The following is a 69,676-nucleotide window of genomic DNA, read 5'->3' as shown; positions in this document are numbered from 1 at the left end:
GAAATACTGGCAATGTTGATGCCTTCAGTTCCTGAGCTTTTCTGGGTTTCTGCAGCACAAATTGGCTTGTGTCCTGTTGGCTTCCCCTTGTGCATGTGTTTAGGTTTCACAGTTTCTCCATTCAGCTAACCAAGCTTTACATCTTTCTGGGTCCATATCTTTTATAATTCTGTATTATCACTTTAATGGGATTTCAGGGTGTTGTGGAGATGAAATTATGTTCGGCCGGGCGCAGTGGCTCACGCATGTAACCTCAGCACTTTGGGAGGCCAAGGTGCGCAGATCACCTAAGGTCAGGAGTTCTAGACTAGGCTGGCCAATATGGTGAAACCCGGTCTCTACTAAAAATACAAAAAATTAGCCGAGCGTGGTGGCATGCGCCTGTGATCCCAGCTACTCAGGAGGCTGAGACAGGAGAATCCCTTGAACCTGGGAGGTGGAGGTTGCAGTGAGCCGAGATCGTGCCACTGCACTCCAGCCCAGGCAACAGAGTGAGACTCTACTTCAAAAAAAAAAAGAAAAAGAAAATCAAGAAAATTAGCCAGGTGTGGTGGCACGTGCCTGTAGTCCCAGCTACTTGGGAGGCTAACTCAGGAGGATTGCTTGAGCCCAGGAGGTTGAAGCTGCAGTGAACCGTGATCACACCACTGCACTCCAGCCTGGGTAACAGAGTGAAACCCTATCTCTCAAAAAAAAAAATTAAAATTGAATCTGTAGTTATGTCTCCTTTAAAAATATTTTTGGCTGGGCGCGGTGGCTCACACCTGTAATCCCAGCACTTTGGGAGGCTGAGGCGGTCGAATCATGAGGTCAGGAGATCGAGACCATCCTGGCTAACACGGTGAAACCTCGTCTCCACTGAAAATACAAAAAATTAGGCGGGCATAGTGGCGGGTGCCTGTAGTCCCAGCTACTCGGGAGGCTGAGGCAGGAGAATGGTGTGAACCTGGGAGGCGGAGCTTGCAGTGAGCAGAGATCACGCCACTACACTCCAGCCTGGGCAACAGAGCAAGACTCCATCTCAAAATAAATAAATAAATAAAATAAATAAATTATATATACTCCTGATTTTTTTTTTTTTTTTTTAAGAGGCATGAACACAGCTCAATGCAGCCTTGAATGCCTGAGCTCAAGTGATCTTCCCACCTCAGCCTCTGGAGTAGCTGGGACCACAGGTGTGCACTAGTGCACAGGTGTGTGCCAACATACCCAGCTAAATTTTTTTTACTTTTTTTTGAGACAATGTCTTGCTCTGTCACCCAGGCTGGAGTGCAGTGGTGCCATCACAACTCACAGCAGCCTTGACTTCCTGAGCTCGAGCAATCTTCCTGCCTCAGCCTCCTAAGTAGCTGGGATCACAAATGCACACCACCACACCTAGTTAATTTTTTTATTTTTAATAGAGACGAGATCTCACTGTGTTGCCCGGTCTGGTCTTGAACTCCTGGGCTTGAGCGATCCTCTGGCCTCAGCCTCTCGAAGTGCTGGGATTATAGGCATGAGCCACCTTGTCCAGCCCAAAACCACTTATTGACGAGACTATCCTTTCCCCATTGTTTATTCTTGGCACCCTAATTCAGTAAAGATGTAGAATACAAAATCAGCACAGAAAAATCAGTTGTGGCCAGGCACGGTGGATGATGCCTGTAATCCCAGCACTTTGGGAGACTAAGGCAGGCGGATCATTTGAGATCAGGAGTTTGAGACCAGCCTGACCAACATGGTGAAACTCCGTCTCTACTAAAAGTACAAAAAAATTAGCCGGGTGTGGTGGTGCATACTTGTAGTCCCAGCTACTTGGGAGGCTGAGGCAGGAGAATGACTTGGACCCAGGAGGTGGAGGTTGCAGTGAGTGCAGATCGCACCACTGCACTCCAGCCTGGGTGACAGAGTGAGACTCGGTCTCAAAAAATTAATTAAATAAATAAAAATAATGCCAGGCACGGTGGCTCATGCCTGTAATCCCAGCACTTTGGGAGGCCGAGGCAGGTGAATCACTTGAGGTCAGGAGTTCAAGACCAGCCTGGCCAACATGGTGAAACCCCATCTCTACTAAAAATACAAAAAACTGGCCAGGTGCAGTGGCTCACGCCTGTAATCCCAGCACTTTGGGAGGCCGAGGTGGGTGGATCACAAGGTCAGGAATTCAAGACCAGCCTGGCCAACATAGTGAAACCCCGTCTCTACTAAAAATACAAAAAAAATTAGCTGGGCATGGTGGCGCACACCTGTAGTCCCAACTACTCGGGAGGCTGAGGCCGGAGAATCACTCGAACCCGGGAGGTGGAGGTTGCAGTGAGCTGAGATCATGCCACTGCATTCTAGCCTGGGCAACGGAGCAAGACTCCATCTAAAAAAAAAAAAAAAAAAAAAAAAAAAGCCAGGTGTCGTGGTGCACGCCTGGAATCCCAGCTACGAGGGAGGCTGAGACAGGAGAATTGCTTGAACCCGGGAGGCATAGGTTGCAGTGAGCCGAGGTCTTGCCATTGCACTTCAGCCTGGGTGACAGAGTGAGACTTCGTCTTAAAAAAAAAAAATTAAAACAAAAGAAACGAATTAGATTAAAGAAAGCTCTGATATATAGAGCTCTTAAATCCCTCAGAATTTCCTGGGTCATGGTAGCATCTTTTGTTTTAATGAGGTGACTCTTGGTGGGATCCTGGATAGCCTCAGGATGGGGGCTGATTGCCAGGGGAACCAATCATGTAATTAGAGGGTTGGAACTTTCAATCCCACATCGCCCCACAAACCTAGACCTCTGGGGAGGGGAGAAGGGCTGAAGGTTGAGTTGATCACCAATGGCCAGTGATGTCATCAATCATGCCTGTGTAATGAAGCCTCCATAAAAGTCCAGAAGGACTGGGTTCTGAGAGCTTCTGGCTAGCTGGACATGAGTTACCTTGAGGGTGGTTCTCTGAGACAGAGAGCATGGAAGCTCTGGGCCCCTTCTCACATGCCTTGCCCTGTGCAGCTCTTCTGACTATTCATCTATATGCTTAGTAATATCCTTTATAATAAATCAGTAAATTTAAGTAAAGTGTTTCCCTGAATTCTGTGAGCTACTCCAGCAAATAAATGGAACCTGAGGAGAGGGTAGTGGGAACTCCTGATTTATAGCTGGTGGGTCAGAAGTATAGATGACAACCTACTACTTACTATTGGCATTTGAGGTGTGGGGCAGCCTCGTAGGACTGAGCCCCAAATCTCTGTATAGGATCTATGGGATCTGATGCTATCTGCAGGTCGGTGGTGGAATTGAATTGATTTGGAGGCGATCCAGCTGACGTCAGCTGGAGGATTGCTTGGTTGGTGTATGTGTGTATTTCCCCACACATTTTGGTGACCACAGGTGAAGTGTTCTGTGTTTCCTTGAGTGTGAGAGTAGGAAAAACACTTTGTTTTGTTTTGTCTTTAAAACATCCAAAAATCAGTTACTGTAATAGACCATGTCAGTAGAATAAAAAGCAAAAACCACATAATCATCTTAATAGATGCAGAAAAAGCATTTGCCCCAAATCCAACTCCTTTTCATGATAACAACACTCAACAAACTAGGAATACAGGGAACTTTTCTCAACTCAAAAAAGAGCATCTACAAAAACTCTCAGCTAATAACATACTTAGTGGTGAAAGACTGGATGTTTTCCTCCTAAGATCAGGAACTAGAGAAGAATGTCTAATCTCACCACCTCTATTTAACATTGTCCTGGAAGCTCCATCGATGGCAATTGGGCAAGACAATGAAATAAAATGTATTCAGATTGGAAAGGAAGAACTAAAACTTTATTGGCAGATGACATAGTCATGGATTTCGTGTACATAGAATATTATGGTCATGTACATAGAAAACCCTAAGGAATCCAGCCCTCCCTCCTCAGCCTTCCCCGCGAGCGGACGCGGCAGCGCCTCTGTCTCGCTTTTTCTTATTTTTTACCCCTTTTCCCCTTTCTTCTTCTTCTTTTTTTTTTTTTTCTTTTCTTTTCCCCCCTCCTCCCCTTTCACCATTTCCTCTCGGAGGCGCTTTCCCCGGGCAGGGACAGAGCCGGTCTCACCCCCCCGCCTCTCCCCGGCCCCTGCCGCCCTATGGCGAGAGGGAGCCCCCTCCCCACCCGGGCTCGAGCGGCGGCGGCCTCAGGCCGGGGGTCATCATGGAACTAATTCGCTGACCGACCGCGCCCCCCGAGCCACTTCCCCCTCTTCTCCCTCCTCAATGGGCCCCGTAGTCCTGCGCGCACCGCCGCCGCGCGCGGATGAGAATGAGGTGGTAACGGGCCCCCGGATGACCTCGCGTCACCACTGTGAGGCCTACAGCTCAGCCGGGGAGGAGGAGGAGGAGGAAGAGGAGGAGAAGTAGCTACATCAAGCTGGCTAGCAGGCAGATCCAAAGGATATCATGAAGTTTCCAGGGCCTTTGGAAAACCAGAGATTGTCTTTCCTGTTGGAAAAGGCAATCACTAGGGAAGCGCAGATGTGGAAAGTGAATGTGCGGAAAATGCCCTCAAATCAGAGTATTTCTCCATCCCAGAGAGATGAAGTAATTCAATGGCTGGCCAAACTCAAGTACCAATTCAACCTTTACCCAGAAACATTTGCTCTGGCTGGCAGTCTTTTGGACAGGTTTTTAGCTACCGTAAAGGCTCATCCGATATACTTGAGTTGTATTGCAATCAGCTGTTTTTTCCTAGCTGCCAAGACTGTTGAGGAAGATGAGAGAATTCCAGTACTAAAGGTATTGGCAAGAGACAGTTTCTGTGGATGTTCCTCATCTGAAATTTTGAGAATGGAGAGAATTATTCTGGATAAGTTGAATTGGGATCTTCACACAGCCACACCATTGGATTGTCTTCATATTTTCCATGCTATTGCGGTGTCAACTAGGCCTCAGTTACTTTTCAGTTTGCCCAAATTGAGCCCATCTCAACATTTGGCAGTCCTTACCAAGCAACTACTTCACTGTATGGCCTGCAACCAACTTCTGCAATTCAGAGGATCCATGCTTGCTCTGGCCATGGTTAGTCTGGAAATGGAGAAACTTATTCCTGATTGGCTTTCTCTTACAACTGAACTGCTTCGGAAAGCACAGATGGATAGCTCCCAGTTGATCCACTGTCAGGAGCTTGTGGCACATCACCTTTCTACTCTGTAGTCTTCCCTGCCTCTAAATTCCGTTTATGTCTACCGTCCCCTCAAGCACACCCTGGTGACCTGTGACAAAGGAGTGTTCAGATTACATCCCTCCTCTGTCCCAGGCCCAGACTTCTCCAAGGACAACAGCAAGCCAGAAGTGCCAGTCAGAGGTACAGCAGCCTTTTACCATCATCTCCCAGCTGCCAGTGGGTGCAAGCAGACCTCTGCTAAACGCAAAGTAGAGGAAATGGAAGGGGATGACTTCTATGATGGAATCAAACGGCTCTATAATGAAGATAATGTCTCAGAAAATGTGGGTTCTGTGTGTGGCACTGACTTATCAAGACAAGAGGGACATGCTTCCCCTTGTCCACCTTTGCAGCCTGTTTCTGTCATGTAGTTTCAACAAGTGTTACCTTTGAGTGTAAACTAAGGTAGACTACTCTGGGAATGAGAACACGCAAAATCAGGAAAGGCTGTAGAAGGATATATACCTTAACAGGCTGATTTGGAGTGAGCCAGGAAAAAAAAAAAACACAAAAAACTACTCTCATTATTTGTGTGGCTAATTATAATTCAGTGTTATTTAAACACATAAGGACCAAAAAAAAAAAAAAAATCCAAAAGATCCAAACTTTTTTTAAACTTAAAAAATCTCTTTGTAGTATGCCAGTTGCACTTTTTTTCTGCCATAATGTAACGTAGCTTGCCCCATCAAAAATTCAGTTAAAATTCATAGCCAGCAAACCTGTTCCCCCTCAGCATCCTGATTTAATTTTCCTGTTGCTTTTGCTTGCTTCTCCATTTAAGTTACTGAACTTTATGCATGCTGATCTGTATTGATTCTCACTGAATAGGAAACCCCAAAATTATTTTTTAGCAGTCGAACAAATTATTTCAGTATGACAGCCATGATGCAAGTTCCAATTAGTATGAAAGTACTTTGGAATTGTCCCATATTAATCAGAGACAGCAACAGAAAAAGTTCTCATATTACCAGGTTGATTTTGTGTCTCATTTCAAATTTTAATTTAAAATTATGGTTTTCATTTTTGTTTACCTTACAGTGATGCTTAAAAGTGGTATGTAATTAGGACACTTAGATTTGTTGAAAGCATTTTTGACATTTGTATAAAAGAATTTGTGATAAAGTTAATATATCCAGGTGCTCACCAAAGAAACATGTATGTAACAACTGAAATTAGATTTTTCTAACTGATAGTTTTCACTCATTTATAATCAGTAGGAGAGACTGTCTAGATGTTGGGGCAGCTCTGTGATTTGAGTCTGTAACATGGTATAACTGAATTTAGTACCCTAGTTTTGTTAAGCTATTAGGATTTTCTAATAGAACTTACTCCCCTGCTGCCTCCCCAGCCTACATATAGTTCTCTTAATGACTTCTGGATCCTGAGCTCCCTTTGCAGTCTGAAAAAGGTATTGCAGTCAGAACCGTGTACTGATGATAAAAGCCTCTGGTAGCAATAAAAAGTTGTCCTAAAAAAAAAAAAAAAAAAAAAAAAAAAAAGAAAGAAAACCCTAAGGAATCTGGTAAAAAACAACCTGCTAGGACCAATAAATGAGTTCAGCATGGTTCCAGTATATAAGATCAATATTGGGAAAAAATCAGTTTTATTTCTATATACTGTTGATGAATAATCTAAAAATGGAATTAAGAAAATTATTCTATTTGCAATAGCATCAAGAACAAAATATTAGGAATACATTTAACAAAGGAAGCGAAATACTTATTCTGTAAATACTATAAAACATTGTCAAAAGAAGTAAAAGATTTAGCTGGGCACAGTGGCTCATGCCTGTAATCCCAGCACTTTGGGAAGCTGAGGTGGGCGGATCACTTGAGGCCAGGAGTTCAAGACCAGACTGGCCAACAAGATGAAACCCTGTCTCTACTAAAAATACAAAACTAGCCAGGCATGGTGGCAGGTGCTTGTAATCCCAGCTACTTAGGAGGCTGAGGCAGGAGAATCCCTTGAACCGGGGAGGCAAAGGTTGCAGTGAGCCAAGATCATACGCCTGGGTGACAGAGCCAGACTCCATCTCAACAAAAAAAAAAAAAAAAAAAGAAAGAAAAAAAAAATAATTAGCCAGGCACGGCATTGTGCACCTGTAGTTCTAGCTCCTCGGGAGGCTGAGGTAGGAGGATCATTTGAGTCCAAGAGTGTGAGGCTTCAGTGAACTATGATCTGGCCACTGCACTCTAGCCTGAGTGACAGAGCAAGACCCTCTCTCTCTCTCTCTCTCTTTCTTTCTCTCTCTCTCTCTATATATATATATATATAAAGTTAAGCATAGACTTACCATATGACCCAGCAACTACACTCCTAAGTATATACCCAAAGGAATTGAAAACAGACATTCAAACAAATACATGTACACCCATAGTCACAGCTAAAAGGTAAATGCACAAATATCCATCAACAGATGATTGTGCAAACTGTGTTCTATGCATACAATGAAATACTGTTTAGCCATAGAAAGGAAGTACTGATACATACTACAATGTGGATGAACCTTGAAAACGAAATGAAAGAATCCAGACACAAAAGATTACATATTGCGATTCAATTTATATTAAATATCTAACATAGGCTGGGCGCGGTGACTTACGCCTGTAATCCCAGCACTTTGAGAGGCCGAGACGGGCAGATCATAAGGTCAGGAGTTCGAGACTAGCCTGGTCAACATGGTGAAAACCTGTCTCTACTAAAAATACAAAAATTAGCAGGGCGTGGTGGCACGTGCCTGTAATCCCAGCTACTTGGGAGGCTGAGGCAGGAGAATTGCTTGAACCTGGGGGGTGGAGTTTGCAATGAGCTGAGATCACTCCACTGTACTCCAGCCTAGGTGACAGAGCAAGACTCTGTCTCAGGAAAAAAAAAAAAAAAGAAATATATAACATAATTAAATCCACAGAGAATGCAGATTGGTGGTTGCCAGGGATTGGGGGGGTTGGCAGAGGGGAGGAGGGAATGAGGAACAGTTGCTTAATGGGCATGGGGTTTTCTTTTAGGGTGATGAAAACAATGTTTTGGAACTATACAGAGGTGGTAGTTGCACAACACTGGAAATGTGTTAAATACCACCAAATTGTTTGCTTTAAACTGGTTAATTTTATGTTATGTAAATTTCACCTTAGCAAATAAAAAAGTGTTTACAGAAAGGTTCAACAGCCAGGCGTGGTAGCTCACATCTGTAATCCCAGCACTTTGGGAGGCTGAGGGATGAGGATTGCTTGAGCCCAGGAGTTCCAGAGCAGCCTAGGCAACGTAGGGAGACCCCCATCTCTACCAAAAAAAAAAAAAAAAAAAAGCCAGGTGTGATGGCCCACACCTGTAGTTCCAGCTACTCAGGAGGCTGAGGTGGGAGGATCGCTTGAATCTGGGAGGCGGAGGTTGCAGCGAGCTGAGATCGCACCACTGCACTCCAGCCTGGGTGACAGAGTGAGACTGCATCTCCAAAAAAAAAAAAAAAAAAAAAAGTCAATACAGTGATTACCTGAGGGTGTGATCTGAAGGGGATCCTTGAGGGGCTTCTTCAGTGTTTTCAGTTTTGTAGTTCTTGACCCAGGTAGTGGTTATGCAAGTGTTCTTCTATAATTATTGGTTCTATTACAAAGTTGTGTTTTACGCACTTTCCTGCCTCAGGCCTTTGTACTAGGTGTTCTCTGTCTGGAATGCTCTTCTCCCCATATCTGTTTCATGTAGGTCTTTGCCCAAATGTCACCTTATCAGAAGAGGCCCCTCCCTGACTACCATATATTAAATAGCATTCCGCTACACCCCTGCACTCTTAGCCCTTTACCTTGCTTTATTGTTTTTCATAGCGCTCATCGCAATCTGATATATATTTGTGTCACTGTCTCTCATGTAAATTTTTTTTTTTTTTTTGAGATGGGTTATCTGTCACCCAGGCTAGAGTGCAGTGGCATGATCACATCTCACTGCAACCTCAAACTCTCAGGCTGAAGGGATCTTCCTGTCTAAGCCTCCTGATTATCTGGGACTACAGGCAAATGCCACCATCCCTTGCTAAGTTTTTTATTTTTTATTTTTTGTAGAGATGGGGTCTCACTTTGTTGTCCAGGCTGGTCTCCAACTCCTGGCCTCAAGTGATCCTCCTGCCTCAGCCTCCTAAAGTGCTGGGATTACAAGTGTGAGCCACTGTGCTCACTTCATGTAAGTTCTATGAGAGCAGGGACCTGTGTGCTTTTGTCATGGCTGTATCCCCGGTGCTTAATGCCTGTCATGTAGTGGGTGATCAATACAAATTTATTAAATTAATGTTCACAGCTACCAGTCTAGTCCAGCCTACCATCATCTCACTTGGACCAGTGCACCACCCCCATAACTGATCTCCCTGTTTCATGTCTGGCTGCCTTCAATCCATTCCCCACTCTTCAGAATTATCTTTTTGAAATTCAGATCTGATCATTTCATTTTCCTTCTTAAAACCATTAAAAAATTTTGTTTTGGGACGAAGTCTCGCTCTGTCACCCAGGCTGGAGTGCAGTGGCGCGATCTTGGCTCACTGCAACCTCCGCCCCACCCCCTGCCCCAGGTTCAAGCAATTCTTCTGCCTCAGCCTTCTGAGTAGCTGGAATTACAGGCGCGCACCACCACGCCTGGCTAATTTTTGTATCTTTAGTATAGACGGGGTTTCATCATGTTGGTCAGGCTGGTCTTGAATTCCTGACCTTATGATCTGCCTGCCTCAGACTCTCAAAGTGCTGGGATTACAGGTGTGAGCCACTGCACCCAGCTCCCCACTTTTTTTTTTTTTTTTTTGAGACAGAGTCTTGCCCTGTTTCCCAGTCTGGAGTGCAGTGGCGCAATCTCGGCTCACTGCAACCTCCGCCTCCCAGGTTCAAGGGATTCTCCTGCCTCAGCCTCCCGAGTAGCTGGGATTAAAGGTGCCTGCCACCACGCCTGGCTAATTTTTTGTATTTTTACTAGATACGGGGTTTCACCATGTTGGCCAGGCAGGTCGCAAACTCCTGACCTCAAGTGATCTGCCCACCTCGGCCTCCCAAAGTGCTGGGATTACAGGTGTGAGCCACTGCGTCCGGCCCTTAAAATGCTTTGATGGAGCATTTTTGCCCTTCGGATAAAGTCCAAAGTCCTTAACATGACTTGCAAGGTGTCTGCTCTTTGGCCCTGACTACTTTGTCTCTTTTCTCCAGCCACCTTAGACTGCCTTGAGTTTTTAGATGGCGGCAGTCTCTCATATTAGGGCCTTAGTATATACTTGTCCCTCTACCTGAGATACTCTTTCTCCAACTCACCTCTCGGGTCTCAGTTTGAGGCTCATTTCCTAGGGGAGACGTAGGTGCCCTGACCTCTCAAACTAGGTAAGCTCCTTTAGGGTCCAGCTGCAACCTCCTCTCTGCTGGAGCGCTTGTTTCCCTCTACGTATTTAGTTTCCCTTAAATTGTAAGAATAACTATTTAGTTCCCACCTATGAAATGAAGTTGTACCATTTAATTAAAGGTGATGAAAATATTCCTGACCTGTAGAAAATGTAATTGTAAGCTTGTAAACATGAAAAGTACTTTGAGTACACTATTGATTTAGGTGCTTTTATGGAGTTATGGCCCCTTTTAAGAATCTGCTGAATGCTACAGACTCCCGAATAATGCTCATTTGCAAATACTTTGTATACTTTTTCAAAATTCACAGACAAGGCCGGGTGCGGTGGCTCACATCTGTAATCCCAGCATGTTGGGAGGCCAATGCAGGCAGATCACTTGGGGCCAGGAGTTCCAGACCAGCCTGGCCAACATAGTGAAACCCCATCCCTTCTAAAAAATACAAAAAATTAGCTGGACGTGGTGGTGCATGCCTGTAATTCCAGCTACTTGGGAGGCTAAGGCAGGAGGATCGCTTGAACCTGGGAGGCAGAGGTTGCAGTGAGCCAAGATCGCGCCACTGCACTCCAGCCTGGGCGACAGAGTGAGACCCTGTCTCAAAACCAAAAAAAAAAAAAAAAAAAAAAAAAGAAAAAAAATTCACAGACAAGTATTCAAGTATTCAAAAATGTCATGTGGAGAGTAGTGTACAAATGTCATCTTTCTCTTGCCCTCTCAACTCTTTAAGACTGATTTATGCTCTTAATTCTGTCGCTTCTCTGTTCTACCTCCTAGAATTTAGTCATCAGCAGCATTCTTTCATCTTTTATCATCTGTGTTTTCTCCTGGACCTTTTCTCTGAGCTTATATAATAGATAACAACTCAAGGCCGGGCGCGGTGGCTCAAGCCTGTAATCCCAGCACTTTGGGAGGCCGAGACGGGCGGATCACGAGGTCAGGAGATCAAGACCATCCGGGCTAACACGGTGAAACCCCGTCTCTACTAAAAATACAAAAAATTAGCCGGGCGTGGTGGCAGGCGCCTGTAGTCCCAGCTACTCGGGAGGCTGAGGCAGGAGAATGGCGTAAACCCGGGAGGCGGAGCTTGCAGTGAGCTGAGATCCGGCCACTGTACTCCAGCCTGGGTGACAGAGCGAGACTCCGTCTCAAAAAAAAAAAAAAAAAAAAAAAAGATAACAACTCAAAGTATATCTTTTTCCATAATGCTTTATTCTACTTTTGAATAACTATTTTTATTTTTTAGAGATGGGAGTCTCGCTATGTTGCCCAGGCTATTGTCAAACTCCTGAGCTCAAGTGATCCTCTAATCTTGGCCTCATGAAGCCCTGGGATTACAGGCATGAGCCACTGTGTCCAACCCTGAATAACTTTTTTTAGTATAAATTATCAGAAATAGTAAAAAAAAAAAAAAAAAAAAAGAACAATTTTTCTGGTTCTTTTGCTACTCACTGCCATATTTCTTTTTTCTTTTCTTTTTTTTGAGACAGGGTCTCACTCTTGTCACCCAGGTTGGAGTGTAGTAGTGCAATCATGGCTCACTGCAGCCTTGATCTGGGCTCGAGGGATCCTCCCACGTCAGCCTCCTGAGTAGCTGGGACTACAGGTGCACATCACCACACCTAGCTAAAATTTTTGCTTTTTTTTTTTATAGAGACGGGGGTTTCCCTATGTTGCTCAGGCTGGTCTCCAACTCCTGGCCTCAAGTGATCCTCCCATCTCAGCTTTTAAATGTGCTGGGATTACAGGCGTGAGCCACTGTGCCTTGCCTCCACGACACTTCATTTATTTCATTTTCATCTGAAGTTTTGTGTAGGACATGACACTTTTCAAAATGCTTTCCTAGGCCAGGTATGGTGGCTCACACCTGTAATCCCAGCATGCTGGGAAGCTGAGGTGGGAGGATTGCTTGAAGCCAGGAGTTTGAGATGGGCTTGGGCAACATAGGGAGATTCTATTTGAAATTAAAAGAAACAAAACAGGCAGGGTGCGGTGGCTCACCCCTGTAATCCCAGCACTTTGGGAGGCCCAGGCAGGCGGATCACATGAGGTCAGGAGTTCGAGATCAGCTCGGGAGGCTGAGGCAGAATTGCTTGAACCTGGGAGGCGGAGGTTACAGTGAGCTGAGATCATGCCACTGCACTCCAGCCTGGGTGGCACAGCGAGACTGTCTCAAAAACAAACAAAGTCATTATTTAATGTCCAGCTCCATGAGGGCAGGGGCTGTGTCTGTCTTGTTCACTGCTAATATCCCCCATGCCAAGCACAGTGCCTGATAGAGTAGCTACTCAAATAATATCTTTAAGCTGGGTGCGGTGGCTCATGCATGTAATCCCAGCACTTTGGGAGGCCGAGGCCGGCGGATCACGACGTCAGGAGTTCAAGACCAGCCTGACCAATATGGTGAAACCCTGTCTCTACTAAAAATACAAAAATTATCTGGGTGTGGTGATGCACTTCTGTAGTCCCAGCTACTCAGGAGGCTGAGGCAGGAGAATCGCTTGAACCTGGGAGGCAGAGGTTGCAATGAGCCGAGATTGCACCACTGCACTCCAGCCTGGATGACAGAGCAAGACGCTGTCTTAAAAAAAAAAAAAAAAAAAAAAAAAAAAGATGTCTTTAAACGGATTAATGAATGTGAATAAAAACCACTAACCCAGAATTTATTCTTGCATCTGTTTCTTGGGATTAGCCCAAATTCTAGCCATATCAATAAAAATTTACTAATCATTTGGCCTAACTGGCCTCCCTGCCTCTTGTCTTCCATCTCCCTTGTGATCCATCCTATAGCCGCAACCACAGTAACACTAAAACAAACAAAAAACCCCGTCTGATTGTGTTCTCTTCCCAAACCTCTGCTATCTCCCCCACTGCCTACAGAATACAGTCAGTGCTCCTCAGCTTGGATTCAAGGCTTTGGCCCCAATCTCCCTTTTTAAACCTCTCCAGGCTTATTTATTAAGTGCTTATTATATGCCAAGCACTAGGCTAGTCACCGAGTTCATAAACCAGTTGGAAAGACAGGTACATCCACTAATTTTAATAAGGTGTGATCAACACTATTACAGAGACTGTGAGAACACAGATAGTTTCAGGTAACGGATGATAAAATACTATGTTTTTGCCCTTTGCAGGTTCACAAGTTCAGTCTACAATAGCAATGTCCAATACAGTGGTCAGCCACATTTCAAGTACTCAACAGTCACATGAGGCTAGTGTCTATCACACTTGGATAGCTGAGCACAGATACTTTTATCATCCATGGAAGAGGGGGTTAACTATAGCTGCTTCCAAGACAGCAAGGGAGCCGGGTGCGGTGGCTCACGCCTGTGATCCCAGCACTTTGGGAGGCCTAGGTGGGCGGATGCCGAGGTGGGCGGATCACGAGTTCAGGCGATGGAGACCATCCTGGCTAATATGGTGAAACCCCATCTCTACTAAAAATACAAAAAATTAGCTGGGCGTGGTGGCAAGCGCCTGTAGTCTCAGCTACGCGGGAGGCTGAGGCAGGGGAATCGCTTGAACCCGGGAGGCGGAGGTTGCAGTGAGCTGAGATCGCGCCATTGCACTCCAGCCTGGACAACAGAGCGAGACTCCGTCTCAAAAATAAATAAATAAATAAATAAATAAATAACCCAGACAGCAAGGAACATTTCCCATATGTGAAGCCTGTGGTACTAGCTACCAATTCCCCAAACGCAACCCCTCTCCCCAACACCTTGGCTCCGGTATATTTTGTAGTACAGGCTCCCAAGAGAAAGAATGCATGACTTTGTAAACTATTAAGTGATACAGAAATGTGATATGATAAACAGGCTCAGAGTTCTTACTTTCGTCATAGCTTTGGCTACTTCAAGCAAATTATAGCTCTTTTCTCAAACTACTCCCACCCCTATAATTGATGCCAAAGTGTTCTGAAAAGAAACACAGGCAAATGGTTATCCTAGGGCTAAAAATCCTGATTATACCTACCTTGAGGTTTTTAATCCAGGACCCTACTTCACCACCCGCCTTCCCTGTCACTGTCTCTACAAAGGAAGGACACGAATTAAGACTTCCAAAAGAACAAAATATTTATTTTTTAAATTTAAGAATTATCAGACAGCTAAGTAACGGGAATTGGATCCTCATCGGGGTCTTCTGGCAAGTCGGAAGCACCACCACCCTCTCCTGTAGCTCGATGCTTCTCTAGTTTAGCAATCAATTCTTTCGCTGGATTGAAGACGCCATTGGTCTGCTGGTCACAGACATAGCAGCGCGGGGTGGTGCGGAAATGCTGCAGTGCACAGCTCTCGCAGAAATAATGCCTGCACTTGGTGACAACTGGGTTTTGGAAGCTCTGGCGACAGATGAAACACTTGAATGGTATTTCCTCATCATCGCTTCCCACTTCATAGTTTTCATCCTCATAGACACCATAGCGACCCTCATCAAGCTCACGTTCGATCTGCCACCCATGCTTGTAATCTGAACGGTCATGGAGGAATTTGCAGCTGTCTCCGAAGCCGCAGAAGCCAGTCTCTTTGTAGTCCTTACAGATGTCGGGCTGGTAATCCCAGCGCACGGTGGCACGTAGATGCTCGGGCGCTCGGATGGGGCCCTTCCTCACCATCCCGGAAGAGGCATTGCCCATAGACGTATCCTTGGGCTTCATGTATTTCTGATAATTGTTGATTCCCCGATAGATCTTGTCATCCTCCTTGCCCCTCAGCTCCTCCTGGATCTTCTGGCTGCGCTCAAAGATGGCTTGTGCATCGCGCTCTTTCTCTGTGTCCAGCTCATAGACAGCTGTCGCCCCCATATCCTCTGGTCCCACGGGTTTCGCCGAGCGGGTGGATTTATAAACCACGCCGAGACTCTCGGGCTCATTTTCCTCCTCCTCCTCGCTGCTCAAGTCGCCGTAAGCTGCCTTCTGTTTACCACTGTCACGAGTCTTCTGTATCATTGGATTGTGAGTCGCCCGCTTCTTTTCCGGTCGAACCACAGTGCAGCCTTCGTCGCTACTGCTGCCGCTGTCTCCGGGCTCTGGGTCGCAGGCCGGGCGCTTTCTGCGTCCAGCAGCCCCTTTCCGCCCAGGCTTTTTGAAAAGGAAGGTGCACACCTGATCCGCCGTCTTCCCTGGAGAAAACTGCTCTGCCATTTTAGAGTCCCGAGCTCCGAAACGGCCGTCGCTGCCTGGGTTGCACTTGGCCTCTGCGCGTTACTCCACGTCGCGCGCTCCGCCGGGAATCGAAGCAAAAGACACTGACGGAAGAGAACTGCGAGAGCGCGAGCGCCAGCCTCTCTTGAGCCCTGGCAGATCCCGTCGCTTCCTCCGGAGCCGTACGTGGCACCGCCCCGCTCGCGGGCGGCCGCGGGGCTTACTGGGAAGGGAGCCGAAGCCCGGTCACCTTTCAAGGACCCAGAAGTAGGGTTTTGGCCTAGATAACGGGGCAGAGATGTGGTTCGAGATTCTCCCCGGACTCGCCGCCATGGGCGTGTGCTTGTTTATTCCAGGACTGGCTACTGCGTACATCCAGAGGTTCACTAACGGGGGCAAGGTAAGGCGGCTTCCTGGGCCCGGGGGCTGACTCCACTGGCTGATTTCTGAAAAGGATGGTGGGCAGAGAGGCCGTCAGCCTGCGGACCCTCTCCCCGAGGCCGGCCCTCTACTTTCTTCCGGTTGCCTAGAAGCCGAGGCTTGCGAAACGAAGCGCGGTAGAAACCACATCCTGCTCTGGTGAAAAACAGCGTTTCTGGGTGTATCAAAGTGGGCCTTAGGGCAGAGTAGCGACGCGGGGGCCGGAAAGGTAGATTAGAAGAGGTGGCTCAAGCCTGAGAATCCCTCACTGCAACCTCCGCCTTCCGGGTTCAAGAGATTCTCCTGGCTGGGCGCGGTGGCTCACGCCTGTAATCCCAGCACTTTGGGAGACCGAGGCGGGCGGATCACCTGAGGTCGGGAGTTCGATACCAGCCTGACCAACATGGGGAAACCCCATCTCTACTAAAAATACAAAATTAGTGGGGCGTGGTGGCGCATGCCTGTAATCCCAGCTACTCGGGAGGCTGAGGCAGGAGAATCGCTTGAACCCAGGAGGCGGAGGTTGCAGTGAGCCGAGATCGCGACACTGCACTCCAGCCTGGGCAACAAGGGCGAAACTCCGTCTCAAAAAAAAAAAAAAAAAGAGAGAGAGATTTTCCTGCCTCACCTTCCTGAGTAGCCGGGACCACGCCCGGCTATTTATTTATTTATTTTGGTAGAGATGGGGTTTCATCATGTTGGCGAGGCTGGTCTCGAACTTCTGACCTCAGGTGATCCACCCGCCTTGACCTCCCAAAGTGCTGGGATTACAGGCGTGAGCCGCCGCTCCCGGCCACCCTTGACTTTTTTATTCCCCACTTTCTCTTGCAAGCGTTTAGGAATTTACTGCAAGGTCTTGTGTTTTACATCAGGATTCATTTTCCCCTCTTAGCCCTTCACATCATCTCTAGAGTACAGAGTATAAATTTATTTACTTTTTGAATTTGTGATTGTCCACGTGTGATCTACAGCTGTTGTTTCTTAGTGTCCCAAAAGGCAACAACTAGATACTTCTTTTTTTTTTCTTTTTTTTAAAAAGGAAAAAAAAATCATGTTGGTTAAAATAGTGTAAGAAGTCACGGTCACCAACTTAATCCTAAAGTGTAGTGGTCTGATTTTATTTAGGAGATTCTGTTCTTGTACTACTAATTTGCATTTTTATTTGAATGATGATTCCATTTCTCTAGAATGTCCCTTCTAAAAATTGTAATATCCATCAACTGGGTCACTCACTTTTATAAACTGCAACAATAATTGTCTCTTATTTGAAGGAAAAAAGGATTGCTCATTTTGGGTATCACTGGAATCTGATGGAAAGAGATAGGCGCATCTCTGGAGTTAATCGTCACTATGTGTCAAAGGTAAGAAGCCACTCTGATGCCAGCCTTCTGCCAGGGTTGAGGTGGGTTCTGGTAATGCCTTGCCAAGGGTCATACAATGCTAATATATAACTAGCATTTTCTTGTCTACTAGTGAGGTTGGCATCTTTTTACATATTTAATCTTTTATGTTTCTTATTTTTTTTAGTTTTTCTTACTGTCATATATTTCTTATTCTGTGGATTGTTGCCTATATCCTTTGCCTCTTCTATTGTTTTGTCTTTTTTCTTTTCAATCTATAGTTCTTTATATATTCTAGACTTTTAATTTTTTGTCTATTTTATATATGACAAACATTTTTCCCAGTCTGCTGTTTGTCTTTTTCACTTTATGATGTTTTTCATCAGGTAGTTTTAAATTTTGATATTCAATTTATCATGTTTTGTTGCTCTGCATTCTGAGTTTTTATGTCTCCCATACAAAGGCCTTTTCTACCTAAGGTTATAAAAATACGTTCAAAAAATAAAATAGAGACAGTCTTGCTGTGTTGCCCTGGCTGGCCTCAAACTCATAGGCTCAAGTGATCTTGCCTCAGCCTTCAGAGGAGCTGGGACTACAGGTGTGCCACTATACCTGGCTCATAAAAATAGTTTTAAAAAATAATTTCTCCTAATATTGTTAGTTTCTTTAAAAAAAATTAGTTATTTGGTCCCATCTACAGGTCATTTTGGAGTATAATGTGAAGGGAGGATTAACTTTACTTTTTTTCAAGAGGTAGCTAGTTATCGCAATTACCCATTTATAGAACAATTTAGTAGTCCTAGCTACTCAGAAGGCTGAGGCAGGAGGATAGCCTGAGCCCAGGGGTTCGAGGCTGCAGTGTGGTAGGATCGTACCACTGCACTCCAGCCTGGGTGAGAGAATGAGAGCCTGTTTCAAAAAAAAAAAACCCCACCAAACACCCAGTTCATTTTTATTTGTAATACCACTCTGGTATACTAAATTTCCATATACACATGGGCCTGTTTCACAGATGTGCTTTTCTGTACTCTAGGTCTGCCTATTCCTGCCACAATACCTCATTTAAAGAATTACTATACTTTTATATTTGATTCAGTTATGGCATTGCCATTTTTGTAGGTCAAAAACGATCAAGCAGTAGCATTTTCATAAGGTTCGACCTAATGGTATGTTTTTTTTTTCTTTTTTTTTTTTGAGACAAGGTCTCACTCTGTCACCCAGTCTGGAGTGCAGTGGTGCAATCTTGGCTCACTGCAACCCCCACCTGCCAGGTTCAAGCGATTCTTGTGCCTCAGCCTCCTGAGTAGCTGGGATTACAGGCACCCGCCACCATGCCCAGCTTTTTTTTTTTTTTTTTTTTTTTGAGACGGAGTCTTGCTCTGTAGCCCGGGCTGGAGTGCAGTGGCCGGATCTCAGCTCACTGCAAGCTCCGCCTCCCGGGTTTACGCCATTCTCCTGCCTCAGCCTCCGGAGTAGCTGGGACTACAGGCGCCCGCCACCTCGCCCGGCTAGTTTTTTGTATTTTTAGTAGAGACGGGGTTTCACGGTGTTAGCCAGGATGTTCTCGATCTCCTGACCTCGTGATCCGCCCGTCTCGGCCTCCCAAAGTGCTGGGATTACAGGCTTGAGCCACCGCGCCCGGCCTTTTTTTTTTTTTTTTTGTATTTTTTGGTAGAGACAGAGTTTCACCATATTGGTCAGGCTGGTTTCCTAACTCCTGACCTCAAGTGATCCACCCACCTCAGCCTCTCAAAGTGTTAGGATTACAGGTGTGAGCCCCTATTCCTGGCCCTAATAGTATGTTTTTATATTTTGTAGGAGTAGTTCATTCTCATAATTCTTTTAAAATGTTTACTTTTTTTTTTTTTGAGACGGAGTCTTGCTTTGTCACCCACGCTGGAGTGCAGTGGTGCGATCTCGGCTCACTGCAAGCTCTGCCTCCCAGGTTCACGCCATTCTCCTGCCTCAGCCTCGGAGTAGCTGGGACTACAGGCGCGCAGCACCACGCCCGGCTAATTTTTTGTATTTTTGGTAGAGACGGGGTTTACTGTGTTAGCCAGGATGGTCTCAATCTCCTGACCTGGTGATCCGCCCGCCTCGGCCTCCCAAAGTGCTGGGATTACAGGCGTGAGCCACCGCGCCCGGCCAAAATGTTTACTTTTTAATATTTTCTCCTTGCTCATTTATTCCTCACAGCAAACCTAAGTAAATAGTATTTCCATTTTATAGACAAGGGTCAGAGTGATTAAATAATATTATAGGGACTCAACCCGGGTGATACACCTCTCAGTGGAGGGGTAGTTGAGAATCTAATCTAATGCACATGGTAATAGATATCTACTTATCTGGAGCCATATTTCTCAAAGTATGGTCCAAGAATAACCATCAGAATCACCTGGCATGTGAGGCAGAATTAGGATTTCTAAGAGATGGCTCCAAGAAGATGCAATTTTAACTTCTCTTAAGGCAGTTCTTCCTGTAATAGTAAAGCAGATACCTGGACTATGTTGTTTAATACCTTTTAATACCTAGAAGAAGTGTCATCACTGATTAGTCTTTTTTTTTTTTTTTTTGAGATGAAGTCTTGCTCTGTTGCCCAGGCTGGAGTGCAGTGGCACGAGCTCGGCACACTGCAAGCTCCGCTCGCCAGGTTCAAGCGATTCTCCTGCCTCAGCCTCCCGAGTAGCTGGGATTACAGGCACGCTGTAATTTTTGTACTTTTAGTAGAGACGGGGTTTCACCATCTTGGCCAAGCTGGTCTTGAACTCCTGACCTCGTGATCCACCTGCCTCGGCCTGCCAGAGTGCTAGGGTTACAGGCGTGAGCCACCGTGCCCAGCCTCATCTTTTAATTTATAGCTTCTGAAGTATTTGGTTGTCAACTTAGTGAGATCCAGTAGGTATTTTGAATAGATAGTGTAGTGCTTGTTGGAGAAGGGTTCTGGAGTTGGGGTCCCTGGACTTGAATTCTGGCTCTGCTAATTCCTTATGGACTTAAGCAGGTGACTTTTAACCTCTCTGAGCCTCCATTTCCTCATTTGTAAAAAAAAAAAAAAAAGGAATGAGAATAATAGTATCTACCTCATGTTGGCTGTTATTTTTTAAAACAGATTTTAGCTTGTCCTCTGACTCACTGAGGTGCTTTGTAAAAGGATCCAGGTGGAGGCTGGGCACAGTGACTCACGCCTGTAATCCTAGCACTTTGGGAGGCCGAGGCAGGTGGATCACCTGAGGTCAGGAGTTCGAGATCAGCCTGGCCAACATGGCGAAACCCCTTCTCTACTAAAAATACAAAAATCATCTGGGCATGGTGGCGCACGCCTTTAATCCCAGCTACTTGGGAGGCTGAGGAAGGAGAATCACTTGAACCCGGGAGGTGGAGGTTGCAGTGAGGCGAGATCGCGTCACTGCACTCCAGCCTGTGTGACGGGAGCGAGACTCCATCTCAAAAAAAAAAAAAAAAAAAGGATCCAGGTGGTAAAGAGTTGCTTGACTGTAGTTCTGATTGGGGGTGGGGGAAGGTTTGTTTCATATAAAGCAATATGCTGCTGTCAGCAAATGAAAACTAGAATTCATTACAGGTTATTCTTTAGTGATTATAAAATTTAATCCAATGTATTATTGCAGTTAGAGAAATGTGGGATGTGGAAGCATTCTTTTTAATAACAGAATGCCATTTAGTGACACTGGAAATAAAAGTACATGGCATGTCTTTGATGGGAACAGACTTGTCACATTCTCCTTTTTAAACTGTTTTTCAGGGTTTGGAGAACATTGATTAAGGAAGCATTTTCCTGATTGATGAAAAAAATAACTCAGTTATGGCCATCTACCCCTGCTAGAAGGTTATACAGTGTATTATGTAACATGCAATGTGTTATGTAGTGCTTAATAAAAATAAAATGAAAAAAATGCATTTCTTTTTTTTTAAATATGTTACACAAAATCAAGCAATCTACCCAATGTAATCTTTATCACTGAAAAAAACTGGAAGGCAATTGTGAGGCTTGTATAGACGTAATGTACATCCATAATGTACATCAAGCATCTGTCTCTGTGCCTAGCACCTAATACTTCATAAATTGTAGTTGCTACTACTGTAGTAGACACTAGTATATTTAACTTTATTTATTTAACTTTATTTATTTAACTTTATTTATTTATTTTTTAGACAGACTTGCTCTCTTGCCCAGGCTGGAGTGCAGTGGCTCAATCTTGGCTCATTGCAATCTCCGCCTCCCAAGTTCAAGTGATTCTCCTGCCTCAGCCTCCTGAGTAGCTGGGATTACAGGCACCTGCCACTGCATCTGGCTAATTTTTGTATTTTTAGTAGAGACGGGGTTTCACCATGTTGGTCAGGCTGGTCTTGAACTCCTGACCCTATGATCCACCTGCCTCAGCCTCTCAAAGTGCTGGGATTACAGGTGTGAGCCACCGTGCCTGGCCAGCTTTTATGTTTTTAGTAGAGATGGGGTTTCACCACGTTGGCCAGGCTGGTCTTGAATTCCTGACCTCAAGTGATCCACCCGCCTTGGCATCCCAAAGTGCTTTGATTACAGGTGTGAGCATTGCGCCCGGCTGACACTAGTAAATTTTACAAACATAGTTTCTTCAGAGATGACTAGGGGAATACAGAAAAAGTGTTTTTTTGGCCGGGCACGGTGGCTCAAGCCTGTAATCCCAGCACTTTGGGAGGCCGAGACGGGTGGATCACGAGGTCAGGAGATCGAGACCATCCTGGATAACACGGTGAAACCCCGTCTCTACTAAGAAATACAAAAAACTAGCCGGGCGAGGTGGCGGGCGCCTGTAGTCCCAGCTACTCGGGAGGCTGAGGCCGGAGAATGGCGTGAACCCGGGAGGCGGAGCTTGCAGTGAGCTGAGATCCGGCCACTGCACTCCAGCCTGGGCTACAGAGCGAGACTCCGTCTCAAAAAAAAAAAAAAAAAAAAAAAAAGAAAAAGTGTTTTTTTTCTAGTTCCTTTTCTGAGTGGATCCTACAATGTTTAAAATTCCAGTTGGTTAGGTTTGAGCTGAGAGGGGTGTAAGAAAATAATTCCAGGTTGGGCACAGTCGCGGTGTGAGACAGGAGAATGGTTTGAACCCGGGAGGCAGAGGTTACCGTGAGCTGAGATTGTGCCACTGCACCCCAGCCTGGGTGACAAAGTGAGACACTGTCTCCAAAAAAAAAAAAAAAAAAAAAAAACCCAGCTGGGACATGTTTAAAACAGATTGCACCTTCAATCTTCATGCATTATGTATAGTATCTAACAAATAGTATATGCTTAAGTTAATTTTCATTTTAGTATACAGCAACAGCAATCATTTGGTTTATTAAAATGAGAGTGTACTGAGCACTTGAAATAGAGATGCATGTTCAACGTTAAAGGTAACCAAAGATGAAGATCTGAAAAGATAGAACTAAAGATGGTGATAACTCCAGGTGTATAAAGCAATACCACAGATGACACTTCCAGGTGAGAATACTAAGTTGCTTTTCATCGCTTATCCAGTTAAACATTTGATCTGAACACATCTGCGCTGTGTGATTGCCATTGATCTCATTTTATAGGGCGGAGCTTATAGAAGGAAGTGGCGGTTAAACTTACAGTGGTGGCTAGATTGTGCCATCCCTTGATCGGCAATGACCTTTACTTTTTACTGTATAAGGAAAGCCTGGTCATGATTACAAATCTAATACAACCTGTATTATCATTTAGTGCTTCACAGGCCTTGGGTAATTGACTGTTAGAAGAACTATCCCTGGCCAGGCGGTGGCTCACACCTGTAATCCCAGCACTTTGGGAGGCCGAGGCGGGTGGATCACCTGACATCGGGAGTTCAAGACGTGAGGGATCAACATAGAGAAACCCCGTCCCTACTAAAAATACAAAATTAGCTGGGCGTGGTGGCACATGCCTGTAATCCCAGCTACTCTGGAGGCTGAGGCAGGAGAACTGCTTGAACCTAGGAGGCAGAGGTTGCAGTGAGCCAAGATTGCGCCACCGCACTCCAGCCTGGGCGACAGAGCGAAACTCTGTCTCAAAAAAAAAAAAAAAACTATCCCTCGAAAGTACGAAAGAGGACAGGTAGTACACATAGGGAGTTGTGGATACAGATGTGTTGAAAACATGACTGATTTATTATTACTTTTATTGATTTTTAGGTCTGCTATTTTTCCATTTTGCCTGTGGGCAGGGATCATCTCCTAAATTTTTATGTCCTTAGATGTCTGTCACAATTGCACAGCTGTATAGTGAGGGGCTACAAAATAACAGGTGGAGTTGGTCAGGTTCACGGTTAGAGTCCATATTCTTCACTGCCCTTTTTTTAGCGTCTGCTGTGAAATTGAGCTTTATTTTTGTACTCTACTGCTAGGGGGTGAGCCAGATTAAAGCACTTTGAAGATAGAAGATTTAACGGTGGTGTGTAGTCTAGATTTCTTTTCTTTCTTTTTTTTTTTGCAAGTGCAATTTAGAAGGGTTTTCTTACAGCAGCTCTAACTGATGTGGTACAGCTGCTGATCTCAGATCCATCTGTCACCAGTTTTTAAGGCCTGTTAAAATGCTGCTTAGGAAACAATCCCATTTGCTCAGTTTTATTTACTATCATTAAGTTTTTAAAAAATAGATGTTATATTCATCTAGCTCTAAATCCAACAATATGAGGTATGCAGTGAAAATAGTTGCTCTAATCCCCTGCCCAGCACCTGTCAATTGTCACACCACCCCAAAGGGTTTCTTTTTACTTTATTTTTTTTGAGATGGTGTTTTCACTCTTGTCACCCAGGCTGGAGTGCAGTGGCGTGATCTCGGCTCACTGGCAACCTCTGCCTCCTGGGTTCAAGTGATTCTCCTGCGTCAGCCTCCTGAGTAGCTGGGATTACAGGTGCCTGTCACCACGCCCAGCTAGTTTTTGTATTTTTAATAGATACGGGGTTTCACCATGTTGGCCATGAACTCGAACTCCAGACCTCAGGTGATCCACCTGCCTTGGCCTCCCAAAGTGCTAGGATTACAGGTGTGAGCCACTGCGTCTGGCGTGGGTTTCTTTTTACTTTAAAAATAATCCTTTTTGACCTGGTGTGGTGGCTCAAAAAAAAAAAAAAAATCCCTTTTTATTAAACCCAAACCAAAAATGCTCAATAGTGTTTCTTTTTCTTTCTTTTTCTCTTTTTTTGAGACAGGGTCTCACTCTGTCACCCAGGCTGGAGTGCAGTGGCGAGATCTTAGGTCACTGCAACCACTGCTTCCTGGGCTCAAGTGATCCTCCCACTTCAGCCTCCTGAGTAGCTGGGACCACGAGCGCTTACTCCACAGCTGGCTAATTGTATTTTTCGTAGAGACATGGTTTTGCCATATTGCCCAGGCTGGTTTCGAACTCCTGGGCTCGAGAGATCCGCCAGCCTCGGCCAGGTATGAGCCGACCACACCTGGCCAATAGGGTTTCTTTATGCACATACAAATACAGACGGGCTCTTCTGTCTTGTTTGCAATGGTAGTGTCTGACACATACTATTAACTTCTTTGGAAGTTTGGAAGAATGGTTCTTGTTTGAAATTACATCTACCAGGTTGTTACTTGTAGGGTCAAATAAAGTAGTCAATAGGAAAGGACTGAAAAAAGATAGAGGAAGCCATACATATTCAGAAGGAAGAGGAAGAGAATGGTGCTACCTTTTGTTTGGGAACCAAATGATCATTTAGCCAGTGGCAGAGCTGGGACTAGAATCCTGATGTTTTGACTCCCAACCTAGTGTATTGTTCTTTGTGGCTTACTTCACTAAACACTGATTGACTAAATGCTACATGCCAGGTGCTGTACCTCAGATTTGAATATGACACCACAGGCCGGGTGCAGTGGTTCACACCTGTAATCCCAACACTTTGGGAGGCTGAGGTGGGCAGATCACGAGGCCAGGAGTTCGAGACCAGCCTGGCCAACATAGTGAAACTCCATCTCTACCAAATAATAAAACGACTTAAAATAAATGAATGTGACACAGAACTGCTCTGCGGGAACTTAGTCAGTGGGAGTGACAGACAATTATGTGAAGGATAAGTGCTGTGACAGAAGTTTGCAGAAGGTGCTGTGGGAGCGCAGAGGTGGGGCAACCCAGCCTTGGGTTGAGGGGAAAGGAAAGAGCTTAGGGATACGTTTCCAGAGGATGTCTACACTAAGCTGTCTGGAAGGCTGGATAGGATTTATGAGACAAACAACTGAGGGGAGGACATTCCAAGCAGAGAGAACAGCATGAGGGTGGGGACACAAATAGCATGGCTATGTGGGAAACTCTACAAGCAGTTCTGTAGAGCAAAGAGTGCGAGGCAGAAGAGAGGGACTAGAGAGGTTGGCAGGGGCCAGAACGTGAATGTGTACCACTGGGTGTTGGAATTCCTCCTGAGGGCGACTGGGGAGTCTGGCAGGAAGCAGGAGCGTGATGCGACTTGTGCACATCTGCCTGGCTGCTCTGCACAGGGTGGGTTTAAAGCAGTGGTTCTCAGCTGGGTGAGTTTGCCTCCCAGGGCGTATTGCAACCTTTGCAGACATTATTCCTTGAGGCAACAGGAGGTATGGGTCGGGAGGTGTTGCTGACATCTAGTGGGTAGAAGCCAGAGATGCTTCTAAACATCCTAAGTTGTACAGGACAGTCCCACGTGACAGTTTCCGGTAGCCTTAAGTGTCAATAGTGCCAAGGTTGAGAAACTCTGAAAACAGTAGCAGGGTCTCCATTAAGGAACACAGTAGGAAGTATTTTTTAAAAAATTCTGCCTGGGCACAGTGGCTCACACTTGTAATCCCAGCACTTTGGGTGGTTGAGACAGGAGAACTGCTTGAGCCCAAGAGTTCAAGACCAGCCTGGGCAACAGCAAAACTCCTTATCTGTTTTGAAAAAAGTATTAAAGAGTCCAGGCACAGTGGTTCAAACCTGTAATCCCAGCACTTTGGGAGGCCAAAGTGGGTGGACCACTTGAGGCCAGGAGTTTGAGACCAGCCTGGCCAACATGGTGAAACCTCATCTCTACTAAAAATACAAAAATTAGGCTAGGCGTGGTGGCTCACACTTGTAATCCCAGCACTTTGAGAGGTCGAGGCAGGCGGATCACCTGAGGTCAGGAGTTCGAGACCAGCCTGGCCCTGGCCAACATGGTGAAACCCCATCTGCACCAAAAATTACAAAAATTAGCCGGGTGTGGTGGCATGCACCTGTAATCCCAGCTACTTGGGAGGCTGAGGCAGGAGAATCACTTGAAGCTGGGAGGTGAAGGTTGCAGTGAGCCGAGATCAAGCCACTGCACTCCATCCTGGGTGACAGAGGGAGACTCTGTCTCACAAACAAACAAATAAATAAATCAAAAATTGTTGGGCCTTGTGGCAGGCACCTGTAATCCCAGCTACTAGAGAGGTTGCAGCACAAGAACTACTTGAACCCAGGAGGCAGAGGTTGCAGTGAACTGAGATGGCGCCACTGCACTCCAGCCTGGGTGACAGAGTGAGACTCCCTCTCAAAAAAAAAAAAAAAAAAAAAGTTACAGAGAGAAAAAAGTTTTAAACATTCCTAATTATTCGGAAACGTATGGGAGCAATTTCCCTTCTCCCTCCCTCTCCTGGTTCTTTTTTTGATTCAGATCTCTGTTCGGGCATCTGTAAACTTGAACCATATCCTTTCCCTGGAGGCGTTTGTTTTTCCAAGGAAGTATCCTAATGTACTCTTTTTCTTTCTTTCTTTTCTTTTCTTTTTTTTTTTTGAGATGGAATTTTGCCCTTGTTGCTCAGGCTGGAGTGCAATGGCGCAGTCTCGGCTCACTGCAACCTCCACCCCCGGGGTTCAAGCAGTTCTCCTGCCTCAGCCTCCCAAATAGTTGGTATTATGGTCATGTGCCACCACACTCAGCTAATTTTTTGTATTTTTAGTAGATACAAATCTACTTGGCCAGGCTGGTCTCAAACTCCTGACTTCAGGTGATCCACCTGCCTCGGCCTCTCAAAGTGCTGGGATTACAGGCATAAGCCACCATGCCCGGCCTCCCAGTGTACTCTCAGTAATGTGCCTCAGCTTGAGAAGGCACAGAACAAATGTTTCTTTTCCAAATAGATGATATAAGATGTGGCAACACAGAATGTTGGGAGTAACTTCACGTCAGGAAGCTGCACCACCTGTGGATTGTATGGCCTTTGGTTGGTCACATCACCGATCTTAGCTTCAGTTCTCCCGTCTCTCAAGTGAGGACAGTATGTGCTCTGCATGCATCCCTGGGTAGCTGAGAAGATCTCACAAAATCATGTATGTGAAGTAGTTTGTAAGTGTACAGCCTTGTGCATGTGGAATGGACCATTGCTGCATTTTGAGTACCCCTTTAACAGCTCTCCAGCCGACCCCCAAATCTCTCAGGCACTTACACAAAAGTGATGTTGGGAGGACCCTCAGGCCAGGTCTTTGGTCCCCTGTTAGAGTGGTCACAGCTAGGGAATCTCAGAGCACTGCAAGGACAACAGACAGTAGGAACTTTGATGAAGACACTAACTGTTTGGAAGGTGTTTTCTGAAAGCAGAGCTAAAAACGCAGTTTCATGCCACTGTGAGAACTGAGTGCCTAGTTACCCCTCTAAACTCTTGCTACTTGCTCTGCTCTAAGGGAAGGTGCTGAATGGACTTAGGACTGAAGCTGACCATTCTTACCAAGAAGCTTCTGGTTGAGGGTAAGGGATGGAGGATGAGAGTTAAACATCAGTTGGTTTTCAAGATTCCATATCACTCTGATACTTCTGTGAACTGAGAAATTATTCTCCTGTACTTCTGTGGGAAACAAGGCTCATGGTACAATTTTAGGGTTTTTTTTTTTTTTTTTTTTCTATACCAAGTGTATAGATGTGGATTTTAGATATCGAAAGACTGTCATTCAGCTTATTGGTTTGGGTCTGTGTGTGCTTGTGTAATGCTCCCTCTGTCACCTCATCCATACCCTCCGGACCAAATATTTTATCTCTGAGGTTTGAATACTCTAGAATATTCCTTTTTTTTTTTTTTGAGATGGAATCTCACTCTGTCACCCTGGCTGGAGTGCAATGGCATGAGTGGTGGAGTGCTTGGCTCACTGCAACTTCCGCCTCCTGGGTTCAAGTGATTCTCCTGCCTCAGCCTCCAAGTAGCTGGGATTACAGGCACCCAACCACGCCTGGCTAATTTTGTATTTTTAGTAGAGACGGGGTTTCACCATGTTGGCCAAGCTGGTCTTGAACTCCTGACCTCAAGTGATCAATCCGTCTCGGCCTCCCAAAGTGCTAGGGTTACTAATGTGAGCCACCGCATATGGCCAATTGTCACATTTTGATGCAGTTTTGATAAAAGGCAGAGAAAAAAATTCCTATAAAGAATAAATCCTATGTTATGTTTACATAATCTTTAATTGTTAAGTTTTTTGGCATATTTCTGTACCCTATATGTCTTATGCTGTTGTCTGTAATACTCCTTCGTCCAACCCCAAAGACTCTTCTGCAACAAAAATCCAAATAATTGCTTTTAGGATTTCCACAAATCTTGATTCACCATTAGACACATAATTGTTCTTTACAGGGCACCACTGAGAAAATGGCCCAGCAGATATTACTTGTATAAACTCAAGTAACTCTTGCTTTATTAGTTTGAACACATTTGGTATCATCTGTTGTTTTGGTTCTTGCTAGGTGCCTTCCTCAGTTCTAGCAAACATGGAGAGACCAATTATTATATTTGGGCTGGAGAGTGGTCAGGCAATAAAATTTATAAACAACCATGCAATTTGAATTATGACCCCAAATAACTATAATCCCAAAGGCAACAGAAAGAAGGTAGGGAGAACACTGGGAACACTGAGCATTACTGCCCCAAGAAAACAAAGATATTTTCCATGTGGTTAAGAGTTTCTTTGGTGGCCAGGCGCGGCAGCTCACGCCTGTAATCCCAGCACTTTGAGAGGCCGAGGCAGGCGGATCACCTGAGGTCAGGAGTTCGAGACCAGCCTGACCAACATGGAGAAACCCTGTCTCTACTAAAAATACACAATTAGCCCAGGCATGGTGGTGCATGCCTGTAATCCCAGCTACTCGGTAGGCTGAGGCAGGAGAATCGCTTGAACTTGGGAGGCGGAGATTGTGGTGAGCTGAGATCATGCCATTGCACTCCAGCCTGGGCAACAAGAGTGAGACTCTATCTCAAAAAACAAAACAAACAAGACAAAACAAAAAAACCCAACCAAACAAAAAAACAGAGTTTCTCTGGTATACTGTGCCTATCCGCTCTGTACCACCTGCCATGTTGCTGGGGAGTGTTTCATTCAGCAGATAGATTTTTCCCTCTAAGCCTAATAAACTTCGTTTTTAGAGGCCAGAAGTCACCCCGGCTACCAGAAGCTTCCTCTTCTCTCTTACATCTAAGAACTTAGTATTTGGGGTGGGGTTGGTCTGGTCTCTAGGGAAACCCTGGAGTTTTCATACAGTGCCTATAAGAGCAGCCCACTCTAGTTATGACCGTGGATCTCAACCTCAAGACATCACTATCAAAAATCCAGCCATCGGATTATAAATCATGCTGCTATAAAGACACATGCACACGAATGTTTATTGCGGCACTATTCACAATAGCAAAGACTTGGAACCAACCCAAATGTCCATCAATGATAGACTGGATTAAGAAAATGTGGCACATATACACCATGGAATACTATGCGGCCATAAAAGAAGATGACTTCATGTCCTTTGTAGGGACATGGATGAAGCTGGAAACCATCATTCTGAGCAAACTACCACAAGGACAGAAAACCGAACACCGCATGTTCTCACTCATAGGTGGGAATTGAACAATGATAACACTTGGACACAGGGTGGGGAACATCACACACGGGGGCCTGTCATGGGGTGGGGGGGAGGGGGAGGAATAGCATTAGGAGATATACCTAATGTAAATGACGAGTTAATGGGTGCAGCACACCAACATGGCACATGTACACATATGTAACAAACCTGCTTGTTGTGCACATGTACCCTAGAACTTAAAGTATAATAAAAAAATGTTTTTTAATCCAGCCATCAGGAACAGTTTTGCCATAGTACTTTTGTTCTGAGGGAGGCACTATTCAATGAGGTACTCATGCTCAAGGATGGCCAGGATATTCTGAGAGGTTTTTGTGACATCATGACTCTCAAGGACCCACCCACCTAGGCCTGACTACCACAGTACTCAGGTCTGTGGCCTTTACTGTTAGAGGATGGCCCTCTGCTTGGGAAAGGCCCTGGTTTCCTACCACCTCCTCCCTCTTTCTTCACTCCCACTAGGGCAGTCTGGTGGCCTTTGAGACGTGAAGCAAAGTCACTTGCTTAGAACTGAGGCAGGTGAATAGGGTTTGGAGGCAGGGAACCTAAGGCCATTTCATGCTGACTTCCTATAACTAAATTGAAAGGAAAGCCCTAACTTTCCACGCCTAAGTAACAAAAGAACCAGAGGTTGCTCCCCTTGCAAACCCCCACCTTTCTGTGTGGCAGATGGGAACTACCTCTGATTGGTTGAAAAAAGCAGACGGGAAATTGAAAGTACCTCTGATTGGTTGCTTTTTGCAACCAATCAGACGTTTGCATAGGAGTGTAACTTTGTAACTTCACTTCAACCTCTGATTGGTTGCTATCCTAACCAATCAGACGGATTGGGGGCCAAGTCTTCGCTTGTATAGAAGGGCAACTTTGTAACTTCACTCTAGCCTCTGATTGGCTGCTTTTCACAACCAATAAGATGTTTGCATAGGAGTGTGACCTTTGTAACTTCACTTCAGGCTCTGATTGTGGGCTGCAACTTCATGAACATAGGGGTGAACACCAAGTGACCAATGGTAAACCTCTAGCGGGTATTTGGACCCCAGAAGATTGTGTATCAGGGCCCTTCAGCCACTGCTCCGCCCGTTCTCACACTGTGGAGTATACTTTCACTTTCAATAAATCTCTGCTTTCCTTGCTTCTTTCTTTCCTGGCTTTGCTGTGCGTTTCGTCCAATTCTTTGTTCAAAACGCCAAGAACCTGGACAATTTGCAGTAAAGACCCTCTACTGGTAACAGAACCTGCCCAAATCCAACATGCCTCATGTTTTGGGTAAGAAAGCATTTCATTGTCCCCTGCTTTGACTTACTTGCTATTTTTTCATGTGAACACACTTTGTCTTCCCAACTACATTGTAAGTGCATCGAGGGTGGGAACCTCGTCTTAAGTCAGTTTTACTTCTCACAATTCCTGCCACCTGCGCACTTTACAGTCCCTTAAAAGATACATGGTGGCCAACTGGGTTCATTTGACAAGCAGAGAATGTCAGCGTTTAGCTTAGGTTTGTGGCTAAGTGGCATCAGCCTTGCTAGAGATTGGTAGAAGAGAAAGAAGGGGAAAAAATAAGGGAAGGGGTGAAAGGGTGAGCATGAGAGTATAAGGGGAGGAGAGGAAAGAAACTGAGAGGGAATGAAAATGAGGCATAGGTGGAAAAGAGTATAATTCAAGGCCCAGGGTGTGGAGTCCCAAGAGAGGGCTCTGTCCTCTCTTCCTTGTCCTGTGATGTAGACTACCCCTGCCTAGGGCATCTCCCTGGATTTTCTTCAGTTCAAGAAGAAACTAGGCCAGGTGCGGTGGCTCACACCTGTAATCCCAGCACTTTGGGAGGCTAAGGTGGGCAGATCAGTTGAGGACGGGAGTTCGAGATCAGCCTGGCCAACATGGCGAAACCCTGTCTCTACTAAAAATACAAAAATTAGCAGGGTGTGGTGGTGCGTGCCTGTAATCCCAGCTACTCGGGAGGCTGAAGTAGGAAAATCGCTTGAACCCGGGAGGGGGAGGTTGCAGTGAGCCAGGATCGTGTCATTGCACTCCAGCCTGGGCGACAAGAATAAGACTCTGTCTCAAAAAAAAAAAAAAAAAAAAAAAAAAAAAAAAAAAAAAAAGAAGGGGAAGGAGAAAGAAGAAAGAAGAAGAAAAAAGAAGCAGCTAAGAGAGTGTGGGCCAGGTGCGATGGCTCATGCCTGTAATCCCAGCACTTTGGGAGGCTGAGGCGGGCGGATCACTTGTGGTCAGGAGTTCGAGACCAATTTGACAAACATAGTGAAATCCCGTCTCTACTGAAAATACAAAAATTAGCTGAGTGCGGTTGGGAGGCTGAGACAAGAGAATCGCTTGAACCCGGGAGGCGGAGGTTGCAGTGAGCCGAGATCACGCCACTGCACCCCAGCCCGGGCGACACAGTGAGACTCCAACTAAAAAAAAAAAAAAAAAAAAAAAGAGTAGAGTGTGTGGATCTGCAAGGCTCTCCAAAGCAGTTCTCTCTAATGAGCACGACATCCTTGATACAAATTCCCCCCTCCCCTCCACTCCCCACAGGCAGGACTAGGGAGGCGCTGGCCCTCTCGCCCCCTGGCGGTCTGTCTAGCTCCCGGCAGCCTCGGAAAGCCCAGGGCAGTAGGTCAGTGTACTTGCGACCCGCCCCGCCCATCGGCTACTGGGGAACGGAGAGGACGCACTCCACGTGGCCAGGCCTGCATCAGGCTCTGGCTCTGTCGCCCAGGCTGTAATGCGGTGGTACGATCATGGCTCACTGTAGCCTCGACCTCCCGGGCTCAAGTGATCGTCCATCTCAGCCTCGCAAGTACCTGAGACCACAGAAGTGCGCTGCCACGCTCGGCTCATTTTTGTTATTGGGGCGGCGCGTCTTGGTGCAGTCTCCACGTTCTTTCAGAACAACGCGGGCGCATCGCTGGACCACGCGCCAGCCGGCAGCCGGCGCCGCCTCCCTGCCCCCCCGTAGTCCGGATGCTTCCAGAGGCCCGTGGCGGGGGTGTGGCGCGGGGTGTGGGGAGTCGGGTGGGAGTTACGGCTTCCCAAGCAGCCAAGTCTGTTTTCTTCCCGAGGAGGGAGGGGCTGAGCTTGGCAAGCCTCTAGCCAGCTTCTCCTGCTCTGCCCCACCTGCTCCTCCCAGCTCTCCCTTCCATCGCGGCTTGCAAGCCATTTTCTCCACTCATACCTGCACTAGCATCTGAGCAGGGAGTAGTGTGGAAGAACCTGTCCTCCGCGCTGCGTGAGGATTCAAAAGACCTCTCGACCTATAGAGCCCTGGAAACCAAAATTTGTGCATTTCAGTAAGGGGCTTGGCCGCGGGTAAGAGGTAAAGTTCTGGACACAGAAGTTAAGCTTCTGCTTCAAAGAAGGAGCCTTTCTAATCTGCTGGGAAATCTCTCCAGGTTCCCTCCATGAAAGCATTTTGCCTCCTCTGGGCAATAAGGAATCCTACTCCCAGCCCGTTGGGGTGGCTTACCCCTGTAATCCTAGCACTTTGGGAGGCTGAGGCAGGAGGATCGCTTGAGGTCAGGAGTTCGAGACCAACCTGGGTAACATAGTGAGACCTAGCCTCTACAAAAAATTAGCTGACCGTGGTGGTGTGTGCCTGTGGTCTCTGCTACTTGGGAGGCTGAGGCGGGAGGATCACTTGAGTCCAGGAGGTGGAGGCTGCAGTGAGCCATAATCGCACCACTGCACTCCAGCCTAGGTGACAGTGAGACCCCATCTCTCCCCTCCCCCAACCAAAAGAAAAATGAAAACAAAACAAGGGGGAAAAAAAAATCCTGGCCCGGTGTGGTAGCTCGCACCTGTAATCCCGGCACTTTGGGAGGCTGGGGCTGGCGGATCCCTTGAACTCAGGAGTTCAAGACCAGCCTGGGAAACATAGCAAAAACCCGTCCCCACAAAAAAATACAAAAATTAGCTGGGCGTGGTGGCGGGCACCTATAATCCCAGCTACTCAGGAGGCTGAGGCAGGAGAATCACTTGAACCTGGGAGGCAGAGGTTGCAGTGAGCCGAGATAGTGCCACTGCACTCCAGCCTGGGCAACAAGAGCAAAACTCCATCTCAAAAAAAAAAAAAAAAAAAAAAGAAAGAAAGGCTATCTAATCATTATAGAGCGAGATTATGATGTAGCAGGCATTGTTCTTGGTCTTCATGTGAATTATCTGGTTTGATCCCCATAAAACCCCTATTCTGTAGGCGTTGTTATTAACCCCATTTTATAGGCAAGGGAACTGAGAAAGAAAAATGTTAAATTGTTCCTGAGTGTAAGCTGATAAGCACTATATTTCTTTCATCTTTGATTCATAAAAGACATCTTTGAAAGCTGTGAAAGGTAAATAAAAACTTGGGACCCCAATTCACTCTGCCAAAAGGAAAAAAAATTAAACTGAAAGCTGAGTCATGCAAGAAGCTGCCTTTCCTTTTGTTCCTGAGCAGACAGCTACAAATAACAGGTTAAATATCTTCACCTGTAGCTACTCTATGTTTACTTTATCTTATGTAAAGTGCTGATTTAATGAGTAGGAGAGGGATACGTAATTGATTCCCCTACCTGCTCTTTTTCTCTTGCAACATGTGGATTCAATAATGTGACCATACCTTCCCTCTCTTCCCTCAAGCTTGCATTTCCCCTTTATTATTATTTATTATTATTATTTTTTGAGACAGAGTCTCGCTCTAGTTGCCCAGGTTGGAGTGCAGTGGCGCGATCTCGGCTCACTGCAACCTCTGCCTCCCGTGTTCAAGCGATTCTCCTGCCTCAGCCTCCCGAGTAGCTGGGATTACAGGTGCCCGCCACCATGCCCAGCTAATTTTTGTATTTTTAGTAGAGACGGGGTTTCACCATATTGGCCAGGCTGGTCTCCAACTCCTGATCTCAAGTGATCTGCCTTGGTCTCCCAAAGTGCTGGGATTATAAGCGTGAGCCACTGCACCTGCCCTTGCATTTCTCCTTTAAATACTGAAGCCTGGGCTGGGCGTGGTGGCTCAGACCTGTAATCCCAGCACTTTGGGAGGCCGAGGCACATGGATCGCCTAAGGTCAGGAGTTCAAGACCAGCCTGACCAACATGGTGAAACCCCGTCTCTATTAAAAATACAAAAACTAGCTGGGCATGGTGGTGGGTGCCTGTAATCCCAGCTACTTGGGAGGCTGAGGCAGGAGAATCGCTTGAACCCGGGAGGCAGAGGTTGCAGTGAGCCGAGATCGCGCCACTGCACTCCAACCTGGGCAACAAGAGCGAGACTCCGTCTCAAAACAAACAAACAAAACCTGAAGCCTGGTCGGGTGAGGTGGCTCATGGCTGTAATCCCAGTACTTTGGGAGGCTGGAGCAGGAGAATAGCTTGAACCCAGGAGTTCGAGACCAGTCTGGGCAACAGAGTGAGACCTTGTCTCTATAAATAATTTAAAAATTGGCCAGGTGTGGTGGTGGCACACCTATAGTCCCAGTTACCTGGGAGGCTGAGGTGGGAGAATCACTTGAGCCCAGGCAGTCGAGGCTGGGGTGAGCCATGACTGTGCCACTGCATTTCAGCCTGGGTGACAGTGAGATCCTGTCTTTAAATAAACAAATAAATAAATAAATAAATACTGAAGCCCTCAAAGTCATCTTTGGAGAAAGGCACAGACCTGTCTCCCAGACACATCCTTAACCTTGGCAAAATAAACTGGTAAATTGAGACCTGTTTCAGACAACTTTTTGGTTTGCAAAGCAATGAAGTACACATGGGAAGTCCTAACCTCAGAATTTGGAAATGAAAAAGTAAAAGCTCAGCCAATGAAGTCAGACAGCTTTGGGTTTGAGTTTGGGACAGTACTTGCTGTGCCTCAGTCTGTTCAACTGTAATATGCAAATACTAATACTTACCTCATAATGCTATTGTGAGGAGTAAATGACTTCAGACACTGAAGGCTTAACACAGTGACTGGCATATCATAGGGATGCCCAATACATACCAGCTGTGAGGCTTATCATCACTGTTCTTCCTGGCATGGCCCTGCAAGCTCATCTTCAGCTGAAGAGAAGCTAGGTATAGCTACCACAGTTTGGTCCTATTATTGCGGTCAGACAGTTGCTGTGATTGGCTCTCCCCTCCTTCCCTCACCCCCTCCCATCTTACCCTCCGTTATTAACATAAGCAGTCAGAAACATGTAGGCTATGCTTCCCATTGGTTGAAATTGTTGTTTCCTTGGCAGCACTTGCAAACATTCCATCTGGCAATCTGAGAGAAGCTACTGAGAGAATCCTGAGACATCCCCAGCTACCTACCACTGCTCCTGTTCCAAGCAAAGAAGATCTGCTCACTCCGGTACTGGGGTTTCTCCGGGATGGGGGAGTCCACAGAAAGGACTTGCAGTGGTTCTCCCTATTCATCACCCAGATCCCAAACATTACCATTCCCCCTTCTCTTTCCACCCACCCTGCCTATTTGGCCTCTGAGAAGGGGAGGGGAGGCCAGGGGAGGAGAGGGGAGAGGGAGGGGGAGGGCAGGGGAGGAGAGGGGAGGGGGAGGGGAGGGGAGAGGAGGGGAGGGAAGGGAAGAAAAATAACTAAGAGAGGCCAGTGGGAGGGTGGCTTAAGAATGGTGTGTGCCCACAGATGTGTGAGGGTAAAAATTGAGCTTCTTCCTGGGCACTGCTCCCCATCTTCCCTCTCCTGTTGGAGCACGGGCTCCCCAGGGAAAGTCTTAAGGAGGTCCTTCCATGCATAAAGCACACACCCCATGTGCTTCGTGTTGGAGGTCACAGATTTGACTTCTCATCAATTTATCAATAGGCAATTTGCTGAAAGCAAAGTTACTGAATGTCCAAGTTACCAATTTTCTTTCCTTTCCTTTTTTTTTTTTTTTTTTTTTTTTTTTGAGACAGAGTCTCGCTCTGTCGCCCAGGCTGGAGTGCAGTGGCGTGATCTCAGCTCACTGCAAGCTCCACCTCCTGGGTTCACGCCATTCTGCTGCCTCAGCCTCCCGAGTAGCAGGGACTACAGGCATGCACCACCATGCCCGGCTAATTTTTTGTATTTTTAGTAGAGACGGGGTTTTGCCATGTTGGCCAGGCTGGTTTCAAACTCCTGACCTCAGGTAATCCTCCCACATTGGCCTCCCAAAGTGCTGGGATTACAGGTGTGAGCCACCGCGCCCGGCCCCAAATGGACAATTTTCTTTCCTTCTTTCTTTCTTTTTCTTTCTTTCTTGAGGTGGAGTCTCGTTCTGTTGCCCAGGCTGGAGTGCAGTGGCGAGATCTCGGCTCACAGCAAACTCTGCCTCCCGGGTTCATGCCATTCTCCTGCCTCAGCCTCCCAAGTAGCTGGGACTACAGGTGCTCACCACCACGCCCAGCTAATTTTTTGTATTTTTAGTAGAGACGGGGTTTCACCATGTTAGCCAGGATGGTCTCGAGCTCCTGATCTCGTGATCCGCCCACCTTGGCCTCCCAAAGTGCTGGGATTACAGGTGTGACCCACCGCACCTGGCCATACCCGGCTAATTTTTTGTATTTTTAGTAGAGACGGAGCTTCTCCATGTTGATCAGGCTGGTCTTGAACTCCCGACCTCAGGTCATCCACCCACCTTGGCCTCCCAAAGTGCTGGGATTACAGGTGTGAGCCACTGCAGCCGGCGCAAATGGACAATTTTCTAAAGGATCAAGTTAATATATGGCTACCTTACCAAAGTCTATTGAAATTACCAATTTACCCAAAAACCTTTGTGCAGTTGTCTTTACAGAGTTTATAGCAGGTTGCTCTGGCCAAGTAAGGGCTAGGGAGAGTCAGTTCTCTAGTGTTAAGGGTCTTTAGGCTCCTCACTGCCCACCCTTTAGCCTCTGGCTGCTCTGGAGTGGGCAGCCTGGAAATGCTCTGTGTCCTCCAGCAGATGATCCTGTCTACCTCCAGCTGCAGCAACAGGGAACTGGGGCAGAGGCAAACTGAGCTTAAAAATGCTAATATCAATCTGGGCAACATACTGAGAACTATAAAATAAATAGCCTGGTGTAGGCAGGACACGGTGGGAGGCTGAGGTGGGCAAATCACCCAAGGTCAGGGGTTCAAGACCAGCCTGGCCAATATGGTGAAACCCCATCTCTACTAAAAATACAGAAATTAGCTGGGCATATTTTTGTATTTACAACACGTGTATTTTGTATTTACCCACCTATAATCCCAGCTACTCAGGAGGCTGAGGCAGGAGAATCTCTTGAACCCAGGAGGCAGAGGTTGCAGTGAGCCGAGATTGTGTCACCGCACTCCAGTCTGGGTGACAGAGTAAGACTCTGTCTCAAAAGAAAAAAAAAAATAGCCAGGTGTGGTGGTATAGGCCTTTAGTCCCAACTACTCAGGAGGCTGAGGTGGGAGGATCACTTGAGCCTAGGAAGTTGAGGCTGCAGCTACCTGTGATTGCACCACTGCACTCCAGCCCAGGTGACAGAGCAAGACCCTATCTCAAGAGAAAAAACAGGAAAAAAGAAAAAGAAAAAAAAAAAAAAAGCTTAAATGAACAATGGCCAACATTATTTCAGGGATGTTCAAAGGCTGTCCCCATGGTTCTTGAACTGATGGCTGTGGGAGCCAGGTTGCCTTTTGTGGTATCTACTACCCCCTGGGACCAGTGATGATGTCAATAAAGGAAACAGAGTTGCCCTTTGTCCGGGCACAGTAGCTCACACCTGTAATCCCAGCACTTTGGGAGGCCGAGGCAGGTGGATCACCTGAAGTCAGGAGTTCAAGACCAGCCTGGCCAACATGGTGAAACCCCGTCTCTACTAAAAATACAAAAATTAGCCGGGCATGGTGGCGGACACCTATAATCCCAGCTACTCGGGAGGCTGAGGCAGGAGAATTGCTTGAACCTGGGAGGCAGAGGTTGCAGTGAGCCGAGATTTCGCCATTGCACTCCGGCCTGGGCAACAAGAGTGAAAACTCTGTCTCAAAAAAAAAAAAAAACAAAGAAAAAGTTGCCTTTTGTGAAAGAGGCTCCCAGAGAGAGAGAGTGGGTCACTGGACTCTAGATGAAAATGTGAGAATAAGGTTGGGCGTGGTGGCTCACGCCTGTAATCACAGCACTTTGGGAGACTGAGGCGGGTGGATCAGGAGGTCAGGAGTTCAAGACCAGCCTGGCCAAGATGGTGAAACCCCATCTCTACTAAAAATACAAAAATTAGCTGGGCATGGTGGCGGGCGCCTGTAATCCCAGCTACTCGGGAGGCTGAGGCAGCAGAATCGCTTGAACCCGGGAGGAAGAGGTTGCCACTGCCCTCCAGCCTGGGCGACAGAGCAAGACTCTGTCAAAAAAAAAAAAAAGAAAAAAAAGAAAAAAAGAAAGAAAGAAAGAGAAAGAAAGAAAGAGAAAGAAAGAAAGAGAAAGAAAGAAAGAAAATATGCAAATAGGGCCCTACTACTCTTTCTGAATCTTGGAGGGAGAAGAGCAGCACAGTTGAGAGCATGGGCTGTGGAGCCAGACAGTGTGGGTGTACAGCTCAGTTTCCTCATTTTTACATGGCAGCAATAGGCCCTCTATCTGTGACTCAGGGTTCCTGTAGGAAACTGTTGGTGTATTAAAATGAAGACAGCTGCAGAAGGGTTAAGTAAGGGAATATTTACAAAAGTGTGGCCAGAGTGCAGGGCAACAGAGGAAGGTGCAGCTCGCTGGGGCTAGTAACAGTGGGCCTAAAAGGTTGAGGGGAGAGAATGCTTACCCTTACCACACTTAGAAGCTGGGAGAGCGCTGCCCTGAAAGACACTGGGGACTTCATGCAGCCAGCCATCAGCCAACTTGCAGGGGGAAAACCACCAGGAACATATATTTTGACTTCCTGATCTCCTTATTGTGTGGAACCCCCTAGAAGCCAGAGGGCACCATTTATGGGTGCAGTCAGGTTAGTTTTCCAGGGCAGGAAACAGGGGGAGATGCAAGGACAGTGGATTTGGAAGGGCAAATGGAAGGTGCCCAGCGCACTCTTTCATAGGGCTGTGATGACAGTTAAATGAAACATAGCACATTAAACACCCCCAAATTGGGAGCTGTTATTTATAGAAAAATAGCTCCCTTTGGAGAGAGATATCCACTTTCATGTAGCCCTTCCACCCAATGGAAGGATTGCTTGCAACATACTTATTTTTTATTTTTTGAGACAGAGTCTCGCTCTGTCACCCAGGCTGGAGTGCAGTGGCACGATCTCGGCTCACCACAACCTCTGCCTCCTGGGTTCAAGTGATTCTCCTGCCTCAGCCTCCTGAGTAGCTGGGATTACAGGTGTCCACCACCATGCCTGGCTAATTTTTGTATTTTTTTTTTTTTTTTTTTTTTTTTGAGACGGAGTCTTGCTCTGTCACCCAGGCTGGAGTGCAGTGGCCGGATCTCAGCTCACTGCAAGCTCCGCCTCCCGGGTTTACGCCATTCTCCTGCCTCAGCCTCCCGAGTAGCTGGGACTACAGGCGCCCGCCACCGCGCCCGGCTAGTTTTTTGTATTTTTTTTAGTAGAGACGGGGTTTCACCGTGTTAGCCAGGATGGTCTCGATCTCCTGACCTCGTGATCCGCCCGCCTCGGCCTCCCAAAGTGCTGGGACCACAGGCTTGAGCCACCGCGCCCGGCCTAATTTTTGTATTTTTAGTAGAGATGGGGTTTCACCATGTTGGCCAGGTGGGTCTTGAACTCCTGACCTCAGGTGATCCGCCTGCCTCGGCCTCCCAAATTGCTGGGATTACAGGCATGTGCCACCGTGCCTGGCCATATTTTTAATTTTTTCTGAGACAGGGTCTCGCTCTGTCACCCAGACTGGAGTTCAGTGGTGAGATCACAGCTCCCTGCAGCCTCAACCTCCCAGGCTCAAGTGATTCTCCCACATCAGCCTTGTGAGTAGAAAGCTGGGACTACAGGCACACATCACCATGCCTGGCTAATTTTTTAAACTTTTGTAGAGATGGGGCCTTGGTATGTTGTCCAGGCTGATCTCAATCTCCTGCACTTAAACAATCCTCCCACTTTGGCCTCCCAAAGTGTTGGGATTACAGGCTTGAGCCACTGTACCCGGCCACCTGTAAGGAATTTAAAGCTGTGCTGGAAATAAGCAATTTTTTAATAAGGAAAAAGACTTAAACAGTAGCAAGAAAAGAAAGGATTTAAGACTCAAGGGAAAATATGTAAAGAAAATTGAAAATGAGCAAAGACTTCTAGCTCTGTGATGGACCCATGTTTACAGCCCTAGGAACACAAAATTTCACATTGTCAATACACGTTAAAGGCATCTGGAAGATTATAGCTATCATTTATGATAAAAATCTTACTAGAACAGGAACAGACGAATGTTTTCTTGATGTGATACATCTCAAACCATAAACCAGCATCATACTAATGGTGGAACAACAGAAAGCAAGGCCATTAAAGTCAGATACAATAGGAGGATGCTCATTATTTCAACTTTCTTTGTTTTTTTTTTTTTTTTGAGACGGAGTTTCGCTCTGTCGCCCAGGCTGGAGTGCAGTAGCTCACTGCAAGCTCCGCCTCCCGGGTTTACGCCATTCTCCTGCCTCAGCCTCCGGAGTAGCTGGGATTACAGGCACCCGCCACCACGCCCGGTTAATTTTGTATTTTTAGTAGAGACCAGGTTTCACTATGTTGGTCAGACTGGTCTTGAACTCCCAACCTCAGGTGATCCACCCGCCTTGGGCTCCCAAAGTGCTGGGGTTATAGGCGTGAGCCACCGTGTCGGGCCTCATTATGGTTTTGAGAATGTGAGAATCCTTGGTTTTCAGGAAAAGTAGATCTCAGCAGCCAGGCACAGGTCTGACTCCTACCCTTAAACCCCCAATCCCCTCCCTAGAGGCAATTACTGCTTACTGTCTCTTGTGATTCTTCAAGAGATGGTCTGTACTTATATGAGTGCATTCACATGTGTGTACACACACATGCACGCAGTGAGTAACTTCTTTTCTTCCCCAGGAAAAAGCAAATGAGTGAGACTCAAAATTCAACAAGTCAGAAAGCAATGGATGAGGATAACAAAGCCACAAGCCAAACAATGCCGAATACACAAGATAAGGACTACGAGGATAAATTGACTCAAGTAGCTCTAGCTTTGGTTGAGGATGTCATCAATTATGCTGTTAAGATTGTGGAAGGTAGAAATCCTGTTTGTTTGGATGCCTAAATAACTGTCTCATATAGCACCATACTACGGGGCAACTAACAAATTCACACCTTTTTTTTTTTTTTTTTTTTTTTTTTTTTTTTGCAGAGGAGCAAAACCCTTTGAAAAACATCAAGTGGATGACTCACGGTGAATTCACTGTGGAAAAGGGTCGTAAACAAATTGACGAATATTTTTCGGTAAGTTAGGCCGACCACTCCAGCATGGTACACCAGTGTGAAGAACAATAAAGAGACTCTCAGCAGATCAAAAGTTTGAAGTCTGGAAAATCTAGGAGATGGTATCAAAGGGGGTGACTAGAATAAGTAAACATCGTCTCTATCTCAGCTCCAAAATCAAGGTGGGATAGCCTTTGAAGGTGAAATGCACAATCACAATCATTTTCCCTGTGTCTGTATCATTCTAACCTTACATTTCCCTGGGAAAATCTGCTCTTCCTACTTAAGTAATTTGTCCATGCTAGTGCATTAAATGGGGGCCTAGTGGCCTAAGGGAGATGCTCATCCAAAATAGGAGTTCTCCACCACCATTATTTTATTTTTTTTTTAGAGACAGGGTCTCACTCTGTCACCGAGGCTGTAGTGCAGGGGCTCGATCCTAGCTCACTGCAGCTTTGAACTCCTGGGCTCAAGCAATCTTCCCACCTCAGCCTTCCGAGTAGATAGGCGTGTGTCACCACACCTGGCTAATTTTTAATTTTTTGTAGAGACAGGGTCTCGCTATGTTGCCCAGGCTGGCCTCAAACTCCTGGCCTCAAGGGATCCTCCTGCCTTGGCTTCCCAAAGTGCTGAGATTACAGGTGTGAGCCATTGCACCTGGCCTCCACCACCAACTTTAGAATGCTCCTGTTAACAGAGGGCATGCAGATGGATCAAAAGACTTTTTAATTTGGCTTTGGAATATATTGCCTGCATAGTAAGATGTACAATCCCATGAATTCCTTTGTTTTTCTGCCTGTGTCTGACTCTGACTTCTTTGTGTGGCTCATCCTGGCAGCTTTGCTGAGAAGGCCCTGGATTACTTTGCGTAACTGGTGAGTGAATAAAGGAGAATGGCTTAGGCCAGGTGCAGTGGTTCACATCTGTAATCCCAGCACTTTGGAAGACCAAGACGGGAGAATCAATCACTTGAGGCTAAGAGTTTGAGACAGCCTGGGCAACATAGTGGGACTCCATCTCTATAAAACTAAAAAATTAGGCCGGGCGTAGTGACTCATGCCTGTAAGCCTGACACTTTGGGAGGCTGAGGCAGGCAGATCACAAGGTCAGGAGTTCAAGTCCAGCCTGGCCAATATGGTGAAACCCCGTCTCTATTAAAAATACAAAAATTAGCTGGGCATGGTGGTGGGTGCCTGTAATCCCAGCTATTTGGGAGGCTGAGGCAGGAGAATCGTTTGAACCCAGGAGGCAGAGGTTGCAGTGAGCCGAGATTACACCACTGCACTCTCCATCCTGGGCAACAGAGCAAGACTCTGTCTCAAAAAAAAAAAAAAAAAAAATTAGCCAGGCGTGGTAGTATGCACCTATAGTTCTAGCTACTCAGGAGGCTGAGGTGGGAGGATCACTTGAGCCCAGGAGGTCGAGGCTGCAGTAAGCTGTGTTGCGCCACTGCAGTCAGCCTGAGTGACAGAGTAAGACCCTGTCTCAGAAAAAAAAAAAAAAAAGAAAGAAAGAATGGCTTGAAATCCTTCTCATTGTGCTTTTATGGAACAGAGACCAGTTGAAATTGGTGGAGGCGAACTCCTCTACCCCTGGGAAAAGTTCCAGCTGTCTCTGTTCCCCAGGCCAGCCCCTCAAAGCCTACAGCCCTCAGGGCAGTTTCCCAGGCCTTAGGAAGGCCTGGTCAGGTGTGAAGGAGGAAAAGTCAGGGATTTCTGGCTCCACTCCCTCTATGCTCCAGCGGACACCACTCACCGTTCTCATTAGGAGGGGTATCTTGAGCATAGTGAAGATGAATGGTGCAAGTTATTCTTGAGCCTTCCTGCTGTGGAGCACATCTCCATTTGGGGTTGGGCAAAGGCCCCCGCCTACTGCACTCAGGGTTCCTGAATCAAACTAGAATGGAACACATAGCAAGTAGGAAAAATTTCCCTTGCAAATCCCATTGGTCATTCTGAGTAAAAGGCAAAATTAAGTCGTGACAATGGTCTATCAGGCCCAATATGATCTGAGTTCCCTTTCCCCTTCCAACTTATGGTTCAGCTCCCATCACTCCTTCCCCACTCTCACCTTCTTCCCTCGGCCACACTTGCCTCCTTGCTGTTCCTCGACTGCCAGGCATGTTCCCCTGTCAGGACCCTTGCTCTTGCTGTTCCTTCTGCCTGGAACCCTCTCCCCTAAGATATATACCCATGGCTCACTGCTTTACCTCCCTTCAGATCTTTGTTAAAAAATATCACCTGCTCATTGAGGCTTTTCTTGGCCACTTCATCTAAAATCACAACCCTCTCCACTTCTCTGACTCATTTTCCCTCCGCACTTCTTTCTGCCTAAGATACTAGAGTCTATTTACTTGTACTACTGCCTGTCTTCCACCACCAGACCATATGGTCTATGAGGGCAGGTTTCTGTTCACTGCTCTGTTCCCAGCCCCTAGCAATGTCAGGTACACAGATGCTCAATAACTCTGTGTTGAATACATGAAGGGATTTATTATCACATTACCATATTTCTTCACAGATGAAGAGCCAGGTCAAAGGATTTGTCTTACCTATTTTGTAGGGCTGTTGTGAGGATAGAGACAATTAAAAAGTAAATGACTGAAAAGCTAAATATGTTATATTAGCTCATGATGTAAAATCGCCCTGTTCCCAGCCCCACTAATGCAGCATGCCTGGCATTTCTTTCTTTCTTTTTTTTTTTTTTTTGAGATGGAGTCGCACTCTGTCACCCAGACTGGAGTGCAGTGGCGCGATCTTGGCTCACTGCACTCTCTGCCTCCTAGGTTCAAGTGATTCTCCTATCTCGGCCTCCCGGGTAGCTGGGACTACAGGCGCGTGCCACCACGCTGGGTAATATTTTGTATTTTTAGTAGAGACGGGGTTTCACCGTGTTAGCCAGGATGGTCTCGATCTCCTGACCTCGTGATCCAACTGCCTCAGCCTTCCAAAGTGCTAGAATTACAGGCATAAGCCACCGCACCCAGCCCTTTTTTTTTTTGAGACGGAGTTTCACTCTTGTCACCCAGGCTGGAGTGTAATGGTGCGATCTCGGCCTACTACAACCTCCACCTCCTGGGTTCAGGTGATTCTCCTGCCTCAGCCTCCCGAGTAGCCGGAATTACAGGCACCTGCCACCATGCCAGGCTAATTTATTTTTTATTTTTAGTAGAGACAGGGCTTCACCATGTTGGCCAGGCTGGTCTTGAACTCCTGACCTCAGGTGATCCACCCACCTCAGCCTCCCAAAGTGTTGGGATTACAGGCGTGAGCCACCGCACCCGGCCAAAGTGTGAGGCATTTCTGATAGAGAGCTTTCTCAAGCTTATTGCCAACTTCCCAGGGTCCACTACACATCAGGGGATGGTAAATTAAGAGTTGCCATTTACTGAGTACTGCTATATGTTAAGCACTGCAGTGCACATCATCATGCATTATCTCATTTAATCCTCACAACAAAACTGTGTGTGGGTATATCAGTGTACCCATTTAAAAGATGAGAACTTTGCACAAATTGCCCAACCTCTCTCTGATTGAACAGCAAAATGAAGTTATGATCACATGTCTGTCTGATGTACTTTTTTTTTTTTTTTTTGTGAGACAGAGCGTTTCTCTGTCACCCAGGGCTGCAGTGCAGTGGCTCCATCTTGGCTCACTGCAACCTCTGCCTCCTGGGTTCAAGGGATTCTCCTGCCTTAGGCTCCCGAGTAGCTGGGACTACAGGTGCCTGCCACCATGCCTGGCTAATTTCTGCATTTTTAGTAGAGATGGGGTTTCACCATGTTGGCCAATCTGGTCTTGAACTCCTGACCTCAAGTGATCCACACACCTCGGCCTCCCAAAGTACTGGGATTACAAGCATGAGCCACCGCGCCCGGCCTGATATATTCTTTTAAAAAAATATTTATTTATTTATTTATTGAGACAGAGTCTTGCTCTGTCGCCCAAGCTGGAGTGCAGTGGCACAATCTCGGCTCACTGCAGCCTCAAACCCCTGGGATCAAGTGATCCTCCTGCCTCAGCCTCCTGAGTAGCTAGGACTATGGGTACATAGCACCATGGCTGAGTAAATTTTTTAGTTTTTTGTAGAGATGAGGTTTCACTTTGTTGCTCAGACTGGTCTTGAACTCCTGGCCTCAAGTGGTCCTCCTGCCTCGGCCTCCTAAAGTGCTGGGATTACTGCCAGTCACTGGCAGTGGCCACTGCACCCGGTGTGAGCCACTGCACCCAGCCAGTTCTATCTGATATATTCTTTCCACCATAGTAGGAAAAGTACTTATTTTTTCTTATTTGTTTTTTCTCATCAGCTTCTACTGACCCAGGAAAAGTACTTTGGATGACAAAAATAATGCAGACTTTTATTATTATTTAAAAATACAAATTCAAATGATTTTAAGATACTACAATGTGAATATGAATAATTAAACCTGGTATCAGAAGGCTGGTACAGGCTGGGCGCGGTAGCTCACGCCTGTAATCCCAGTACTTTGGGAGGCCGAGGCAGGCGGATCACTTGAGGTCTGGAGTTTGAGACCAGCCTGGTCAACATGGTGAAACCCTGTCTCTACAAAAATACAAAAAAATTAACTGGGTGTGGTGGTATGCACCTGTAATCCCAGATGCTTGGGAGGCTGAGGCAGGAGAATCACTTGAACCTGGGAGGCGGATGTTGCAGTGAGCTGAGATCACGCCTCTGCACTCCAGCCTGGGTAACAGAGTAAGACTCCATCGGAGAAAAAAAAAAAAAAAAGAAGAAGGATGGTATAGTTGTGGGGAGGGAACACTTACACATTGCCAATGGCCAAGTTGGTTCATTCTCTTCAGGAACACAGTCTGGCAACAGGAATATACAAATGGGTTCCTTATAAAAGAAAAATCAGAGAATGCCCATCACCTCACACAATTAAAATTACTTTTATAATAAAAAAAATCACTATAAAAAATGCCCAGTGGAAAAAAATGCCCAGTGATCAAAAAGATACAAATTAGAAAATGAAATTACCCATAATACCCATTTCTATTACCCCAAAGGTGACTTGCCATGGATAACAGTTTTGTGCAGACTTTTTTTTTTCATTGTTTTTTGCCTTGTGCATATACTTCCATGTGTCTGTTGATTTTGAGTGTCCAGTAGTATGTAGCTGGCTAAGCCATCCATGATCGAGTAGTACAGTGAGATACTGTTTCCTAGAAGTGAGTATATGAAGCAGTATTATGTAAAAATCACAAAACACACTCACTGCTGCTACATAAAAGTCTGCTGCCTGCACACGGATAAAAATGGGAGGAGATTCGCCTGATGAAAATAGTTAAATTTAATGTCATGTGTAAGACTGCCTTCATTCACAAAAGGGGGGGAAAATCCACTAAGAGCCAAGCTGAGAAGAAGAGACTCTTAGAACTGAGGCTTCTGGTGGGGTAGAGAAAGCACTGAGCACGCTGCTCAGGAGTCCTGGGTACCAGTCCCAGTTTATTGTGTTAGACTGTCCCTACCCACTTCTAGGCCCTGGTATCCTCATCCGCAAAGTGAAAGGCTGCATTAGATTATCTCTAGGGACCAATTCAATGTTATAAAGTCTGTGATTGTGTGACAGATTAAACATTAGGGCTAGAAAAGTATATTGAGTAATATAGAACAGCTGAAAAAAAAAAAAAAAAGGCATGCTCTGGCTGGGTGCAGTGGCTCATGCCTGTAATCCCATAACTTTGGAAGGCTGATGCAGGTGGATCACCTGTGGTCTGGAGTTCATGACCAGCCTGGCCAACATGGTGAAACCCCACCTCTACTAAAAATACAAAAATTAGCCAAATGTGGTGGTACACACTTGTAATCCCAGCTACTCAAGAGGCTGAGGCAGAAGAATCACTTGAACCCAGGAGGTGGAGGTTGCAGTGAGCTGAGATCACGCCACTGTACTCCAGCCTGGATGACAGAGCGAGACTTCATCTAGAAAAAAAAAAAAAAGGGGGGGGCGTGCTCCAATGAGCCATAAGAGGTTGACTGTTGGGCCCCTTCATTAAAAGGAATAATGAAGGGCTAGGCGTGGTGGCTCATGCCTATAATCCCAGCACTTTGGGAGGCCGAGGCATGCGGATTACCTGAGGTCAGGAGTTCGAGACCAGCCTGAATCTCTAGTAAAAATACAAAAATTAGCTGGGCGTGGTGGTGAGCAACTGTAATCCCAGCTACTCGGGAGGCTGAGGAAGGAGAATCGCTTGAACCCAGGAGGCGGAGGTTGCAGTGTGCTGAGATCACATCATTGCACTCCAGCCTGGAAGACAGACAGACTCTGTCTCAAAAAAAAAAAAAAAAAAAAGGAAGGAATAATGACTTTGGGAGGCCGAGGCCAGTGGATCACTTGAGCCCAGGAGTTCGAGACCAGCCTGGGCAATATAGGGAGACCCCCATCTCTACAAAAAATACAAAAATTAGCCAGGTGTGGTGGTGCATGCCTGTATGTAGTCTCAGTTACTTGGGAGGCTGAGGTGGGAGGATCACTTAAACCTGGGGAGGTTGCAATGAGCCATGATCGTGCCACTGCACTCCAGTCTAGGTGACAGGGTAAGACCCTGTCTCAGAAAAAAGGAATAATGATGCATGAAAGAATACACAGCTCCTGATCTCAAGGAATCTCGAGTTCAGTGCTCCTCTCTGGACAGAAACAGCCAATTGGGTACAAGTTTGAAATAAGCTGAGGCAAAAGGCCAGCCTACATTTTTTTTAAAGGAGGGCCTGAAATCTTTTTGATGTCTCCTCCTGTACTCCCTCTCCACATTATTGGGATTTGTTAGACTCTCCCAATTCCTTCCTTCTGTAAGCCTTCATCTTAATTCAGGCTATTCTTTGATTCAGAAGCTTCTGGTGCCCCGAGAGCCAGCCCAAGGAGGTTCAGTTGAATTGAATTTGTTGAATACCTGTGAAATCCAAGGCCCTGTGCCAGGAATCAGGGATGCATTTTGACTTCTGTGGGCCCTAGGCACTCTTCCCTTTGTAGGCCCCTTTCTCCCTCAAAATATGGAAAAACTCAAGACAGCACTGGTGTAAAGATGAATATAATCATGACCCTAAAATTCATATTTTCTGCTTCTTTTTTTTGAGACAGAGTTTTGCTCTTGTTGCCCAGGCTGGTGTGCAATGGTGCGATCTCGGTTCACCACAATCTCCACCTCCCGGGTTCAAACGATTCTCCTGCCTCAGCCTCCCGAGTAGCTGGGATTACAGGCATGTGCCACCACGCTGGGCTAATTTTGTATTTTTAGTAGAGACTGGGTTTCTCCACATTGGTCAGGCTGGTCTCAAACTCCCGACCTCAGGTGATTCGCCCTCCTCGGCCTCCCAAAGTGCTGGGATTACAGGCATGAGCCACTGTGCCCGGCCTTTTTCTTCTAATTTTAAAAGAAATGAACACATTTTTTTGTGGGCCCTAGGTATTGAGCCTACTATGCCTTACAGATAAGTCAGCCCTGTTAGAAATGTTTTAATATTGGCCGGGAACGGTGGCTCACGCCTGTAATGCCAGCACTTTGGGAGGCCGAGGTGGGCAGATCACTTGAGGTCAGGAGTTCAAGACCAGCCTGACCAACATGGTGAAACCCTGTCTCTACTAAAAATACAAAAATTAGCTGGGTGTGCTGGTGGGTGCCTGTAATCCCAGCTACTCAGGGAGGCTGAGGCAGGAGAATTGCTTGAACTTGGAAGGCAAAGGTTGCAGTGAGCCGAGATGGTGCCATTGCAGTCCAGCCTGGGTGACAGAGTGAGACTCCGTCTCAAAACAAAAGAAAAGAAAATTTTTAATATGGAGACTACAACGCAGACAGTTCCTTATGGCTGTACTATGGGGGGGAAGTCTCAAGTGCCATAAGAGAGGCAGAAAACAAGTTCCACCAGCGTTCAAAGGGAAAGGGTGTGAAGTCACATCTGGTTGGAAGAGGGATCAGAAAGACTTCTTGGAGGTGGTAGTTTTGAAAACAGAATTTATCAAGTAGGTGATAGAGAGAAGCTTCTCAAGAAATTACAACAGCCGGATCAAAAGCATGGTGTAAACATGGGGAATAGTGCTAGTTATAGTTTGATGGGAATATGAGCATTTTGTTGAGAAAAGTGTGACATGAAACTGTTTTTTGTTGTTTTTTTTTTTTTTTTGAGACAAGGAGTTGCCCAGCCTGGAGTGCAGTGGCACAATCATAGCTCACTGCAGTCTCAAATTCCTGGGCTCAAGCGATCTTCCTGCCTCAGCCTCCCAAAGTGCTGGGATTACATTATGCCTGGCCATTGTGGGAGGTCTTAAATGACACAGTGAAACATTTTCATTTTGTTTGGCAGGCAATGGGGAGCTGCGGGAGGTTGCTTTTTTTTTTTTTTTTTTTTTTCTGAGTTGGAGTTTTGCTCTTGTCGCCCAGGCCAAAGTGCAATGGTGTGATCTCAGCTCGCTGCAACCTCTGCCTCCTGGGTTCAAGGGATTCTCATGCCTCAGCCTCTGAGAATGTAGAGAAGTAGCTGGGACTACAGGCCCCCACCACCACGCCTGGCTCATTTTTGCATTGTCAGTAGAGACAGGGTTTCACCGTGTTGGCCAGGCTGGTCTCGAACTCCTAACCTTAGGTGATCTGCCTGCCTCAGCCTCCCAAAGTGCTGGGATTACAGGCATGAGCCACCAAGCTTGCGCCCAGCCCAGGGAGGTTTTTGAGCCGAGCAGATATGACTGAAGCTGTGCTTAAGGAAAGTAACTCTGGCTTCATTGTGGGTGGGGGATTGGAGAAGTGAGGTTGAGGACAACAGAGTCTAGATAGGTTATTGCCTAAGTCCAGGTGAGAAACACTGAGAGCTGAAGTAGAGCAGTGGCAGTGGGACTGGAGAAGAATGGATAGATTTGAGACACATTTCAGGTAGTATAGATATGATTGAAGGTTAATAAAAAATAGATGAATTAATTAAGGAAGGAAGGAATGAAGAACTGAATGAATGCTACTTTTTTTTTTTTTTTTTTTGAGACGGAATTTCACTCTTGTTGCCCAGGCTGGAGTGCAATGGCATGATCTTGGCTCACCGCAACCTCCTGACCTCAAGTGATCCGCTCACCTCGGCCTCCCAAAGTGCTGGCATTACAGGCATGAGTCACTGTGCCCAGCCTAAATGCTACATTCAATAATGTAGTTAACTTTAGTTGTGTACAGTTGGCTCCCCATATCTGCAGGGGAATACGTTTTTGGATCCCCCCATGCATATCAAAATCCACGTGTGCTCAAGTCCCTTAGTCGGTCCCCCATCCATGGATTTAACCAACTGTGGATCGAAAAGTTTGGCCCTATGTATTAGAATCCGCAGCGGTGGGACTGTATTCCCATCTCAACTCCAAGAATAGGCCCAAAGGAGACATCCCAAGGAATACTTTGTTTCTCAACTCTCATCACTGCGAAGATTTGTGCCTTGAAATGGGGAAGCGCCCAGCAGTGGTGGCTCATGTCTGTAATCCCAGCACTCTGGTAGGCTGAGGCAGGCGGATTGCTCGAGCCCAGGAGTTCAAGGCCAGCCTGGACAACATAGCAAGACCTGGTCTCTAAAATAAATAAATACATAAAATAAAATTTTAAAAAGAAAAGGGGGAAGCTTCTCTAAGGGTGCAAACAAGGAATCCCTCCTTTCTGTAGGATGTGGATTATTCTATTGCCTCCCTGAACTTACCTTATATACCACCTATGGCTACAATTAAGTGAGTTGGATTTTCACAAATGGCTAAAGTCAGCCTCGTTACTTTCCAGTCACACATTTAGGTCTCCTGGGGTGAGCAGAACAAGTGTTCTAATCACTTTCTAATTATTTTCCAATTAATTGAACCTGCCTCCTGTAAGGGGGTCTGAAGCAACATCTGTGTGTATGTACACTTAGACATCGAAGTGTGTGTCCTTGCTGGTGTGGTGGCTCATGCCTGTAATCCCAGCATTTTGGGAGGCCAAGGCAGGTGGAAGACTTGAACTCAGGAGTTTGAGACCAGCCTGGGCAACATGGCGAAACCCCATCTCTATCAAAAATACAAAAATTAGCTGGGCATGGTGGCGCATGCCTGTCATCCCAGTTACTCGGGAGGCTGAGGCAGGAGAATCGCTTGAACCCAGGAGGCAGAGGTTGCAATGAGCCGAGATCATGCCACTGCCCTCTAGCCTGGGCAACAGAGACTCCATCTCCTAAAAAAAATAAAAAAAAAAAAAAAAAAAAAAAAAAGGAGCAGACTCCAGAACAGAGCTGTAACCCCAATTGTTATATGCCACACTTATCCTTTATTTTTATTTATTCGTTTTTTTAGGGATAGGGTCTTGCTCTGTCACCCAGACTGGAGTGTAGTGGTGCAATCACAGCTCACTGCAGCCTCAAACTCCTGGACTCGGGTAATCCTATTGCCTCAGCCTCCCCAGTAGCTGGGATTAAGGTTGCGTACCACCATGCCTGGCTAATTTTTAAATTTGTTTTGTAGAGATAGGGTCTTGCTACATTGCCCGGGCTGGTCTGGAACTCCTGGCCTCAAGTAAATCCTCCTGCCTCGGCCTCCCAAAGTGCTGGGATTACAGGCATGAGCCACTGCACCCAGCCATGCTGCATTTATCTACAGGACTTGAACAGAAGGCTTTTCTTTTTCTGTGTGCTTTTTCTTTTTTCTATGAAACAGAAGTGTGTTTCTAAAAAATGCTGGGCACACGGCGTAGAGTTTATAGAGAGGAAAGACTTAATTCACAGCTTCCTATACATCTACTATGTACACTGGAGTATCTCAACTGCTGGGCTACCTGTAGCAAAAATCTCTGCTGGTACCTACTTCACCATGAAGGTCTCCAAAACCAAACCGCCGGTAAGTTCTTCTTTTTCTCCCTTCAGTGAGGCTTCAGTGAGAATGGAAACTTCTCTTGTCAAGGTCATCAACAACCCCATTTTTGCAAAATTTAGTAGTCATACTTCTGTCCTTATCTCACTGGCCTATGCACAGCACTTGCCATAGCTGATCACTCCCCGCTCCATGAAACTTTCCATTTGGCTTCTAGAACAACATACTTTCCTGATTTTCCTCGTGCCTCACTGACCATTCCTTCACAGTCTGCCTCTACTGGTAGTTTCCCTGCCTCATACCAACCTCTTCATGTTGGAATATCCTGAAACTCAGACCTTGGACCTCTTCTCTATACTCTGTTCTGTGGTTATCTCATCCAGTCTCATAGCTTTAAATGCCACCTAGAGCTTATGATCCCCAAATTTGTATCTCTAGCACAGACCCGTCCCACGTGAATGTTTAATAAACATCTAATGTATTGCATGTAAAACTGAACTTCTGATTTTCCCTTCCAAGCCTATCTAGTTGCAGTCTTCATCTTAGTTAATGGCCAAAATCCTTGATGTCATCCTTGACTCTTCTCTCATATCCCTCATCTAATCTATTAGGAAATCCTATTGGCTCTACTTTGAAAAATATATCCAGAATCCAACAATTTTTTTTTTTTTTTTGAGATAGAGTTTCACTCTTATTGCCCAGGCTGGAGTGCAGTGGTGCAATCTTGGCTCACTGCAACCTCCACCTCCTGGGTTCAAGTGATTCTCCTGTCTGGGATGACAGTCGTGCACCACAATGCCTGGCTAATTTCTGTATTTTTAGTAGAGATGGGTTTTCACCATGTTGGCCAGGCTGGTCTCGAACTCCTGATCTCAAGTGATCCACCCACCTCGGCCTCCCAAAGTGCTGGGATTACAGGCGTGAGCCACCGCGCCTGGCCCCCTAACTATTTCTTACTACTCCACTCCTATCATTCTGGTCCAAGACACCATCCTCTCTCACCAAGATTATGTCAGTAGCCTCCTAATCAGTCTCTCTGCTTCCACCCTTGCCCTCATCATGTCTCTTTTCAATGTTGCAGCCAGCCTGAGTGAGTCTTGTAAAGCAAATTTTTTTCTTTTTCCTTTTTCTTTTTAAGAGATGGTATCTTGCTTTGTTACCCAGGCTGGTCTTGAATTCCTGGCCTCAGGCTATCCTGCCTCAGCCTCTCAAAGTGCTGGACTTACAGGTGTGAACCACCGGCCCAGCTGTAAAACAAATTTGTCACTTTTGTGTTTAAAATTTTCCAAAAGTGCTTCTCAAACTTCTCTCTCTCTCTCTCTTTTTTTTTTTTTTTAAGACAGAGTCGCTCTGTCATCCAGGTTGTAGAGTGGTACAATCAGAGCTCACTGAAGCCTTGACATCCCAGGCTCAAGTGATCCTCCCACATCAGCCTTCCTTGTAGCTGGGACTACAGGTGCACACCACCATGCCCAGCAAACTTTGTGCTGGGATTACAGGCATGAGACACCACACCTGGCTGTAAAACAAATTTCTGTCATTCCTGTTTTATCTACATCTGTCTGTCTGTCTATCTATCTATCTATCTATCTATCTACTTATTGAGACAGGGTCTCACTTTCTCACCCTGGCTGGTGGGCAGTGGCATGATCAGGGTTCACTGCAGCCTCTACTTCCTGGGCTCAAGCGATCCTCCTGCCTCAGCCCCTCAAGTAGCTGGGACTACAGGCATGCACCACCACGCCTGGCTTTTTTTTTTTAGTTTTCGTAGAGACAAGGTCTTGCTGTGTTGCACAGGCTGGTCTTGAACTCCTGAGCTCAAGTGATCCACCTGGCTCAGCCTCCCAAAGTGTTGGGATTACAGGTGTGAGCCACCACACCTGGCCCATTCCTCTGTTTAAAACTTTCCAAGTGCAGGCGCGGTGGCTCATGCTTGTAATCCCAGCACTTGGGGAGGCTGACGCGGGCGGATCACGAGGTCAGGAGTTTGAGACCAGCCTGACCAACATGGGGAAACCCCATCTCTACTAAAAATACAAAAATTAGCCAGGCATGGTGGTGCATGCCTGTAATCCCAGCTACTCAGGAGGCTGAGGCAGCAGAATTGCTTGAACCCAAAAGGCGGAGGTCGCAGTGAGCTGAGATTGCACCACTGCACTCCAGCCTGGGCGAGAGAGCGAGACTCCGTCTCCAAGGGGGAAAAAAAAAAAAGAAAAAAAAAAAAACTTTCCAAAAGTGCTTCTCAAAATTTAAAGTGCTGGCAGGGCATGGTAGCTCATGTGTGTAATCCCAGCACTCTGGGAGGCCAAGGTGGACAGATCAACTTGAGGTCAGGAGTTCAAGACCAGCCTGGCCAACATGGTGAAACCTCGTCTCTACTAAAAATACAAAAATTAGGCCGGGCGCAGTGGCTCACACCTGTAATCCCAGCACTTTGGGAGGCTGAGGCGGGTGGATCACCTGAGGTCGGGAGTTCCAGACCAGCCTGACCAACACGGAGAAACCCCATCACTACTAAAAGTACAAACTTAGCCAGGCATGGTGGCTCACACCTGTAATCCCAACAACTTGGGAGGCTAAGACAGGAGAATCGCTTGAACCCAGGAGGCGGAGGTTGTGGTGAGCCGAGATCGCACCATTGCCCTCCAGCCTGTGCACCAAGAGTGAAACACCATTTCAAAAAAAAAAGAAAAGAAAAACACAAAAATATAGCCGGGCCTGGTGGCTCATGCCTGTAGTCCCAGCTACTTGGAAGGCTGAGGCAGGAGAATGGCTTGAACCCAGGAGGTGGAGGTTGCAGTGACTGAGCTGGTGCCATTGCACTCCAACGTGGGTGACAGAGTGAGACTCTGTCTCAAAAAAAAAAAAAAAAAAAAAAAAGAAGGAAATTAATTCAAAGTTTGTACAAATTACTTAGGGATCTTGTTAAAATGAAGATTCTGATTCAGCAGGTCTGGGGTAGGGCTTGAGATTGTTTTTTGCTTTTGTTTTTGTTTTTAGATGGAGTCTCGTTCTGTCTCCTAGGCTGGAGTGCAGAACTAACAAGCTGGCTGGCCATGCTGAGGCTGCAGGCCTAGAGACCAGCTTTCAGTAGTAAGGGCCTACAAGGCCTTGTGTGATCTGGTCCCTTGTTACTTATGCTTTCCCACTACTCCTTCCCTCTCACTGTGCTCTGGCCATTCTGATCTTGCTTCTCCTCAAATAAGTCAGGTATAGTCCTGCCTCAGGGCCTTTGCACTTGCTGTTTCTTTTGACGAGAACACTCTCCCCAGGCATGTGAATTGCCTGCTCCCTCACCTCCTCTTTCACTCACTTTCCTATGCTTTTTCTCCATAGCACTTACCACCTTTTCATATTCTATATAAATGTTTTTTGCTTTTGTTTTTGTTTTTAGATGGAGTCTCGTTCTGTCTCCTAGGCTGGAGTGTAGTGGCGTGATCTTGGCTCACTGCAACTTCTGCTTCCTGCATTCGAGTGATTCTCCTGCCTCAGCCTCCTGGGTAGCTGGGACTACAGGCATATGCCACCAAAACCAGCTAATTTGTGTATTTTTAGTAGAGATGGGGTATCGCCATGTTGGCCAGGCTGGTCTCGAACTCCTGACCTCAGGTGATTTGCCTGCCTCGGCCTCCCAAAGTGCTGGGATTATAGGCATGAGCCACCACACCCAGCCCTATAATTGTTTGATTATTGTCTATTCCCTCCACCAGAATGTAAGCTCCATGAAGGCTGGGATTTTTGTCTTCCTGTAAAACAAGGCCTGGCAAATAGTAGGCACTCAATAAATACTTGAGAGAATGATTGCTGGTATCCACTAGGTAGACCATGAATAAGAAATATGTTAACTTGATAGCTGGTGTGAAAAGAGCCAAAATAACATCCATGAATCTAGGGGAATGGTCATCAGAGGAGCAGGGCTGGTACCAAGCATGCCTGAAACACAACAGACATAAACATTTTATTTCCTCTTTGCCTTCCCATCCTTTCCCAAAAGTTATTTGCACCTTGCCCTGATGTTAAGGCTTTGTATATGACCACAGTCAGTGAGCCATCTATGTCCTATATGCATCCTATCCTAGTAGAAACGCCTATTCAGAGCGTTTGGAACCTGCGGTAACCTAAAGAGGTGCGGTATGTGGAGATCTTACTTCTGGTCATATATCCCTCTACCAGCTGTCTTGCTAACTGGCCAGGTCAGAGGTCAGGAAGTGAGATTGGTGGAGGGGAACAAGACTACACCAGAGACCACACAGAGAGAGGTCTTGGGAGAATGGCTCTTGCTCAAAATTCCAAGTATAATTTTGGAGGCAAGGATGGGAGGGACTACTGAGATAATAGTACAACCTACATGATTATGCTGCTTTAAAAATGTTTCAAACCTTTTCATCTATATTAATTCATTCTCACGCCATTCCTAAGAGGTAGAGATTGTCAGTTGAGTAAAGTGGAGCATGTAAAGAAGGTTAATGACTTACACTCCTATTAATGAGGAGCACAAGCCTGTCCCAACTTATTTCCAATTTATGTAAAGATTCTTAAGGTATTTGTCGTCAAAAAGATATTTTGGGGAACAGAGGTTTAAAGTGACAAAAAACTATCACCTATAGAATCCCAATTCATAAGCAAGATGAATTCTAGAAATTCAAGAGTATGCATATGGGCAAGTGTACGGAAGGAATTAAGAGTTGGTATGATTGGGCTGGGCGCGGTGGCTTATGCCTGTAATCCCAGCAGTTTGGGAGGCTGAGGCAGGCGCATCACCTGAGGTCAGGAATTCGAGACCAGCCTGGGTAACAAGGTAAAACTCTGGCTCTACTAAAAATAAAAAAATTAACTGGGCATGGCGGTGGGCATCTACGAACCCAGCTACTCGGGAGGCTGAGGCAGGAGAATCACTTGAACCTAGGAGGCGGAGGTTGCAATGAGCTGAGATCATGCCACTGCACTTACGCCTTGGAGACAGAGCAAGACTCCGTCTCGAAAAAAGCAAAAAGAGTTGGTATGACTGGTCTGCGCTAACAGTTGTCCTTCTCTTTTTTAGGATGCACCCATTGGTGTTTTTTATGTAGGTGACCACCAAGCATTAGTTCACAGGTAATGAACATTTGGAGGTTTGTTTTAAAAGGATGGGAGAAAGGTCATTACACTCCAGGAATCCATCAGTTGCACAACAACAGATAGTTCATGTAATGGTCACTTTTCTTCTTTGGACCACCAACCCCATTAGAATGGGCTGAAATTGTTCTGGAAAATTATTTTTCTTAGTGTCTGGTTTTTCATTCATTATAAGCTTGAGGATTAGTTGCTGCAGTGGGGTGGGGACAAAGTGGGTCATGTCTATTGTTTCTATGGAAAATTTCAATATCACATAAAATTAACTTATGTATAATAATTCCTTTTATAGCAGCTCTCTTAAAGTATCTTTACATATAAGCTCATTAATCCTTTCATTGACTGGGCTTAAGAAACAGTAAAGGATATAGAGAACCCTAGCTACCTCCCCTCCCCCGCCAATAAAAGAGGCTTCTTGCTTACTAAGAATATAAAAGAGTAAACAGGAAATCCCCTTTGTTTGATTTTAAAAGCTTTTGATTTAAAAATACTTTAAAAGTGTTTGTTTTTCTTCCTCTGTAGACCAGGAATGGTTCGCTTTCGAGAAAACTGGCAGAAGAATCTTACTGATGCCAAACACAGTTTCATGGAGTCGTTCTCCTTCTTATTCAATCGTGTCTGATTCTTACAGGATGTCTTAGGATTGTTTTTCTCATCAGGATATATTAAAAATACAATACAGCACATCAAACCACAGAATATTTATTAAGTAATAAACTTGTGGCACACAATCTAGCTGCATTTTTTTGCATTCATTCATTTTCCATTCTGCAACCTCTATCACATTAGCAGAATAACCAGTAAGTTGTTTTCTATTTTCTAAAATATTTTTTTCCATCACTATATGCATCACTTCTGAGTCTTACAGGTATAGAGCTGAGTTTAGAGAGTTGCTAAAATTCACCTATTGGACCAAACTAAGGTTGGTCCTTGGCTGTTTGTTCCCCATCTGAGCCTAAGTCTCGAGCTCAGACACATCTCTTTATGGACACAACTGGGGAACAACAAAATGGCAACAGTTCTACAGCTCATAATATAACCAGTCTGAAGGGTTCCCCTACTCACAGACTCCTTCATTTACTGGGAGTTAAGCCTCACTGCTAAATAATTTATTTTGAAACTGGAAAACCGGGCATGCTGCCTTCCACAATACACCACTATACTCATGATGGCAGGAGGGTGGCTTGGGGACTAGGGGCAATGACACGGGAAGGATTCAGTCATTGCCCTTACTTATCTTTGATCTTCTTCCCATCCTCACACTGAATAATCACTTGTTGCTACCTTCCCTGTGAACCTCTCTTGCCTGGCTGCAAAATTTTAAGACACCAAAGACAAAATTACATTATGCTCTGAGTGATTACTTACAAGTACATCAGAATACTTATTTACATAGAAAAGCACTGGAAAGGAAGAACACAAAATGAAAGACAATTGATACGGTACTGAAATTTTTCTTTTTTTTTTAACTGTAAGAAATTTGTGCAATAAATAAAAAAGGAGGGAAAACCATATCAGAGCAACAGGCAAGGAGGTGGCAAACTAGGTAAGTCTCCTTGGAGAATAAAAAATATATTTAAAATACAATAGCCCTACTATAACTGATTTATGGCTCAGGTGACTAAACACAATTTGAAGCAGTAACAACACTCATGAGCTGAAAATAAAATACTTTTAGCTGTTTTATTCTTCCTGCCTCTTTCCCAAAGAATATGCCAATGAAGCTGTTCTTGATGTCACAATATTCATATATAACAAAATTTCTGCATTTAAACTACCTTGCCTACTGAAAATAGGAGAACATAATCATTTCATCTCTAGGAACCAGTAACCAAAAAAAAAAAAAAAAAAGTTCTTAGAGATTATTTATTTATTTATTTATTTAGAGACGTAGTCTCGCTCTGTCTCCCAAGCCGGAGTACAGTGGCGTGATCTCAGCTCACTGCAACCTCCACCTCCCAGGTTCAAGTGATTCTCCTGCCTCAGCCCCCTGAGTAGCTGGGACTACAGGCACGTGCCACCACGCCCAGCTAAATTCTTTGTATTTTTAGTAGAGATGGGGTTTCACCGTGTTAGCCAGGATGGTCTTGATCTCCTGACCTCATGACCCACCCACCTTGGCCTCCCAAAGTGCTGGGATTACAGGCGTGAGCCACCACGCCCGGCTGAGAATAAAATTTTTAAGTGGGTATTATAAAATTCAGGTTTTATTATTCAGGGAAGTAGATGGATTGAGATTCAAAACTTTGGGAACTAGTTTCTTTTTAACTTTTGAAAACTACAGATTTATTAGGCTAGGCAGCAACTATGATTACGTATAAATAAACAGAAATTCAGGGGTCATTAATGTTGCTACATGCTCTTTATTTCAGTAGTTGCGGGTTAAAAGTAGACATTTCCTGGAACATATATTTAATAGTATTTATGACTGTTAATACTATTTAATAATAAAACTTTTGGCTGGGTGTGGTGGCTCATGCCCAGCACTTTGGGAGGCCGAGGCGGTGGACTGTTTGAGGTCAGGAGTTCGAGACCAGCCTGGGCAACAAGGTGAAACCCCGTCTCTACTAAATATACAAAAATTAGCTAGGCATGGTGGTGCACACTGGTAGTGCCAGCTGCTCAGGAGGCTGAGGTGGAAGATTGCTTGAGCCCAGGAGGCAGAGGTTGCAGTGAGCTGAGATTGCACCACTGAACTCTAGCCTGGGTGACAGAGGGAGACCCTGTCTCAAAAATAATAATAAAAAACTTTTGCTCTATACTTTGAAATATGACTGCCTTATTTAAACACTTGAAAAACAACCACTTAAAAATATAAGGCAAGAGGGCATTTTACAATAGTATAATCAGAATGTCCTTATCACCCAGGTAATTTAAATTTATCACAGGCATGTAATAATAATGCAGATCAAACAACCTTAACAAAAACAACCAGGCACGGTTGCTCACACCTGTAATCCTAGCATTTCGGGAGGCTGAGGCGGGCAGATGACTTGAGGTCAGGAGTTCGAGACCAGCCTGGCCAAGATGGCGAAACCCCATCTCTATTGAAAATACAAAAATAAGCTAGGTGGGGTGGTGAGTGCCTGTAATCCCAGCTACTCGGGAGGCTGAGGTGGGAGGATCACTTGAACCCAGGAGGCTGAGGTTACAGTGAACCAAGATCGCACCACTGGGCTCCAGCCTGAGTGACAGAGTGAGGCTCTATCTCAAAAAACAAAAAACAGAAAACAAAACCAACTTTAACGAAAACAGCCAAAACTTTCAGGGTTCCCTCCCCCATTCACTCTTCTGACCTAAACAAAATTGAACAAAATAAACGAAGGAACAATATCATGATATCAGAGTCCCACAATTTTCCATTTCTCCCCAACTTAAAAATAAACAGAAAGGTTTAACAGTGTATAAAATGAAATCTACTTAGTATATGAAAGACAGTTAAAAATATTTAATATCATTTTAGTTTCTCTTATGAAACAATTAAACTAAAATACTGACTCATTATATTTTTCCTTATCAGAACTCCTATTCTTTTGGATGTCATCCTATCCTCAAGCTCATATCAGCTCAGATTGAAATAAAGTACTTACATGGGCATAAAGAGTAGACTTCTTAAAACTTTATATTTGAAAGAACCATTTTTAAGTAACTTATTAAGAATTTAGGCCAGACGCGGTGGCTAACGCCTGTAATCCCAACACTTTGGGAGGCCGAGGCGGGCAGATCACCTGAGGTTGGGAGTTCTAGACCAGCCTGACCAACATGGAGAAACCCCATCTCTACTAAAAATACGAAATTAGCTGGGCATGGTGGCGCATACCTGTAATCCCAGCTACTCAGGAGGCTGAGGCAGGAGAATTGTTCGCACCCAGGAGGTGGAGGTTGTGGTGAGCCGAAATCGCCCCATTGCACTCCAGCCTGGGCAACAAGAGCGAAACTCCATCTCATAAAAGAAACAATTTAAAATATCTAATGTTCGTATTTTCAATTCAACAAATCTGTGGGTTAGTTTGCTTTTTGGTTTGTTTGTTGGTTTTAGAGTGGAGGCAGGGACTTAAATCAAAACCCATTATTTCCAGGGCAGATCATATATTATAGTACACAAATCAGTTTTCAAATTCTAGATTTGCTTTTCGCAGCAATGCCTTCATTTTGTTAACAAAAGTGGCCTCCTATATGTTTCTATCAAGTCCATTTGTGACACATTCAACACAGAGGAGTGATAATTTCCTAAAAGTTCAGTTGGGTAGAGGTGGGGGTGGGGCAGGCACCACATAAGAGCTAATAGTAGCACTGTCTCATGGTGTGAGATTGAAGTTTCTCATCTCACTAACACTTTTTTTCATGCCACCTCTTCCAATACAGTAGGATTTTAATCATAATTTGGATTTTTTTTTTTTTTTTTGAGACAGAGTTTCACCCTTCTTGCTCAGGCTGGAGTGCAATGGCACAATCTTGGCTCACTGCAACCTCCGCCTCCTGGATTCAAGCAATTCTCCTGCCTCAGCCTCCCAAGTAGCTGGGATTACAGGTGCCCACCACCATGCCCGACTAAATTTTGTATTTTTTGGTAGGGACAGGGTTTCACCATGTTGGCCAGGCTGGTCTCGACTCCTGACCTCAGGTGATCCACCCACTTTGGCCTCCCAAAGTGCTGGGGTTACAGGCGTGAGCCACCGTGACCGGCATTTTTTTTTTTTTTTTTTTTTTTTGAGACAGAGTCTTGCTCTGTTGCCCAGGCTGCAGTGTAGTGGCACAATCTCGGCTCACTGCAACCTCCACCTCCTAGGTTCAAGTGATTCTCCTGCCTCATCCTCTTGAGTAGCTGGGACTACAGGTGTGCGCCACTACTCCTGGCTGATTTTGTATTTTTAGTAGGGACAGGGTTTCACCATGTTGGCCAGGCTGGTCTCGAACTCCTGTCCTCAAGTGATCCCCCTGCCTTGGCCTCCCAAAGTGCTGGGATTACAGGCGTGAGCCACCATGCCCAGCCCATAATTTGAATTTTTAAACCAGAAAGTTATTATGGTCAATCCAAAATAACCCAAAGAACTTGCTGAAGTTATATCAATAAGTAGCTTTTTATTGAAGGACTGAAAGAATTAAATAGAAGGCACAGTAGCACTGTAAAGCTTTCTCAGAACATAATAATCTTTTTCTATGTATGTGTGGAACCCAGACTTTCTTTTTTGTTGTTAAAAATGTCTTCTGGACAATCAGAAAATCCTTATTTGTCATCCTTCCCTTTGGTCTTTCTGTAAACCATTTCCCGAAAACTGGCCAGAATCTTGTTCTCTCTCTTTCGTCTCTCTTCTTGGTTAAAGGATGCAAGGGCTCTCTTCTCATCAGCACTATAGATCTGGTTCTCTTTTCGCAGTCGCACAGCCTCCATTCGGCGATGCCTGGAGAGAATTTTATTTTTGGCTTAATTTCTCAGTAATTATTTTCATAGTACATCCTCATTAATCTTTTCTTACCCAGAGTGGTCTATTTAACAGCTGACAAATAAAAACTGTTTTTGAAATGGGTTAAGTTTCCAAAAGATAATTTATTAATATTTTAGCTGCCTGACACATCCTTTTTGTTTTGTTTTGTTTTGTTTTGAGACGGAGTCCTGCTCTGTCGCCCAGGCTGGAGTGCAGTGGTGCAATCTCGACTCACTGCAACTTCCACCTCCCTGGCTCAAGCAATTCCCCTATCTCAGCCTCCTGAGTAGCTGGGATTACAGGTCCGGCTAATTTTTGTATTTTTAGTAGAGACGGGGTTTCACCATGTTGGCTAGGATGATCTCGAACTCCTGAACTCAAGTAATCCACCTGTGTCAGCCTCCCAAAGTGCTGAGATTACAGGCGTGAGCCATCGTGCCTGGCCCTGATATGTCTTTGATTCATTTCCACTATTCAAATAATGATCTCTGATATCCTGTCAACATAGTACATGTTATCCTTTTTTTTTTCTTTTTTTTGAGATGTAGTCTGGCTCTGTCACCCAGGCTGGAGTGCAGTGGCGCAATCTTGGTTCACTGCGACCTCTGCCTCCCAGGCTCAAGTGATTCCCCTGCCTCAGCCTCCCGAGTAGCCAGGACTACAGGTGTGTGCCACCACGCCTGACTAATTTTTCTATTTTTAGTAGAGATGGGGTTTCGCCATGTTGGCCAGGCTGGTTTCGAACTCCTGACCTCAGGTGATCCACCCGCCTTGGCTCCCAAAGTGCTGGGATTACAGATGTGAGCCACTGTGCCCGGCCACTATCATTAATTTCAAATAGTAAGGGTATACGTCTAATTTGTTTCCAGTAAAACAACCAGAAATGGGCAAATTATTAAACTTCCTAGGTGATATATCCATTTGCCTTTGTGGAATTGATAGCAGGACAGATAAAACATTTAACTAGTCATTAATCAGATGGAACTTCCTTCAAGGTTCTACTTTACCATACAACCAAAAGAACCAGGTCTAGGCTGGGCACGGTGGCTCACGCCTGTAATCCCAGCACTTTGGGAGGCTGAGGCGGGCAGATCACTTGAGGTCAGGAGTTCAAGACCAGCCTGGCCAACGTGGTGAAACCTCGTTTCTACTAAAAATACAAAAATTAGTTGGCTGTGGTGGCGGGTGCCTGTAATCCCAGCTACTTGGGAGGCTGAGGCAGGAGAATCATTTGAAACCCAGGAGGCGGAAGTTGCAGTGAGCTGAGATCGCGCCACTGCACTCCAGCCTGGGGGACAAGAGTGAAACTAGGTCAAAAAAGAAAAAAAAAAAAAAGAAAAAACCAAGTCTAAATCTATAATTGAAGAGCAGTTTTTGTCAGTGGATTTAACTTCTGAGTCTCCCTCTGTCACTCAGGCTGGGAGTGCAGTGGCATCATCTCGGCTTATTGCAACCTCTGCCTCCCAGGTTCAACCGATTCTCCTGCCTCAGCCTCCTGAGTAGCTGGGATTACAGGCACCCGCTACCACGTCCAGCTCCTTTTTATATTTTTAGTAGAGACAGGGTTTCACCATGTTGGCCAGGCTGGTCTTGAACTCCTGGCCTCAAGTGAATCGTCTGCCTCGGCCTCCCAAAGTGCTGGGATTACAGGTGTGAGCCACCGTGCCTGGCTGCTGCACTGTTTTTTATATTTGGTAATACAGGGTCCTACTTTCATCTTTTTTCATATGAAAAACCATTTCTTTCCTATTTCATGTACTGAATGGTTCTTTCTTTCCCCATTGATCCGACATGCTATCTCTTTCATACACTGAAGTTCCAAACATGTATCTTTGGGCTCTGAATTTTATTTTTATTTTTATTTTTTGAGATAGTGTTTTGCTCTTGTTGCCCAGGCTGGAGTACAATGGCGAGGTGTCAGCTCACTACAACCTCTGCCTCATGGGTTCAAGTGATTCTCCTGCCTCAGCCTCCCAAGTAGCTGGGACTACAGGCACCCGCCACCACACCCAGCTAATTTTTGTATTTTTAGTAGAGACGAGGTTTCACCACGTTGGCCAGGCTGGTCTTGAAATCCTGACCTCAGGTGATCCACCCGCCGCAGCTTCCCAAAGTGCTGGGATTACAGGCGTGAGCCACTGCGCCCAGCCTGAATTTTATTCCATTGAACAATTCAGTTGTTCTCCCATGCTTTCTAAAGTGCTGTGAGCTTCATAATAAATCCTCCTATCTTGTAGGGGAAATCTTACCTTCCTGCTCTTCTTTTTCAGGAGTGACTTGGCTATTCTTGTCCTTTTAGTCTAACATATAAATTTTAGAACTGGCTTATTAAGTTTCATGAAAAACTGTGTTGTGATTTTGATTGGGACTGTATTCAATATAAAGATCAATTTGGGAAGAACTGACAACTTTACAATATTGATTTCCTATCCATGAACCTGGTATCTCTCCAGTTATTTAAGTTTTCTTTAATCTTACCTTCTTGCTCTTCTTCAGAAGTGACCTGGCTATTCTTGTCCTTTTAGTGTAATATATACATTTTAGAACCAGCTGAATAAGTCTCATGAAAAACTATGTTGTGATTTTGATTGGAACTGTTGAATATACACATTCTTAAAGTCTTACATTTTTCTCCATAGAACCTGGGGCATCTTTTGTTAAGATTTATTCTTAAGTCCTTCATATTCTGACACTGTTATAAACTTTCTAGGTTTCTGCTGTTGGTAAATAGAAATGAAATTCATTTTTATTGGAACTGTATTGAATATACAATCTCTTAATAATGTTTTATAGTTTTCCTCACAGAGTGTTGGGCATCTTTTGTTAAGATTTATTCTGAAGTCCTTCATATTCTCTGATACTATTACAAATGTTGTTTTCTTCTTATTTAGTTACATTTTCTAGTTATCTGTTGCTGGTAAATAGAAATGCAATGGATTTTTGTGTATTAACCTTATATCCAACCATTTGTTAAACACTCCTCTTATTTATAATTTATCTGGAGATTCTTTGGGATTTTCTATGTAAACAATCAAATCATTCACAATGTCATTCACAAAAAAATGACATTTTATTTTTTGAGATGGAGTTTCACTCTTGTCACCCAGGCTGGAGTGCAATGGCATGATCTTGGCTCACTGCAACTGCCTCCTGGATTCAAGTGATTCTCCTGCCTCAGCCTCCTGAGTAGCTGGGACTACAGGCGTCCGCCACCATGCCCAGCTAATTTTTGTATTTTTGGTAAAGACGGGGTTTCACCATGTTGGCCAGGCTGGTCTTGAATTCCTGAACTCAGGTGATCCACCCAACTATGCCTCCCAAAGTGCTGGGATTACAGGCGTGAGCCACCGCACCTGGATAAAAAATGACATTGTTATATTGTCCTTTCCAATCCTTATTATATTATTATTATTATTATTGTTTTTTCAGGCTGAGTCTTGCTCTCCAGGCTGGCATGCAGTGGTGTGATCTTGGTTCATTGCCTTCTGGGTTCAAGCGATTCTCCTGCTTCAGCCTCTTGAGCAGCTGGGATTACAGCTGCGTACCACCACGTCTGGCTAATTTTTGTGTTTTTAGTAGAGATGGGTTTCACCATGTTGCCCAGGCTAGTCTTGAACTCCTGGGCTCAAGTGATCTGCCTGCCTTGGCCTCCCAAAGTGCTGGGATTACAGGCATGAGCCACTGTGCCCGGCCTTCCTTTCCAATCCTTGTGTTTCTAATTTCTTTTTCTTGCCTTACTGCATGGGTCCTCCAATGTAATACTTCAAATATTGGTCTCAGAATTACAAGATTCTGGAGGTGCTTCAGGGTTTCTGCAAATATTTGCCTTCAATATCATTTAAAAATAGTTATCTACTTTAAAAAGTTTATCAAGTTTTAAAGAATCCAAAATTCAATTTGATCTAAATACTCCTGCCCTATTAGCTCATTCTCCTGGTTCTTCCTGGAACTTTTCCCTTTCCTAATTTTATATTTGTTTCCCCATGCTGAATCCAGTGTCTTTTTAAAATTTATATATTTATTCATTTATTTATTAGCCAGGACATGTTCTCAGCTGACCAATGTCTTTTATCATCTTTTTCTGTTATTCAGTCTCAGAAATCTGGGCCCATAAAGAACTGGAGACAAACTTGTAACCAGGAAACACTGTCTTGCGAAAATATTTCCCTAATTGCCACATTCCTCACGGGACAGTGATAAATAGCTGAATTTAACTATATCCTCCAGTGGATAAAATATCTGTATCCAAATACCAACTAGGAAAGGACATTAGAAAGACTGATTCTTTGAAGTCAGAGATATAGCTGAGTTTGAGGCTGAGTTGCATATATACTTGGAATTGCAGAAAACCATGTTATACTAACAAAACTAATATCAAACCAATATTTATACTCTACTTTTAATAAGAAACAGTCACTTAATGAGAATCAATTACGAAAATATAATTCTGGTAGTAAAAAAGAAGACCTAGTCATGGAAACTGAGCTTAATGCCAATAACATACCTGCTACCACTCATTACATAACCTGAGCATTCAAATGATGCAATTTCTTCACTTGTCAAGCCAATTTCACCTCTTCGTGGGATACGTTTTCCAGCTTTTACATATTCAGCCATAGCTGCGCCTTCACCAGGTAACAGAGCATGGCCATAGCTACAAAGTAATTCAGAATTCAGAAAACGTCCATTAAATCATCTTAATATTAAAAACTCATAATCTAAAGAGAGCACCAAAAAACCCCACATTTTCTCTCAGACAAGAGTAGGAGTAACAATGCTCAGCAGTAGTGCGCTAGGAAGCTCAATGTGAATTGCTTTATCCTAATTAGTGTATTAAATATTGCATTGCACTATGACCTATACAACTAACCCAGAAATGCAGAAATATTTTGAAAAAAAGAACTGATGTGAGTATAGATTCACAGTTTACAATTATGGATTAATTTATCCCTACAGGTATTGTCATTACTGGTTCTGGCTCCAGCTGATTCCCTTTCCCTTTTTCCCTTAAAAAATCCAAAGTATGCCAGGCACAGTGTCTCATGCCTATAATCCGAGCACTTTGGGAGGCCGAGGCGGGCGGATCACCTGAGGTCAGGAGCTCGAGACCAGCCTGGCCAACATGGCGAAACCCCGTCTCTACTAAAAATACAAAATTAGCCGGGCATGGTGGTGCATGCTTGTAGTCCCAGCTACTCAGGAGGCTGAGGCAGGAGAATCACTTGAACCCAGGAGGTGGAGGTTGCAGTGAGCCGAGATCGTGTCACTGCACTCCAGCCTGGGTGACAGAGCGAGACTTTGTCTCAAAAAAAAAAAAAAAAAAAAAAAAATCCAAAGTAGGCTGAGTGTAGTGACTGATGCCTGTAATCTCAGCATTTTGGGAGGCTGAAGCAGGCAGATCACTTGAGGTCAGGAGTTCGAGACTATCCTGGCCAACATGGTGAAACCCCATCTCTACTAAAAATACAAAAATTAGCCTGGGCGTGGTGGCAGGCGCCTGTAACCCTGGCTACTTGGGAGGCTGAGGCAGGAGAATCACTTGAACCTGGGAGGCGGAGGTTGCAGTGAGCGAAGATCATGCCACTGCACTCCAGTCTGGGCAACAGAGTGAAACTCAGTCACGCCACTGTGCTTCAGCCTGGGAGACAGAGTGAGACACCATCTCAAAAAAACAAAACAAAACAAACAAACAAAAAATTCTAGGCCAGGTGTGGTGGCTCACGCCTGTAATCCCAGCACTTTGGGAGGCTGAGGCAGGTGGATCATGAGGT

At 45.4% G+C, this 69,676-nt stretch overlaps 5 protein-coding genes across 6 annotated transcripts in view; 3 read left to right on the top strand and 2 right to left on the bottom strand.

Moving 5' to 3' along the window:
- Positions 1-4,329: 4,329 nt before the first annotated feature.
- Positions 4,330-6,490, top strand: LOC105468554 (cyclin-I-like). Its single transcript, XM_071088386.1, has 2 exons — positions 4,330-4,867; positions 4,932-6,490. The coding sequence occupies exons 1-2, from the start codon at positions 4,394-4,396 to the stop codon at positions 5,100-5,102; spliced, it is 645 nt and encodes a 214-aa protein (XP_070944487.1). The 5' UTR covers positions 4,330-4,393; the 3' UTR covers positions 5,103-6,490.
- Positions 6,491-14,568: 8,078 nt separating this feature from the next.
- LOC105468401 (ring finger protein 113A) lies at positions 14,569-15,791 on the bottom strand. Its single transcript, XM_011718534.3, has one exon. It carries the CDS (start codon positions 15,651-15,653, stop codon positions 14,619-14,621), a length of 1,035 nt encoding a protein of 344 aa, XP_011716836.1. The 5' UTR covers positions 15,654-15,791; the 3' UTR covers positions 14,569-14,618.
- A 28-nt stretch (positions 15,792-15,819) lies between these two features.
- On the top strand, positions 15,820-21,328 carry LOC105468400 (NADH:ubiquinone oxidoreductase subunit A1). Its single transcript, XM_011718533.2, has 3 exons — positions 15,820-16,053; positions 17,345-17,434; positions 21,174-21,328. Exons 1-3 carry the CDS (start codon positions 15,952-15,954, stop codon positions 21,192-21,194), a joined length of 213 nt encoding a protein of 70 aa, XP_011716835.1. The 5' UTR covers positions 15,820-15,951; the 3' UTR covers positions 21,195-21,328.
- A 14,798-nt stretch (positions 21,329-36,126) lies between these two features.
- On the top strand, positions 36,127-59,212 carry LOC105468402 (A-kinase anchoring protein 14). Of its 2 annotated transcripts, XM_011718535.2 has the most exons (7): positions 36,127-36,282; positions 36,450-36,562; positions 42,189-42,367; positions 42,484-42,575; positions 53,215-53,394; positions 58,409-58,461; positions 59,002-59,212. In XM_011718535.2, exons 3-7 carry the CDS (start codon positions 42,199-42,201, stop codon positions 59,099-59,101), a joined length of 594 nt encoding a protein of 197 aa, XP_011716837.2. In that variant the 5' UTR covers positions 36,127-36,282; positions 36,450-36,562; positions 42,189-42,198; the 3' UTR covers positions 59,102-59,212. The 2 variants fall into 2 exon arrangements, with proteins under 2 accessions (XP_011716837.2, XP_011716838.1); XM_011718536.2 differs by lacking the exon at positions 53,215-53,394.
- Positions 59,213-63,536: 4,324 nt separating this feature from the next.
- NKA (NFKB activating protein) overlaps positions 63,537-69,676 on the bottom strand; it is an 18,380-nt gene continuing 12,240 nt past the window's right edge. The window contains exons 8-9 of the mRNA XM_011718537.3: positions 68,410-68,559; positions 63,537-63,881 (exon numbers count right to left, since the gene is read on the bottom strand). Coding sequence (XP_011716839.1) covers positions 63,707-63,881; positions 68,410-68,559 — 325 coding nt within the window. The 3' untranslated portion in view covers positions 63,537-63,706. The remainder of the gene's footprint in view (positions 63,882-68,409; positions 68,560-69,676) is intronic.

This window comes from Macaca nemestrina, chromosome X, assembly GCF_043159975.1.
Source record: "Macaca nemestrina isolate mMacNem1 chromosome X, mMacNem.hap1, whole genome shotgun sequence".
NCBI lineage: Eukaryota > Metazoa > Chordata > Mammalia > Primates > Cercopithecidae > Macaca > Macaca nemestrina.
This window is presented reverse-complemented; position numbering and strand designations above follow the sequence as displayed.

Excerpts from the sequence above, each read along its gene's own strand:
- LOC105468554 (XM_071088386.1), top strand. The coding sequence starts at position 4,394 with ATGAAGTTTCCAGGGCCTTTGGAAAACCAGAGATTGTCTTTCCTGTTG. Across the intron at positions 4,868-4,931 it reads ATATTTTCCATGCTATTGCG|TCCTTACCAAGCAACTACTT; the intron begins GTGTCAACTAGG and ends AACATTTGGCAG.
- LOC105468401 (XM_011718534.3), bottom strand. The coding sequence starts at position 15,653 with ATGGCAGAGCAGTTTTCTCCAGGGAAGACGGCGGATCAGGTGTGCACC.
- LOC105468400 (XM_011718533.2), top strand. The coding sequence starts at position 15,952 with ATGTGGTTCGAGATTCTCCCCGGACTCGCCGCCATGGGCGTGTGCTTG. Across the intron at positions 16,054-17,344 it reads GGTTCACTAACGGGGGCAAG|GAAAAAAGGATTGCTCATTT; the intron begins GTAAGGCGGCTT and ends TCTTATTTGAAG. Across the intron at positions 17,435-21,173 it reads ATCGTCACTATGTGTCAAAG|GGTTTGGAGAACATTGATTA; the intron begins GTAAGAAGCCAC and ends ACTGTTTTTCAG.
- LOC105468402 (XM_011718535.2), top strand. The coding sequence starts at position 42,199 with ATGAGTGAGACTCAAAATTCAACAAGTCAGAAAGCAATGGATGAGGAT. Across the intron at positions 42,368-42,483 it reads TGCTGTTAAGATTGTGGAAG|AGGAGCAAAACCCTTTGAAA; the intron begins GTAGAAATCCTG and ends TTTTTTTTGCAG. Across the intron at positions 58,462-59,001 it reads CACCAAGCATTAGTTCACAG|ACCAGGAATGGTTCGCTTTC; the intron begins GTAATGAACATT and ends CTTCCTCTGTAG.